General features: G+C 35.3%; 2 protein-coding genes across 2 annotated transcripts; both read right to left on the reverse strand.

The window, feature by feature from the left end:
• Nucleotides 1-34,600: 34,600 nt before the first annotated feature.
• On the reverse strand, nucleotides 34,601-35,224 carry LOC131153667 (uncharacterized). Its single transcript, XM_058106117.1, has 2 exons — nucleotides 34,837-35,224; nucleotides 34,601-34,737 (listed from the first exon to the last, which is right to left on the reverse strand). Exons 1-2 carry the CDS (start codon nucleotides 35,222-35,224, stop codon nucleotides 34,601-34,603), a joined length of 525 nt encoding a protein of 174 aa, XP_057962100.1.
• A 2,328-nt stretch (nucleotides 35,225-37,552) lies between these two features.
• LOC131152807 (calcium-dependent protein kinase 2-like) lies at nucleotides 37,553-49,689 on the reverse strand. The gene is made up of 8 exons (XM_058104680.1): nucleotides 48,299-49,689; nucleotides 41,787-41,930; nucleotides 41,513-41,665; nucleotides 40,957-41,072; nucleotides 39,106-39,273; nucleotides 38,863-38,990; nucleotides 38,321-38,420; nucleotides 37,553-38,155 (listed from the first exon to the last, which is right to left on the reverse strand). The coding sequence occupies exons 1-8, from the start codon at nucleotides 49,131-49,133 to the stop codon at nucleotides 38,081-38,083; spliced, it is 1,719 nt and encodes a 572-aa protein (XP_057960663.1). The 5' UTR covers nucleotides 49,134-49,689; the 3' UTR covers nucleotides 37,553-38,080.
• Nucleotides 49,690-60,948: the final 11,259 nt, after the last annotated feature.

The following is a 60,948-nucleotide window of genomic DNA, read 5'->3' on the forward strand; positions in this document are numbered from 1 at the left end:
TAAATGTTATCGAGGTTCGGCAAACTGCCTACGTCCCTGCCTTGGCTCACTAGCACAAGGATTACACTATGGGCTCACTTAACGAGTGGAGTGGCACCTAAATAAAATCAGGTCAATTAACACAAGGCTGACCTCAACCTTTACAAACAATCCTTTCAGACTAGATTACCGCCCCCTCAGATCATGCCTAAAATACAACAGATTTCACAATACAAGGTGCGTACAAATATAATGCTTCTCAATCAAGCAGATATGTACTAGTAATAATCAGAACACACCAAACATGTAAGAACAATAAGTTGAATGGTGTGAATGTGTGCAATCAACACTCAATCTAATGATTATTCTCAAGCAAGCACTAGAGGGTTTAATCAAGCTTTTCTTTGAAAGAAAGTGTGAAAAATCTCAATATCAGTTTAGGGTTTCAAAGAAGCAAGTAAGAATAATCAAACAATCTCAAAAATGTTTTCTCAATATACTTAGCACAAGAGATGTTTGAATGTAAGCTTGTAAAAAATAGTTTTGCACACACAAAAATTATAGGCTAAGGTATCTTGCAATATTGATGCAAAAAACCACAAGCCACAAAGCTCTCCACACACCGGATTTATTAAGTTAAATTGGTGGATAACTTTAGCTCAAACACTCAATCAACAAAATCAATCAACAAGAAATACAATAAGAGTATTTGAGTAATATTGGATTGAGTATAGACACTCTAGGCACTCTCACAAAGCTTGGTTAATTAAGAAATTTGTAGTAAGAGAGTGTGTGGAAGTATAATGTAAAAAATTGGCTTGGAAAAATTGAGAGAATATTTTTCTTAATCACAATGTTAATTACCCCTAATCTTGACAAATGAAGGCATATATATAGAGAAGGGGCAAATTATGATCGTTGGGGACTCAAAGGGAATTCTTAAATTTGTTTTGAAAGAGTTTAAAGAAATAACCCCTTTTTTACCCCTAATCACTTGCGGTAATTATTTGCCAACCCGAGAGTTTTGGGTGGCTGACCTGAGGTTCGGTCGCCCGAATAGACACATGAGAAAAAGTACGTTTTTGAAGTTAGGGTGCCTTTGAATGAGAACGGTTTGTTGAACCTAGGCAATTTTCCAAAAGACCACGGTTCGGTCGCCCGGTATCAAGTTCGATAGAACAAATTTGAACATTTAATAGCCCAAGGCAGATTTGAATGTGATGTTTGAGCTGCCGAGTTGGTGGGAAAAGTCAGAATAGCAGGCAAAAATGACTGCATCGAAGAATGGAGCTCAACGGTATCTTCTAATTCTCGATTTGGCGAGAATCCGCTATGTAACTGAGGAGAGAGGGAGAGAGAATGAGAGGAGAGAGAGTGAACCTGCGCAAAACAGAAAAGTAAAAATGGAGTGGGGGGGTTCTCTGCATTGATGATAACCTGAAGCTTCTTTTGAAGCTTCAGGAGTAATCCTATATAATAATAATAATAATAATAATAATAATAATAATAATAATAATAATAATATATTTAATTAATATTAATAATAATAATATATTTTATTAATAAAAATAAAAAAAATTATTTTTTTTATATATTTGATTAATTAATTTATTTATTATTATAATTATTATTTGGAAATCACTCCACTAATCTTCTATATCTCTTTTTGGGGTTATTACGTGATATGCAGATTATTATAGACCTTTGCCTATGTTACTACTACAAACCCGAATAGAGCAATAATATATATTACAATAAAAAGAAGTCTTCTGGGTCTTTAGACTTGGAGTCTTCATATGACATCAAGTGATCTGTTTATATAGACCTACCTACAAACTTGATAGACATTAAATACCTGAGTATTTGTCATTATCAAAATCGGGTATGACCTATAAGGTCAATAGAGTACAATAATTCCCTAGGATGGAGGGTCGTGGTTAGGGCTACCAATACTACCCCATGATCCAAATTGCGAATCTCTAAGGTAGCAGCAACAAAGCGATGTATGAATTTTTTCAACATTTCCCTTTATACTTGGACCAGGTTTAACAGATGAGCTGAGGTCTTTGCCATCCTGCGGCGGCTAATGAAGTGTTTGGCAAATTGTTGTTCCATCTCAGAGAAGGATTTGATGGATCCGAGTTTTAGGGTTTGGTATCATGCCCTGACATTCTCTTTAAGGGTGGCAGCAAATGCACGACACATAATAGCATCTGGTGCGCCTTACAGTTGCATTAACACCTTAAAGGTATCCAGGTGATCAACCTAGTCGGTCGAGCCTTCATACCTTTATAAGGTAGGCATTTTGAACTTACTTGGCAACAGGACCTCCATCACTTCTTTGATGAAGGGTGGATCTGAAGACTTCAACGAGGTCTACTTATAGGATGGGTTAGAATGAGCCTCCTTCATCATCTTTTCTATTTGGTCAATCTTCTTAATCCTTTCCTCCAGTTCTTTTAATTGTTGTTCATTGACTCCCACGTTGTTCACGTCCTCCACCTTCTTTGTGGGGTTGGTTTTTCCATTACTCTCCTTTGGGTCTTCCGCTTTCTCTTGTGAGTCAAGATCAACCAGCTGCTAGTGGGGGGCAAGTTCTCCATGAATCATTTGCTGTAAGAGCATGTTAAACATGTCCTCTATCTTCTTCTAGGAGGCTTCCATTCTCCTTTGGAAGATAAGGAATTCCTCCCTTGTCGCTCCCAAACGGTCTCTGGGTGCAAAATGAACGGACTAGGGTGATTGATCACCCGTAGTAGGGTTGGACCTAGAATTGGTGGTTGTTGTCATAATGCAAGGATAAAAAATGTAAAACCTGTAACGTCCTCAAAATTCACATATATTATTTTTTTATATAAATATCTGCGCATCTACATCCATACCTAAGCATCGGAAACACAAATCATACAACCATTTACATATATATACAAAACAACACTAGAATCCAGTATCTACAACCCGTAGCCATACAAAAATACCCTTCCAGCATCATTTATTCAAAAATATACACAACTCTGTCAAAAACTCACCCTACAACCAAGGTGATCAAACACTCTATCCGCGAGCCTGATCTACTCACCTAACTGGCTCACCTGAAAAAAAAAATGTTAAAGTAATGGGGTAAGTCGACACTCAGTAAGTGGAGACATGCTATTACTAGTGTGTGGTGATCGAGTCATAAAATTATAATAATAGTATTTAAAAACTATATAATCTAGAAAATCTATACAACACTTGTATAATATCTTAAAACATTCGTATCAACTGAACTTTCTATCATTCATAGTGCTACATCATACCATATTCAATAAAAACTATAAAATTGTATACATATACATACTGTGTTCTATCCCTGGGACTTTGTATGTCATGATTTGACCCCTCATGACAAGGTTGTGCGGCCCGTAGGCGAAACTTAACCTGATCGGCCCTCTAGGTAAGTCATCATTTAAAAGCTCCGAACCCCTAAACTCGGGTCCGGCGCGTTATACTTGATAAAATCCCTGATAATCCATAATATATGCAGCGGAAATATAACCATAATCTCCATATAACATAATACCAGAGTTTACTAATTCTAACTATCAACCATAATAAATTAATCATCCATCAATATTCAAATATATGCATGTCTCCAAACCATTATTCACTAATACCAGCATGTTTCACAACTATCCTTTCATAACTGACTTAAAACATAAATTATAAAATATAAAATATACATATCAAAATTAACATAAAGATATACCATTTTTCTTATATCTTCCAAAAATATTATAAAATCTTGAGCTCTCAAGCTCGATCTTGAGAAATCCTGAAAAAAAATGAATTCATATTCGGGTGAGACACATCTCAGTAAGGGAAGAAACAATATATTAAACTCAGCGTGTGGCCATCATGAGATTATACATATCATTTTATAATATTTACAAATCATTAACATAATACTGAAAGTCATTTTCTGATCCTAAACAAACACATGCAAATGTTTAACCCACAAGATTACCCGAGGATAGGGGTGATTACCCGCCCATACAAGTAGCACCATTTTGCTCTGATACATTTAGCAACCCGAAGGTCACAATTTAAACATACCAGGGCACTCACCTTACTCAGTAAGCTCTCAAGTGTAAGAATGATCTTGTACTCACGCATTCAACAATAGTTTACCGGCAAAGGCCCTAAGGATTGGGAATTCTACCCGCCCATACAAGTAGGTTCCCTCTGCCCTAGTGCATTATGTAGCTACTACCACATTGGAAGCTACTAGTGCACTCGCCTTACTCAGCAAGCCCTCAGGCGAAAGGTATGCCTTGCCCAATCGTAACATGTTCTACGTACATACATACTTCTATTATCGTAATACATCCTTCTTTTCTGACATTATACATTCATGTACATTCATTCCTGTTCATAACTTAACTTTGCATTTCATTTCACTTTAAGTGGCTCTTTCCCATTTACATCATTTACATTTGTCATTTCATTTCATTGCTATTTTATCGTCATTTCATTGCATAACATTTCATTTCATTACTTCGTACTACAGCTGGTCTTTAGTCATCATCAGTTAGTTTACGTAGAAACGTGCTAAATCTGCTAACACAGCTCCTTTTAACTGTCATCAGTTAGTCTACACAGAAGTGTGCTAGATCTGCTAACATGGCTCTTTTTCAGCTGTCTTACATTTACATGGTTGCATTTAACATACACAGGCAACATTGTCCATATCATATTTTATTCTCATTATTTTACTTACTTAGCCTGCATCTCATACATTTAACACACAATTTGCACAAATTCTCATACCACACAATTTAGCAATAAAATTCATACACTGCCTGTAAAATAAGCCAACCAACATTTAGTATTTATATACTGAAAATACCTTTCATTTCTTACTTAATTATCCTAAAAATATTTTTATACTTTCATCAGTTCATTTTCGCATATACATATCTAATAAACAACCCTAAATTCGAAAGAAATATAATTTAAACAGTTGGCATTTTACCCATATTGAAACATATACACGTACATATAACACAATTTATTTTTTCATTAAATTCATAAAAATTCTGATTTAATATATATTTTTCCCCTTACCTGATTTCTTGAACTACGCCAACAGGGACTCCGAAAAATACCTGCGGCGCTCACCCAGACCCTGAAATTAAATTCCTAATTTCAATAAATTATTCATGAATAAAATATTAATTTAATACTTCCTAGGGCCATAATTCCTAAATAAATAAATATACCCTTAAATTTAGCCAAATTATCAAATTTCCCAAATCCCACTCTCCCTTTGGAGTAGGGCCTAGAAAACCCCAATTGAAAAATTACCTATGTCAAAATGACGACAACGACGATTAGGACCCCGTGGTGGTGCCTGATCGTCGATTCAACAGCAGATTTAACCAAAAATTGAGAAATTGAGGAAAAATTACCTTTCCCCAAGAGCAGTGCCCAAGCTGTTCCCATGACAAATCTGCCCCAGTAGAAATGTCAGTGGCGGAGTTAGGAACCCAACGACACCTTTCGTTTTTCGATTGTTGAGTATTCATCGAGAAATGAGGGAAGAGAGAGAAGCGGAGACGGAGGAGTGGATGGCGCAGGAAATCAATTCAGGGGGGGGGGGGGCGTGTGCCTTCTGGCAGATTTCTTCTTCTTCTTCCTTCTTTTTACTTTACATATATTTATATATATATTTATTACTTTAACTTATCATAATAATATTATATCATATATATATATATATATATATTTATATATATTATACTTTAACTTTTATATATTCATATATTAAACTTACATATATATATATATATATATATATATATCTTTATTCCATTTTTTTTTACTATTTATTTATTTAATTTAATAACATTTAATTAATTCATTAATTAATTAATACTTTTTTTTTCATACTATTTATTTTTATTTGTTTATTTAATACATTAATTTAATATTGTTTAACCAATTAATTAATTAATAATTTTAATTAATTATTTTTTTTAATTTTTTTTTCGGGTTATTACAATCATACTCTACACTACCTCAACTTGACCAAACTACATCCACTCCTAAGCGCAGGACTGGCTACTACCTCGTCTAACCGGCCCCCTCTACCCAGTGTACTGGGGAGCATCCTCTTCGAGCACGGTTAGACGGTACCCACACACTATCTGAGATATGTGGTTGCACTCTATCTATATATAGCAACGGTACCATGCTCTGTAAACTGTATCTGTCTGTAATAACTCCACAGGGATCTGATACTATACATCTTTACTGTTTTCATTATGTTTCCAAAATAACCATAACACTATAATTCTGTACTATAAATACCGAAAAGTCTGAATAATTGTAGCATCTCGATGTTATAACTGTATAATCTGTCTTTATAATCTGTGTGTTATGGTATTCAGGCAAACATAGCATTATGTGAAACTATGATATACTGAACTGCATAAAATCTATATAAATCTACATCGGATAAGTATCTACTCAGGCCACACAACATTAAAACATTCATTTTATAGAAATTGCATAATAATTGGTATATATGTAACTATGAAAACTCTGTTAATATTCTTAAAACCCTAGCATAGCATATTTCCCTTACCTTAACTTTGAAAAGCCTCTATAAAATTCTGGCTCTCTACCCACAGGGTTCCTAACTCAACATCCTGAAAACACAATTTCCCAAAACAAGATATCAGTATTTTCTTACCTACAACATTTCTTATAATTAAGGGAAGTGCAAAAACTGATTAAAATTTCTTACCCTAAGATTGGGACGAAATCTAACCCAGCTTTTCCAACGATCAGCTCCGGCAGACTTGTAAAGAACTTTCCCAGGAGCATCGTGGTAGCCTTAGATCTTCGATCTGACGAGAAACAAGCCCGAAAACGAAGAGAGAAGTGAGAGAGAGTCGTAGAGAGAGAGAGAGGCGTTGAAAATGGATAAAATCTAGGATTTTTCTCAATTTATAGGGTCAGATTCGTCGACGAGACACGTCACCTCGTCGACGAGTCTTTTAGTAAATTCGTCGATGAATCCCTGTGTTCTTTGATGAAATTCAGAGTAGCTCGAACCATCTCTCGGTATTTTCTCGTCGACGAAACCCTGTGTTCGTCGACAAAATCCTGAAGACCTTCGTCGATGAAACCCTATGTTCGTCGAGGAAGCCTACTGCCTCCTTCTGTTTTTGTTTCCATTTCCCTTTCTCTTTAATATTTAAATATCGTTATTTTTCCGGATCATTACAAAACCTCTCAGAAGCGTTCCCACAGACGGTGCCAACTGTTGCTACCAAAAATGTCGATCTGACCTCCGATGAGCTTTCGGATTCCGATCACATGAAAAGGACGAAAACAAACGCAGCTTGGAGGACCTAGGGTGTACTCCGGGGGATCTCTCTGATGCCTAAGTAAGGGAGTACTTTAAGAGAGGTTGTAAGCAACAGTGAAATTGGGTTTTAGCCTCTCCGTAGTAACTCTTTTATATTGGCCAAGTTTGACCCTTGTAGATCTGTCATTTATAGCACTTGACGTGGATCACTATAGTCATTATAGTGTGGGCATGGATCACTCTGGTCAATATATGGTCGGCGTCAATGGCTCTAGTTAAGCGATTGACTTTGTAGGTGATTTCCCCCATTAATGCTGGGCACATGCTTTCTTTTTAGGGTAGGTGATATATTTGGGGTATATCATATATATATATATATCTTTGATCTGGGCTTCTAGCATCAAGGAAATGACAATATTATTTTTAAAAAAAAAATAAATGAGCTACAAAAATCTCATAGCTTAGTGTTGCATATTATAAGGCCATGTACATTATGTAATGGATATGAGAGATGGGCATTGCTATAAATAAAAAAGAAAAGAAAAGAAAAAGCAATCAGGTGTCATTGAGATTTGAAAGATGAGTTTTTCTTATAAATTGACATATAAGTTTTGTCTACAATTAACATATGAGGTCGACTCATAAATTAATAGATATGCTATACTATATAAATAACAAATAACCTTTACTTATAACTAAATGACAGATGAGTTTTACTCATAAACTGATCACAAATGAGTTTTACTTACACACAAATACACACACACACACATTCACACAACGTATGAATTACTTGTAAATTGATAAATGAACTTTACTTATAAGTTGATAGATGAGTTTTTGCAAGTAATAGATGAGCTTTCTTCATAAATTAATAAATGAGCTTTGCTTATAACAAATAGTCAAGCTCTACTCGAATTTGACAAAAAAAAAAAAAAAAAAAAGCTTTGCTCATGGATTGATAGATGAGAAAGTAATAAATGAAATCTATTCACAAATTGACAAATAAGGTTTAGCATTGTTTGGATTTGTTGTCCTGGTTTGGTTGGTTTTTGGTGTTGTTTCTGGGAGGGTTTTACTGTCATGATCTGTAATCTCTCAATGCTTTTCTTGTAACCACAGTATTCCTTCGCCAAAAGTGAGGGCATATCAATAAAGATTTCAATTTTTTTTTTGTTTAAAAAAAATCTTTACTTAGATTTGATAGATGATTGAATATTGATCACAAATAACAAATAAGCTCCACTTATAATTAAGAGATAGGTTTTCAATAAAATTAATAACAAAACAAAAAAATAATGTGAAAAATAAGTACTCGTTAGTTTGAAGATTATTTTTCGAACTCAGGGGTGGAGGCAAAATTGTTGTGATATGCGACTTATATACTTAATGGAATGCATTTACAAGAAGAAGACATAGTATAAAAATCATAAGTGTTGAGGAGCAGCAAGTAAACCGTTGATGGTTTGGCACTAGAATTCAGACAATTTGCATTATGTTTGAAACCGTCAACGATTTGGCTTGGGAACCCAGCGCAGATTTTTGAATTTTGAAAGGAGGACGTTAAGTTGGTTGGGGTTTGGAGGGAAACTGTAATGACCTGCTTATTTTACTACATAATTAATCACATTAAATACCTTGATACCATTAACTGAAGATGTAGCAAAGTCAACCCGAACCCGTGGGTAATAGGGACACACCTGTCATACACAGCGGACGCCTAAGTAGTGAAAAATATAAAATTCATCCATACAACAGTATTAGAGCTACTCACAATCCACAAAATTTATGTAAATGTATATACAATCCCCAAAGGCACTAAAAGATAAAACTAGGATCATACATCAAAACCAACTATTTCTAGTTCAAAACTCACCCTTCTAGTAGGGTAGCATAAACTGCACCTAACAGCACGGAGCTCGGTTCGCCTGTCTGTTTGGGTTTCCTGAAATATTTTAAAGCTTGGGTGAGACACCTCTCAGTAAGGGAAATAAACTAAATAAAGTTGTGTGCCAACATGAATATTTCCTTATTATAATAATTAAATGGCACGTGATACATACTTGGTAAAAATTAGTAATATAATAACTGAGTATATAAACATAAGCATGTTAAATCATACTAGTTTTCTTTTATTATAAAATCATCTGCGATAACTGATAGTATTGAAATATACCCAGGATGGATAGTTAGCTGATGTCATGTATTACCCCCCATGACGGGTTGTGTAACCCGAAGGCAGGACTTGACAATGGCTGGCTGACCACTGCCAAGTCAAGTATATTTGTAAGTATGATGGGCCTGCCCCACCCTGGTTCAGACTCCCAGGGGGACGTCTACAACACTACACTGAAGCCACATCGATTATCCATCTCCCACCCCCTCTATTGGCAGGGGTGGTAGCACAAGTCTAAATTGAACTAAATAACTATGGTACTGAGCCCTAAATATTGATCTAAACTACCATCCGCATTCTAATAGCATATAATACATTTACATATATTGGTTTAACGTGAAACTTGATTGATAGCATTTCTCTGAGTTCTAACATGTCGTAATAAACATGGCCTTGCACCAGATGACATACATAATTACGACCTTGCACCGACTATCAATCACAACCTTGTGTCGTACATATCATAACATACTAAGTTGATTATTTGTACTGTTCATCATGAAATACTAAAACCATAATTTCCTATAATATTTTTGGTTTTTTCTGAAAATTGCTGTAAATATATATTTACTGAAAATCTGACATAACATATTATCTGTAAAAATGATATTCATGCCACACAGTTTAAATAATATCAAAACTGAATATCTGAACTGAACACATTTTTGATTAAATATTCTAAAATTGTATTTCCTGTTCAGCAACAGTATTTTCCAAATATAATCATATTATACACATATTTTTTAAAATTACTTACTGATAAATAATGAATAATTTGTATGGAAAATACTGTTTTAGTTTATTTCCTTACCTGACTACTGGAAAGTCCTAAAAATAGTTAGTCTTGTACCCACAGGGCTCCCAGCTTAACACCCTAAAAATAACATTTCCCCTAACAGAACTTCATTATTTCTCCAAATATATCTTTTCTACAACTCCAGAAATACACAATATTCATTAAAAAACCTAAGATAACCAACTTACCCTGAATCTGGGATAGTATCCAAGTTGGCCCTACCAATGATCTACTCCAGCAAAAATGAAGAAAAACTTCTCAGGAGTAGCATGGTGGTTTCGGATCGTCGAATTGGAAAAAACGGGCCCGGATTTCTAGAGAGAAGGAGAAGGGAGCCGTATAGGAGAGAGAGAGAACTGAGAGAAGAAATTTCTCTCGCAGAAAGGGTCATTTTGGCTTTATATAGAATGCTCAACCACGTTTTTCGTCGACAAGACACATCACTTTGTCGACGAGGCCATGAAGGAATGTCGTCGACGAACACTTACTTTTCGTCGACGAATTTCAAGTCTGAAAACAGCCTTCTCGGTATCTTCTCGTCGACGAGACACGAGTCCCCATCGACAAGATCCTGCTGAATTTCCTATTTCAATTTCTTTTTCTCTTCTCCTCCTATTATTTAATTAATATAATTCACTGGATCTCTATAGAAACCCTCTGAGAACTTTATATATACACTGTTCTGGTTATATCGTAATGTAAGAATATCATTGTAAGTGCCTTTTGAAACCAATATAGTAAATTTATTTTTCGATTACTCCCGTGAATGTAGGCATTATCGAACCACATAATTCCTTATGTTGATTCTATTGCTTTCAGATATACTGCATGGCTGTGTTTTGTATTTATTTTTTATTGATTCTTGCATTGATATTCTGCTGTGCAAATACAATTTATACAAAAAAAATGGTAGAGAATAAAATAATGCTGATACGAAAAACTTGTTTAGAAAAGTGAAGGGTCACCTTAGCATATAGGAGTGACTTAAAACTCATTTAAGGAAATAAAGGGGGTATATCTTCTAGTAAGAGAGATAGTGAAGGGGCATAACTTAGAATTAAGGTCATGTAACTCCATCCTAGTTAAAGTACTCAACATTGAATATATAAGGATATCTCACCTAAAGAAGAATTCTCGAAAGAGGTAAGACATCTAAACACATTTTCTTAAAATTGTTGTTACTTCTTCCATCCTTAGCTTGCACATCAAAGTTGTTGGGCCACTAGGTCTCGCAGACCCTTTTCTTTTTCCTTGGTTGTAGGTGATTGTCACGATCTATAGAGAATGCAGAGATCAAGTTCAATTTTTGGCGTTAAGAATAGTGTTTAGAAATATCGATTTTGAACATAGAGTTTGAATTTGTGATTTTTGAAACAAACTTTATATAATTTTATAATATATAGTTTTGAAATTTTAAGAAATTTAAATCTAATACCCAAAATTTGACCTCCAAACGCAGGTTAATTTCTTTTGAAATGTAACCTACAGAATGATGAATGTTAATGTTTGATTATATAGTAAAATTGTATGCAACGAATGACTTAACTTTTTATAAATTTAATGCTATCTTAAAGCATATGAATCCCAAACTTAGGCCTCATTATATTATCTAGAATTCCTAAGAATACTATATAAGGAAATAGTATTTTTATTAGGATGACATTATCTCTTTTTGCTTGTTTTCATTGCTTTTTTTTTTTCATCATTTTTAATAATTATTCTTTATTTTATTATTTTATCACCTTCATCATCATTATTATTAGATGTATGTATATACATTATTCAAATGTACATAATATTATTATTAGATTGATTAGCATTATACTAAATTTATTGAAACAATTTAATAGTCATTCTATCTAAACATTGTAATTCTTCGTATATTAAAAAATTCTAATGACTAAATTAAACAAATATAGAGGGCAAAATACATTCACATCTTTTGAGGTTTGGGGAAAAGGCAACCACCTCATTTGAGGTTTCACAATTTGCATTTAGTACTTTTGAAGTTTTAAAATGTCACGAAGCTAGAAATTATCAAAAAAATACAAATCTCTCCTTAAAAAAAATTATCTTCTCGCAAAATTCAAAAGAAAAATTAGCAATTTTGTGGGTCACAATCACATGATGGCCTCTTCAAATTAGGATATCCCATATCAAGAAGGATTGCACATGGGAGTTTGGGGCTGCAGCGTGCCTTTTCTACCCAGAACTCCTTAATCAAGAACATTGCCCAATTAATTTATCAAAACCAATGGGCAAAGTTATGATTACAAAGGAAAGAAATAAAAAATAAAAATTGTATTGACTAGTGAGAAATGCATGACCACTTTTCGTAGGAACATAGAAAATGTGTACACACGTGCACATATAGATATAATATGCTTAGTGGAAGACAATGTAGAATAGTAAGAACAGCCCCACGTGGAATGGTGACCTAATTGGTTGTCTCTATTGCAAATTATATCAGAGGAATATGAGACCAACTTTGGATTCTCCCACTATCTTAATTTATTTGTCTTTTGCATTGTGAGGATGAAGGGTAGGAAAATGAAAATGAAAATGGATGGGAATGGAATCAAATAAAAAGTTGAATAGAAAATATTTTAAAATTAATTTTATATTTCAGTACTTAAAATTTGAAATTTGAATTTAGATTGTGAGAATTTGAATAAATGTAATACAAAATTATACTAAATTTTATATAAATTCATATTTAAAACTTGAAATTCATGTTTTTCAAAGACAACTTAAGTGATTTTTTTTTTTTTGCATTTAATGTTTTGAAACTAGACTCATAGTGAAATGGTAACCTAACTAATTTTCAAATTGACTAATCCAATGAGTCCAATTGTCGAGATTCAATAAAATAGTATTAGCATGATGTTGCAGGTTATGTTGTTCTATCAAAGATTTAAAAAAAAAAATCTATTCAAAAATCTTAGAAAAAATTGCCAATAAATTTGGAAATATACTTAGATATTTATAACACTACAATATAAGTGTTATACGCAATTATCATGCAAATTAAATGAGAGAAAAAAAATCAACTCAATTATATATATATATATATATATATATATATATATGTTGACCTAACATGACTTACTAATCTTATTTTTATGATAACAAATCAAAGGTAATTTAACATATTTTGGTGAAAGTGATGATACTTCAGCAATCAGGTTTTTAATCATGAAGCTCATTACAAAACTGCAAAAGAGAATAAAAGCTTAGAGGACATGAAAGTATAAATTCCAAAGATGACATGATGAAAGTTTAGAAAATTGAAGTTCAAAGGTAAGACGGAATAAGCAAATGACAAGCATGAAGACTCTAAATTTAGAATCTGTTTAAAGTCTTAAGAGAGTCTCTATGTGAGTACTTCATTCAAATGATGATATGATTGGAATTGAAGTTTTTTAAGAAACTCATTGAATTAGAGAACATATTTTGAAAAACCTCGGAAAATATTTTTCAAAAGTCTTAAATTATTTTGGGGAAAGCAAAAGAGTAAAAAGAATTTGAAAATAAAATGAAAATTAAATTTTTTGGTTTGTCTAGGCGCCTGACAATGTTGATCCAGGCGACTGACAAATAAATAGAATGATTTTAAGAGAACCCGAGAGGACCTAGGCGACTGACTTGTAATGACCCAGTCAACTAACTCCTTACGGCCTTTGTAATTCTTAGTGTTTTAATGATCTAGGCAACTGACTCCTCGTACCCAGTCGACTGACTCTTCGAGAATTCAAATTTTAAAAATAATGGTAAGTTTCCAAAATTGAGTTTTTGAATTCTAAACGTTATGAAAACTTGGGAAGCATTCCAAGTCACTTGGGGAACATGAAATACTCCTTTCTAAACATCTATAAATACCTCTCAAGGCTAAGAATTCGAAACACGAAGCAATATGCTGTAATCAAAGTTCTCTTGCTCTCAAAACTCTCAAAGCTCTTTTGCTCTCAAACTCTTTGAAGTTCCCTACTGAGTTTTGCTGTGAAACTTCATGAATTTCTAAGTATATTCTGAATTCTTTCAATCAAGAAAGAAAGTTCACGGTGATATACTTCTAAGGCTTCAAATTCTATCTATTATTATTTTGAATTGAAGTATATAGTTGTACTTTATTGTTGTACTAATGAGCTCTTGTTAAGAGTGTCTTTGTACACCAAATTTGTTCTTGTTTTTGTAGATGATTCAAGTCTTTGAATTGTTGTTGGACCAAGCGTAAGGTTTCGTTTGGAGAGGCGAACTCTAGCCTATTGAAGGAGAGATTTTAAGGTTGCTCCTGCCCGTAAAAGAGTGTGTAAGGCTGCTCCTACCCGTAAAGGAATGGTATAGTGGAATCCTTAGGTGTGTTGCCTAAGGCGAGGACGTAGGCGGGTATAGCCTAACCTCGTAAAACTTGTGGTGTCACTCTCTTCCCTACTCTCATTTAATTTTATACTTATATAAACTACGTGGTTGGATTTTAATTTTCTGCTCATTTAAACTATGTGGATTAGATATTAAATAAATTGAAAATTAAGTTGACTTTGGGATTGCGGAAACCAAAAAGGGAGCATGTTGATTGATCAATACTTATTGCGGAACCCATAAAGGAGTACGTTGATTGATTAACACCCAAGACTCATTAATTGAAAGTTTATTTAAATTCTGTGTTTTGGAAGAGTGTTGGAAATTTCAATTGTGCTTCATATTGAGAAATCAAATTTATTAATATAGGGATTTTTATCAGCTACATACTTAAACTCTACTTTGAGTTACTCAATTTCTAAATCTTGGAAGCATTGCTGGAATCATTCCTTATTGTGAATCTTGTTTTTGGTTATTTTGGTTGGATTAAATTAAATTGCTGAAAGGGAAATTCGAATTAGTATATTCATTCATAAAGGTTTTAACTAATTTAATTTTCCGCTAAACTTGTGATTGTAAATCAACTTTATATGTGTGGTTGCTGAACTTAAAAAGAATTATTTAAATAAGGTAAAAAAAATTTAAAATCCCAATTTACCCCCTTTCTTGGGAATACATTTTACTTTTCAATTGGTATCAGAGAGAGGTTATAGGAAATCTTAATTAGAAACTATATAAAGATCTCTATAACACACCTACGTGTATCTCCTTTTGCTGAGCATAAATCCTCAATTAGACCTCCTATTTTCTGTTGTGTAAACTACACTTTTTGGAAACAAAGAATGAGAATCTATCTACAAACTATGGATTGGAAGGCCTGGAATGTGACACCCTGATTTTTCATACCATTTTTTTTTCATATAACAAATAACATATATATATTTTTTAGTAATAATATCTTCTGAGAAAATATACCATTTCCACAATCATAATCATATAGATATACAACACAAACTTTCATAAGCTCTAAAATCTCATTTCCAAATCCATTCATACACAATCCATGTTTACTAGTGAAGTTCCCGAGAATAGGGAAGCTACTTGCCCATACAAGTAGCTTCCCTATTCTCGGGAACTTCCCTAGTAAACATGGGTTGTGTATGAATGGATTTGGAAACGAGATTTTAGAGCTTCTGAAAGTTTGTGTTGTATATCTATATGATTATGATTCCCGAGAATAGGGAAGCTTACTTGCCCATACAAGTAGCTTCCCTCTGCCTTGATATCGTTTGCATCCTACTTTGATTAACTCGGGTTTAGTTACAACTAATACTTATCAGAGCACTCACCTTACTCAGTAAGCACTCAGGCGTTGTGTTTTACTTCGCTTTAATTATTTATATTATTAACTCATGCTATTCCATTTATCATTTTCTTTCTCGTTTCCATTCTCATTTCATTTCCATTTTCATTTCATTTCTATTTTCATTTCCATTTCCGTATCTAGCACATGAGTGTCCCCAGTTACCGACACATCTGTGTCTGTACTCATGGTTGCACTGAGGATATCTTTCCACGTCATGCTTCCCCCCATGAATAGGGTTGTGCGGTCCAAAGGCTGGACCTAACCACTGTTGGTCAATCTAGTTAGGTCAAATATCATATCATATATCTCGTGTATATAGTATGACTGGCTAGCCAATAGCCCTGATCTGGACTCAGGGGGTACAACAACTCTACTATACAGCTCAGTCTACTATCACGCCACATGCTCCACAAGTCCGTGTGGTTGCACTGTCTCCATATGAAACGGTACCATACTCAATATCAGAACTCATTATTAGGGTTTCCAAATCCATCCGTCAAGGTTATCATTACCCCGTACCAGCAATCATTATAAGATATTGACATTTCATCAATCACATTTATGTATTCATATGTCGGAATTTCATATTTCAATTCTCATAATTCAATATTCATATTGTAGAATTAACGTTGCAATATTCACATTTCTCATTTCCATATTTCAATATCTGTATTGAAGTGTTCACATTACAATACTCACATCTTCATATTCTCAATATCATATTCTTATATTAGTATTCACATATCATTATTCTCACTGCAGTATTATCACTGCAATGTTCACATTTTTAGTATACTCATATCACATTTGTATTGTAGTAATTACGTTTCAATATTTTCATTTCTCTTTTCATATTTCAAAGTCTGTATTACAGTATTAACATTGAAATATTCACATAATCAGTATTCTCAACTCAGTTTTTGCAATTCAGTATTCACAACTCATTTCATCTCATATTACTATAAACATATCTCATTTCACAATATTCAATATTTCTCAAAAACACATTATCATATCTCATATTCATCATTTCTCAGAAGTTATACATTTTTTAGTACATTTCACTTTCATCATTTCCCCCCATTTCAAATCTCATATCTTCATTCACATTTCATAATCTCATATTTCACAGGGTAAATCATTTAACCCAATTTAAACATTTCTCAATATAAATCATATGCCACACAAATTTCAACTAATATTTATATCATAATAAATTTTAGGTAAAATATCATAATTTCATTCCTCATATTTCTCAATCCATAATTTTCAGAAAAAGACTACTATAATTTATTCTTCTTACCTAACTTACTGAGAGGTCCACTAACACCCTAAATCTGATGCTCCTCGGTGTTCACAGCTGAAAAGCCTAAAAATTCACATTTTTACCAAATTAGTTAACTCATTTCCCACAACAATTTTTGTATAATACTTCCCAAATTTCAAATACATCAAACAACCCATCAAACCCTAAAATCTCTTACTTACCTTGATTTTGGGATGATGCCTCGGTACTCCAAATTGAAAATTTACTCTGCCTATGTTGCAGAGAATCTTCCTAGGAACCTTGTGGCAGTTCTCGATCATCAATCCGAGTTTGAACCAAGCTGAAAACGAAGAAAGAAGAAGAGGGAGCCGTGGATCTAAAGAGAGAAAATAAGAGAGAGAGAGAGAGAGAGAGAGAGAGAGAGAGAGAGAGAGAGAGAGAATGCATGCTGAAATGAGGGTTTTCCATATTTATAACTCGACATTCATTGACGAATTCAAGTGGTTCGTCGATGAACCCATGAAGGAACTTTGCCTACGAGGAGACTATTTTTTCGACAACCTGAAATTCCCTGAAATTTCCCAAACTCTCATCAATCTCTCATCGACGAGACACGTTCACCTTGTCACCGAAATCTATGGGGCATTCGTCGACGAAGACCTTGGGTTCTTCGATGAAGCCCTGTTTTCTCCCTTTAAAATTTCCTTCCCCTTACTCTATCCTTTATTATTATCATTATCCATGAGTAAATTTTTCCAAGTCTCTATATGGAAAGTTGTCACACATGGTGACCACATTCCCACAAAATTAGTTGATGGTAAAGAAGTACCCAAAGAGGAAAAAGACATGATCGATAATGATTTTAAGATATTGCAAGTTTATTCAAGTGTCATGAATGCATTATATTGTGCTATAGATGTAAATGAGTTTAATAGATGTAAGTCAACCAAAGAAATTTGGGAGAAGTTAGAGGTAACCTATGAAGGAATGGTAAATGTTAGAGATAGTAGAATCGACATGCTCACAAGCGAGAATGAGGCCTTTAGCATGAACCCGAATGAAACTATCACCAGCATATATACTAGGTTTACTTACATAATAAACTCCTTAAATGCTTTAGGTAAAAGTTACTTAACATATGAAATGATTCGAAAAATCCTTGGGGGACTTCCTTCGATATGGGAACCTAAGGCCACAGCGATCACGGAAGGAAGAAACCTAAAAAATACTTCTCTCGATGAGTTAAATGGATCCCTTTTCACATATGAAATGACAATAAACGAAAGAAATTCGAAGAATAATAGTAAAAATGAGAAATCAATAGCCTTTAAGGCTGCCAAAGAAAGCTTCAATGATGAAGATGAAGATAATGAATTAGATGATGAAAAACTAGCCTTCATTACTAAAAAACTTGGAAAGTTTTTCAAAAAGAATAGGAAGTTCCCTTGGAAGTTTAAAGGATTAAACTTTTACGAAGGAGAAACAAACAAAAAGGAAACTAAGAATGAACCTCCTACGTGTTATAACTGCAAAAAGGTTGGACATATTAAACCTGATTGTGCATAGCTGAAGAAAGATAAGAAAAAGAAAAAGAAGGCAATGAAGGCTACATGGAATGATACAAGCTCAAGCGAATCAGAGAACTAATCAAGTGAACAAGAAGTTACCAACATATGCTTCATAGCTCATAATGATGAGGTAAACTCTTACTATAGTTCATCGAAAGAGTCTAGTGAATAGTCATATAATGATTCATGTGATAGTATGCCTTCATAAAAAGAAATTCAGGCTGAATTATTTGTCTTACATAATAGGTTCATTAAAATATCTAAAAGAAATATAGCTTTAAAAGAACAAAATGAAAATATGAAAAATCAGCTAGAATCTTCTAAATTAGCTGAAAAAGAAAAAGACTCTCATATTGATAATCTCATGAAGAAAATAAATAACATGTCTCAAGATTTGGTAAAGCTACAAGTAAATGGTGAAAGCAAGAAAGACTTAGAAATAAGTAACCTTAAAAGTAAAGTTGAAGATAAAGACAAGATCATTTACAATTTTACTAGAGGAAAAGAGAATTTTGAAAAGATGGTTGGACAACAAAGGATGATTAGTGATAATGAAGGAGTTGGATACATAGAATTGAAAACAAAAGGAAGAAGGACCTATTCATGGGATATTTTGTAAAAGAAGCAAAATACTATGCTAGTACATCTTCTACAAATATTCATGAGCACACTACTTGCTTCTTGTGAAGGAATAAGGGACACATAAAGTTTAATTGTCCACTTAAAATGAAGTATGTCAAAATAAAAAATGAGTGGAAAGTAAAAACTAAAAATAGATATGACTTAAAAAGAATTAAGAAAGTTTGGGTTCTAAAAGTAACACCTTGAATCCTTCCTTGTAGTTATACTTTAGGACCACTCCATTAAAATAAAAATGGTACTTGGGCAACGGGTGTTCAATACACATGACCGGAGATAAAACGAAGTTTACCACAATAGTTCAAAAAGATGAAGGGTATGTCACATTTGGTGACAATGCTAAAAGTAAAATCAGCAGAATAAAAAAAAAAGGTAATGAATCCTCATTAACAATAGATGATGTTTTACTGGTGGATGAGTTAAAACATAATCTTTTAAGCATAAGTCAACTTAGTGATAAGGTATTTGGCATAGTCTTTAAGCAAGATAAGTGCATAGTTCAATCCAAAAAAACATGAAGTTCTATTTACAGCTTATAAAGTCAATAACGTATATTGTATAAACCTTGAAAACCTAATCTCTCAAGAAGTAACATGCTTGGCTACCATGAATGAAGCCAGTTGGTTTTGACATAGAAGACTAGGACATGCAAGCATAGATTTATTATCAAACTTATCTAGAAAGAAGTTAGTCAAAGGTTTACCTAACACAAAATTCATAAAAGATAAAATTTGTGATGCTTGCCAACTTGGGAAGAAAATTAAAACAAGTTTTAAAAAGAAGAAACATATTTATACTAGTAGACCCCTAGAACTTAATCAATTAGACCTGTTTGGTCCTACTAGAACATACAACATAAGAGGAAAGCAATATGCTTTTGTCATAGTTGATGACTACTCTAGGTTTACCTAGGGACTCTTTTTAGCCTCCAAGGATGAAGCTTGTAACATGTTAATAAGTTTGTGTAAGAGAATCCAAATGAAAAAGGATACGATATCTCAAATATTAGGAGTGATCAAGGAAGAGAATTCAACAACAAAGAAGTTTAAAAAATTTGTAATGAACATGGAATAAGTCATAATTTTTCAGCACTTAGAACTCCATAACAAAATGGAGTTGTTGAAAGAAAGAATAAAATTCTTCAAGAAATGGCAAGAACAATGCTCAATGAACATAAACTACCAAAGTATTTTTGGGATGAGCCGGTAAATACCGCATGCTATGTGATAAATAGAGAATCAATAAGATCAAATTTAAATAAAACTCTCTATGAACTATGGAAAGGTAGAAGACTTAACATATCTTACTTTCATGTTTTTGGATGCAAATGTTTTGTATTAAATGATAAATAATTTAGGTAAATTTGATGCAAAAGCTGATGAAGGAATATTCTTGGATATGCATTAAAGAGTAAAACCTTTAGAATTTGTAATAAAAGAATTCTTACAATCGTGGAATCAATTCATGCAACATTTGATGAGGAAAATTCATTTAATAAAACCTTAAATGTTGAAGAAGTTCAAACCACTCAAAAACTAGAAGACTTAGAAATTAAGAAGTGAAAGAAAAGAAAAATGAATTAACTTCAAATGATGATGTTACAGAAAATTTTGAGTTACCCAAAGAATGGAAATTTGTAAGAAATCATCCTAGAAATCAAATCATAGGAGAACCATCACGAGGTGTATCTACTAGATCTTCATTGAAAAATTTATGTAATCATTATGCATTCTTATCTCAAGATGAACCTTAGAACGTTGAAGAAGCTCTAAGTGATGATTCATGGATAGTGGCTATGCAAGAAGAATTAAATTAGTTTGAAAGAAATAAAGTATGAAAATTAGTTCATAAACCGGATGATCATTCAATTATTGGAACAAAGTGGGTATTTAGAAATAAAAAGGATGAAAATGGAATAAAACTAGAATTGTGGCTCAAGGATATAACCAAGAAGAAGGGTTAGGCTATGATGAGACTTTTGCTCCCATAGTTAGAATGGAAGCCATAAGAATGCTATTAGCATATGCATCTCACAAAAATTTAAACATTATCAAATGGATGTGAAGAGTGCATTCCTAAATGGTTTTATAAATGAAAAAGTATATGTAGCACAACCACCAGACTTTGAGGATATTCAAAATCTTGATTATGTGTTAAACTAACAAAGGCCTTTGAAAAGCAAGGTGTAGTCCCAAGAAAAGGGGGGGGGGGTGAATTGGATTTTAAAATTTTCTTTTAATTCCTTTGAAAACTTATTTTTATTTCTTCTAACCAATTCTTGACTTGTTTGTTTGATTTCTCAATCACACAAGAACTTAGTTCTTTTAATCCAAAACACTATTGCTTAATCAAACAAGTATTCAACTAATCAATTATACCAACCAATCAAGCACAATATCCAAACCAAACAATCAATTGATTTGTCAAGTATAAGTTAATTACAATACTATTAGATTGATGAAGGTTTTCAAGATTCAGCACTTCTTTGAAACATAAATATATTCCAATCAACTTTCACTACAAAAAAACTGGTTTTTAGTGACAAAAGTATTAGTGACGAATTCAATTTCGTCACTAAAAGTTGGTATTAGTGATAGTTTTTAAGAATCGTCACTAATAGTGTAAGCATTAGTGACGGTTTTAGCAACTGTCACTAATACAACACTATTAATAACAGTTTTAAAACCGTCACTAATACTTTCGTCACTAAAAACTGCGCGGTAAACAATTTTCGTCCGAAAATTTTTCCGAGAAAATATTAGCGATGATTCTAGGGTATTAGTGACGGATTAAATTTGACACTAAAAGTCACTTATTTGTGACGATTAGCTAACCGTCACTACTAATATTTATGAATAAATAAAAAAAATTTAGTTAAGGGTATTAGTGACGGATTGGGAGATTCGTCACAACTAATAGGGTATTTAGTGACGGTTTTGAAACCGTCACTAATAGTATTTTTATTTAAAAAATATAAAATAAAAAAAATTAGTTAAGGGTATTAGTAACAGTTTTGAAATTGTCACTAATAGTGTTTTTATTTAAAAAATATAAAAAAATAATTAGTTAAGGGTATTAGTGACGGATTGGGAGATTCGTCACTACTAATAGGGTATTAGTAACAGTTTTGAAACCGTCACTAATAGCGTTTTTATTTAAAAAATATAAAAAAATTATTTAATGGTATTAGTGATGAATTGGGAGATTTGTCACTACTAATAGGGTATTAGCGACAGTTTTGAAAACCATGACTAATAGTGTTTTTATTTTAAAAAAAAAAAAAAAAAAACCCTGACTAATAGTGTTTCTATTTGAAAAAAAAAAAATAATTTTAATTTAGAGTATTAGTGACGAATTGGGAGATTCATCACTACTAATAGGGTATTAATGATGGTTTTGAAATTGTCACTAATACTTTAACCTAAGCTAAATTCGTTTCCGCGCGTACGTTTACCTCTCCCTCCTTTCCCCATCTTCCTTTCCCTCCTCCCTCCTTTCCTCTTCCCTCATTTCTTCTTTCGACTACGCGTTCTCTCCATCCTTCCCTTTTTTATTTATTTTTAATGCATAAAAAAGGTGATTCCTCTGTTTTCTAGAGTTAGATAGAGAGATGGCTGATCATCGTATAGAGGGAGTAAGAGAGGGGTTGAAGATTAGGATGAGGAAGAGTTCGAGCTCGGAGTTGGTGAGGTCGATCTAGGCGGCGCTGTGGGTGTCGATAGAGTTCGACTGGGTGGTGTTGATCATGACGACCTCAGTGGCTATGATTGTCGGCTTTGTGATGTTTTGTGGTAGAGATTGGGAGAGCAAGGGAAGGATACTCGTTTACGTTGCCGTCCGAAGTATCCTCAAGTTCACCTACACTTCCTATGATCTTCGTCAAATCAGCAAAGCCCCCTCCCTTCGCGTCGCCGATCTTTGACAATGCTCGATTGCTCCAAGCCTCATGATTCCTCTAATCAGTCCCAGCCTTCCGATGGAAAACTCGTGGTTGTTCACGACGTCGTCGAGGCAAAATCGGCAGTCGATGGGAATTGGAAGGGCTTCCGGCCTAACGTTCTGGTCTTTCATGAGTCTGGTGAGAAAGGTGTCATTTTGCAGACAACTTAGATGGTACGTTAGGGTTTTTTATTGTCTTAAGATATTTATTGGTTGAATTTATGAGCAATTGAAGCTGTTTCTAAACTGTGTTGTCATTTGTCTTTGAAGTATGCTATTCAATTGTTTCTTTGCCTACTATTCACTTGAGTTAGAGTTGTAGCATCTCTAAGCTGTACTGTTTCTAATAAAAGGTTTTTCTAAGGACTAAAGAAATAACAATGCAATTTCAAGGTCTTTTTTCCCCATATATTAAACTAGATTTCAGATTCTTTGATTGGTGTATTATCTGTTTGAGCGTTTTGTTGTTTGCTCAGCTAACTTAGGGGAAAATATAATAAATCGATTTGTGCTTGGGTTGAGCCCATCTAGAGGCATAACAAAATTACTCTCTCTGTGCTACATGTTTTTTCTTAGTAGTGTGGTTTTGTGAATTAGAAGATGAACTAGATGAAGGAAAGGAAAATGAAATAAATAAATCAAGGAAATTGCATTGGTAATATATTTTTTTCTGTCAATTCTACTTTATTTTGTATGCAGGACCATTGTTTTTTCAAGCTCTATTCTTTTAAGGATCATTAATGTTTTCGTTAGTAGCTAACTTTATGGCTTAGCTCATGAAATTTTAGTTTTTGTTTACATCATTTCATCCTCAGGCAATTGCCTTGTTTGATAGTACACAATACTTTTGGACCAAACAACATTATCAATTGTTTCCTAAAAGTGTAAAAAGCGTCAAGGAGACATAATTTAGCTATCCTCAGCTTAGATTTTCCATCATCGAGAAGGGTTTGTTATATAATTTTAGGTCTACATTTGATAACTTCTAATTTTGATAGTGGGCATATCATTTGCAGTGTATATACAATGAATGGAGGGGCTTTCTTGGACGGTCTTCTGATCTACGTGCTCTATTTGCAAAATCTTGGAAAGAGCAAGAATCTACCTTCTTGAGAATGGTATTCAATTCTATTATTATTATTTTTTGCTAGGCAAGAATGGTATTTCATCGAAATTTAAACCATTCAACCACAATATATTAGATTTAACTTTTAGCTTTTGTTGTCAGCCCTAAGTATATAAATTTGAATCAAGCCCTGTATATATGAAATGGTTTCTTCAATGCAATCCACAACTCAAATCCCAACAACTTAGAATTTAAATAACCTCTTAGTTAATTTTTCTTTGGGTGTTAACCAACCAACGTACTTCCTTTTGAGGTTTCCACAAAAGTTTGATCAACCAATGTACTCCCTTTCGGTTTTTGTAATCCCAAATCAAAATTGAACCTTAAGTTTATTTAACTTCCAAATTACATAGTTTGTATGATTACCAATTAAACCATCCACGCAATTTAAATATGCTAAAAATAAAGAGTAAGGGAAGAGAGAGTGAGACCGGGATTTTTATGAGGTTCTGCTTATACCCAACCTACGTCCTTGCCTTTGGCAAACCACCAAAGGATTCAATAAACATGTTCCTTTTTTCGGGTGGAACAATACCGATTACAACACTCCTTGGTTAAGGCTAGAGCCTGCCTTCTCCAAACGATGTACCCTCGTTCGGTCACTCCTTAATTAGGCTAGAACCCGCCTCTCTAAGCAATATTCCCTTGCTTATCCAATGATCCAAACAATCCTTGAAATCGTCAATCTACAAGAAATACAATCAAAAGATGTGTACAAGAATTTGCTCACACAAAGAGCTTATTAGTACAACAGTTACATCATAATAATATACTTCAATAAAATTCAGAATATGAAATTTAGATTGAGGCTCTAGAAATTTTTCATTGTATGATTCTTTCAATAGATGAAAGAATTAGCAATTGAAGCACAATCTCAGTGAGAAGATCAGCAAGACTTCAGTAACTTCGTGAATGTTGTGAGCAATAAAGAACTTTCAGAATTTCAGAATGCTTGAGAGAGAGTATGATTGCTGAATTGATTTCTCTTGATGTCTTTTGGTATTGGTGTATTGAAATCAATGTAACTTGAGGGTATTTATAGATGTAGAAAGTTATCTAACTTGTTCCCCAAGTTTACTTGGAGTAGGGTCCAAGTTTTATTATGATGCCCTGATTTTCGTATGATTTTTTTTATAAATAATAATAAATAATTTACACGTCATCGAAAACATCCATAAATCGGCCATGTCAACAACCCTATTATCGGTCATATGACCCGACCCGCATTGGGTACCGGGTACAAAGTTATTTCATTTATACAACCTAACAGCGGAAGATAATATATTTATATCATCCAAAATATAATACTCAGAGTATCAACATATACATATACACAATACTATCTCATACCCAAAAACAATACAACCCTAGGGAATCACACCTCCCTAGTCCACCAAACACTCACCCTGTGTGTGTCAGGGTCCCAGCTCCTTATGATCACGGAGCTCTATCACCCGATTTATCCTTGTTCCTTGAAAAATTTAGATAATTTGGGTGAGACACATCTCAGTAAGAAGGAATAAATTATTCACAGTGTGTGGTCATATGAGTTCAGTTATAACATGCTTTACTTTTCAAAATAACATTTCATTGGAGAAAATATACTGGCAAATATATTCTCATAGTCATATAGATATACAACACAAGCTTTTACAAGCTTTAAAATCATTTCTCAAAATCAATCATTCCAACACATTTTTACCTTCGAAGTTCCTGAGATTAGGGAAGATTACCCGCCCATACAAGTAGCTTCCCTCTACCCTAACACGTTATGCAGTCGGGTATGGTCACATCTAATACCTATCAGCGCACTCACCTTACTTGGTAAGCCCTCAGGCGGAGAGTTTCACTTTGCCTCAATTATTTATGTCATTAACTCACACGATTCATTTCTCATATTTAACATTATTTATTTCTCAATTTCCATTCTTTCTTTCATTTTTCATTTTAGCCAATTTTATCATTCTTTCACTTTCTGTTTCCATTTTTACTTTCCGGCTCATGAGTATCCTTGGTATCAAATACCAACATCGCGTCTACAACTCATGGCCACCCGGAGCATCTTTCTTTCCACGCCATGCTTCCCCCCATGGTCAAGGTTGTGCGGCCTGAAAGTTGGATCTAACCGCGGTTGGCCGACCCAGTTAGATCAAAATATCATATTGCATCTGTAGTACGATTGGCCAGCCTATAGCCCTAATCCGGACTCAGAGGGCCCAACAACCCTACAAAATGGCTCATTCGACTATCACGTCATACGCTCCAAGAGTCCGTGTGGTTGCACTAACACTATTAGCAATGGTACCGTGCTCAATATCATAACCATCCATTAGAGTTCACTACCACATACCTGCAATCATTATGCGGTATTGACATTTCATCAATCATATTTCAGTATATCACAATTCAGTTCAACATAAATATTCTCATCATTTTCTGTGCACATTTCATCATCTTGTAATAATATATATCATATTTCATGTATTTTCACATTTTCTCAAAATACTTATATCAATAATTTGTACAAACTCATTTCTCATGCAAGTAATTTTCACTCATATATAAATACCACATTTCATTATTTTCCACTAATCACATCAATCATTCTTATTTCAATATATTCTCAGAAAATACCCATTGTTATATTTCACATTTTTCAACACATGTCATGTGCCACACAATTTTCATCTAATATTCATAATATATTAATTTCAGACTCCAAAGCATCACAAATTAATATTACTCAAATGCCACACAATTTATCTGATATTTATATCATAATAATTTTCAGGTAAAATACAATATGCTCATTTTCATATATTAATTCAAACGGTAATTCTAAAAATACTGCTATAATTTATTCCCCTTACTTGACTTACTGAGAGTCTCGTTAGAACCCAAATCTTATGCCCTTGGCACCCGAAATTCAAATCCTGTAATTTGTATTTTCCCTAGATTAATTAATTCATTTCCCCAAAATGCTACCCATCTAGCCTTCCCTAGGCCCCATGTACTCTAAATTAACATTTAAACCAATATTTGACACCCCCACTTAATTTTATGAATTTTGCTGGCGGCTCCCAGAATTACACCCGCGACGCTCAACCGAGCCCTAAATTCCAAAAATTCTACTTCAACTCCAGATGCTCAACATTTTAGCATTTCCAAATTAATCCTAATTAATTAAAAATAAGTCCCTTAATAACCCCAGTACCCCAAATTTGGGGTTTTGCCCACGACGACCCATGAGAATTTCGTCCCCCTAGACTTGTAGAGAATCATTCCTAGATTCTTGTGGTGGTGTCCGTTCGTCAATCGGGCTTATAATTTGCAAGAAATGAGGTAAAAAGGGAGACTTGGCTTACCTCAGGAGATATGTCTACGCCGTTCCTACCACCGATCCACTCCGGTAGAAATGATGGCAGTGAAGAATAGAGTCCAACGGTGCTCCCTGATTTCTGATTGGACGAGTATCCGTCATGGAACTGAGGAGAGAGGGAGAGAGAATGAGAGGGGAGAGAGAGAGTACAGTGGGGGGGGGGGGCCTCCTGCGTGGCTTCAACCTTCTCTAGGTCTCTCTGAATGCTTCCTAAAGCTTAAAAGCTTCACGAAGCTTCATTTTTTTTTTATTTTTTTCTTTTATATATATATATATATATATATATATATATATATATATTAGAGCCATGTTCTTTCTTGGATATATATTAGAGCCGTGTTCTTTCCTGATATATATACATATATATATCTAATGTATATTATATATATATATCTCATGTGGTATCAGAGCCATGTTCTTTCCTGGGACAGAGAATATATATTACAGTGCAAAAGAGAATTCTAATATCTCGTGTGGTATCAGAGCCATGTTCTTTCCTGGAGACCGGGAGAGTTAAGATTATAGAAGTGATTTTTAGAAGACGAGGTACAAATAGTTTAAGGGGAAACTTGCAAACCATGGATACACCCTCTACTGACAATCGTCTTTCTTATTCCATCTCTCTTCCTCCCTCCATAAAAAGAACCACTTCTTCCAAGATTACCAACCTAGTAAAATATTCTTATATTCTTGATTTTGCTTAGATCCAGGAAACCTCCCTAATTAACTCGTCACTCTTGATCTTAATTCAAGGTTCAATCCTACAACCTAGATACCCAACCCGACGATAGTTTACAATGAATTTCCTAAAGTTGTCACCTCAGGAAAATCACACAAACCACCACGGAAATCCTGCATCTAGACTACAAAACTAGACCTCAAATCCCCTTATCCTATACTCTGGTATTATTACTGCTGCACTCTAGAGTCTACAAAACCTAGTATCCTAGGCTCTGATACCAAATGTAACGTCCCTCAATTTCTTGACACAAAATATCACATAATAAATAAAATGGTCAACCGAACCCGTGGGTAGCGGGGACACCTGTCAAACACAGCGGAAAACCTAGCAACTAATAAACATAAAATCTCAAACATCAAATCATAAAACATAATACCAGAGCATTCTATACATCAATATACTGTACTTCTATACACCCTCATATACATCAAAATATCTCTAGGGTCGAACACAAAATAACTCTGACCCTATTACAAAATCTTACCCTTCTCACAGGGTAATCTTACTAGCTCAACGGTAGCCTTGACCCGCCGATCTCTCAGGGGCTCCTGAAAAATTAATTAAGTTTGGGGGTGAGACACTTCTCAGTAAGGGAAAATAAACTAAATATGGCTGTGTGGCAACATGAATATTTAATGCAATAATACATATACAGTACATTTCATATTTCATAAAAGTTCATCATATCATACTGAATAATCACATGCTTTCATATTTTCTAATAAGTCATATCATACATAAAACATATGTTATATCGGTACTACTGAAAACATATACCCAGGATGAATAGCTAGCTGGTGTCATGTATTACCCCTCATAATGGGTTGTGCAGCCCGAAGGCGGGACCCGACAATGGTTGGCCGACCACTGCCAAGTCAAATATGTCTGTAAATACGATGACCTCGCCACACCCTGGTTTAGACTGCCAGGTGGACGTCCACACTCTACTGAAAGCCACATCGACTATCCATATCCCATCCCCTCGTGGGATGGTTAGCACTAATCTGACGTAGATATCTGATCTACAATATAGCTACGGTACTGAGCCCCTGAACTGAACTAAACTAACATCCTGGTGGTGATAATATATAATACATGATCATATATATAATGTCATTACGGCCTCGCGTCGAAAATATAGTAATTACGGCCTCCTGCTGAAAACATAAATACATGGCCTTGCGCCAATAACATAAATACGGCCTCGTACCGATAACATAAATACATTTCCTTGCGCCAATAACATAAATATGGCCTTGTGTCGATAACATAAATATAAGACCTTGCGCCAATAACATAAATACGGTCTCGTGCCAATAACATAAATATATGGCCTCGCGCCAAAATTGTTTCAGGTATATATATTCTGAAAATACATCATTTATTATATAATCGTTAAAACCATCACAACATAATTCATCTTTTCATAATACCTGAAAACATGTTTCGTTCGTAAAATTTTTCAAATCATAATACATTCCACGTAAAACAATATTCATGCCACACATGTGCTATAAAAAAAAAAAAAAAAACCATACTTCATATTTTAAAAATCGTGAATTCTTTACATCTCATACATACATATACATTTTAATCATCATAGCAGTATTTTCCCAATCGTACATTTCATTCGTATACACAATATAACATATGCTTTTCTGAAAATAAATTTACTCATAATCAATAATAATTTGTATGAAAAATTATTACTTTAGTTTATTCTCTTACTTGGCTACTGAGAAATTCGTTAGGACCCAAAATTTCACGCCCTTGGCGCCCGAAATTTAACTCCTGCAATTTATATTTTCCTCAGATTAATTAACCTATTTCTACAAAATAATACTCGTCTAACCTTCCCTAGGCTCCATATACCTCAAATTAATATTTAAACTATTATTCAACATTCCCACTTAATTTTCTAAATTTTGCATGCGGGTCCCAAAATTATACTCGTGGCGCTCACCCGGGCCCTAAATTCCAGAAATCCTACTTCAGTCTCAAATGCTTAATATTTTAGCATTTCTAAATTAATGCTAATTAATTAAAAATAAGCCCCTTAATAACCCCTGCACCCCAACTTTGGAGTTTTGGTCCGACACCCCCACGAGAATTCCATCCCACTAGACTTGTAGAGAATCATCTCTAGATTCTCGTGGTGGTGTCCATTTGTCAATTGAGCTTATATTTTTCAAGAAATTAAAGAAAAAGAGAAAAATAGCTTACCCCAGGGAATACGCTTATGCCGCTCCTTCCACCAATCCGCTCCTGTAGAAATGACGCCAGCGGCGAATGGAGTCCAGTGGTATCTTCGGATTTTCTATCGGATGAAAATCCATCACGAAATTGAGGAGAGAGGGAGAGAGAACGTGAGGAGGGAGAAAAGCTGTGTTGCAACAAATAAAGAAAAGTAAAGAAGAAGAAGAAGAAGAAGATAGAAGATAAGGCCGGGGGGGGGGGCTTTCAATTTAAAACAATCCTTCCTGAAGGATTCAGATCCTTTAGGAAGGTATATAATAATAATAATAATAATAATAATAATAATAATAATAATAATAATAATAATATAATGATAATAATAAATATACATTTAATTAATATTAATAATAATATATTTTATAAAAAAATAAATAAATTTTAATTAATTTTTTTCCGTTTTCTTTTAAATTCGATCAATTAATTAAAAAATAATTAATTAATTAATTTTTTTTTTTAAATCAATCCACTAATCTTTTATATCTCTTTTTGGAATTTTTACAACTACAACTGTGGCTAACTGGGCCACATATCCCGAAAGGCACAGAGGAGTGATATGCTTGCACAGAGCTAGAACCGTAGAAGTAATCAGATGCCTCGGGGAAACTATCAGACAAACACGGTTGTGGCAAGGGTGTACACCCTTACTCCAGTAGATGCGGAACACACTGGGAACGTGGTAATGGGTACTATGTTATTGCTTTCGAATAGAGCTGTTGTTTTATTTGATTCGGAAGCAACCTATTTTTTTATATCTCAAGTTTTGTGAAACTGTGTGGGGTTGAAACCCAAGTGATGGATGAATGGTTGTCTGTGGCTACACTGACTGGGAATGTAACGATATGTAGTAAAATGTTAAGGAACTGCCCAATGGTTATTCGGGGAAGGCTGCTACTAGGGAATCTAGTAGTTTATGACATGTGTGGATTTGACGTCATACTGGGGATGGATTGGCTATTCTCTAGTTATGTGGTGATTGATTGTTGTAGGAAGCTAATAGTGTTTAGACCTCCTAGGGAGCAGGAATATGAGTTTGTGGGATCGTGTGTACGTTCGACGCCACATATTCTATCAGCTATACTAGTGAGAAGGTTACTCTTGGAGGGTTGTCAGGGGTACCCCTCGGGATGATATGAAACTTGAAGATATCCGAGTGGTTAACGAATTTATGCATGAGTTTATGCATGAACTGAACCATCTTATTGACTAGGAAGGCATTGTCAGGTCAAGTTAAAGAGAGATATTGAAGAGCTCCTATAACTTGGTGAAATTCAGTCAGTTCAACAGGAGAAGAGCCATCATGGAGCTAAAGAAGATCCTTTGTGGCAAGTGGAGTCATCACTGCCTTAGCACCATCCATCTTAGTGAGAGAAAGGATATCCCGAATATACTTTTTTTGGGAGAGGAACAGTCCATGACTCCATGGAGAACTAAAATTACCTCAACACCAAAAAATTAATGTAAGGGACCAAGATCCTTCATAGAAAATCGATAACCGATCTGTTGAACAACCTTAGAAATAGCAGTAGAGTTACTCCCAATGATTAAGAGATCATCGACATATACCAAAAATTAAAGAGTAACATAAGAACTTGTGTAGATATTTAGAGAAGAATCAGATTTAGACTGTTGAAAACCGAGTTGAAGAAAATAAACACTCAATTCTTGATACCAAGCACGAGGTGCTTGTTTCAAGACAAACAAAGATCATTTTAACTTGCAAACATGAGAAGGCAGATTAGGATCAACAAAACCCAGAGGTTGAACCATGAATACATCCTCTCGAAGGTGGCCATGGAGAAACACAATATTAACATCCAGCTGGTGAAGGGGCTAATTTTTTTAAACACCAATGGAAAGGATAGCCCGAATAGTTAGCGGCTTCACAATAGGGCTGAATGTCTTATTATAGTCAAAGCCACGCTGTTTATGGAAACCTTTGGTCACTAATCGGGCTTTATAACAAGAAATACTACCATCGGGAATCCATTTGATACTGAAAACACATTTGCACCTATTGGGTTTGATTTTAGAGCATAGTGGAACCAACTCCCATGCACCATGTTTAACTAACACAGTGAACTCTTCGGACATAGCATGTTGCCACTTGGGATTTTTCAAGGCCCGAGACTCACATGTGGCCTCCACAGGTTGAGGAAGAGGGTGTTGAGTGGCAAGGTAAAGTTGTTTGGGTCTATGAATATTATTCATAGACCAGATAGTCATACCATGAGTACGGGTGGATTGGGCCAAATATGCAAGTATGGTGGATAAAGGGATTACCTCTGGCAGAGAAGGTGTAGGGGAGAGTGATGAAGTTGGAGTTGCAGGAGCGTTGTCAGTCATGGTGGTAGGAGAGGAGGGTATCCGTCCAATGGAAGGCACTACTATAATGGCATAGTCCTTTGTCATAGCACCTAAAACTGACAAAGAAGATACAAAACATGGGTAGAGGAATAAAAAGGAAGAACACATTCATCAAAAACCACATGCCTAGACACATAAATGCGAGAGGTAACAAGGTTCATGCATACACCAATAGGCACTCTGAGAACTTAAGTAACTAAGAAAGAGACAAGGTGTAGATTTTGGTTGAAGTTTACCGATGGCATGAGGTTTGAGCCATGGGTAACACTAACAATCAAAAATACGAAACTTTTTGTAATTGGGGCAATGACCAAACAAACATTCGAAAGAACTTTTATTTTTCAAAATAGGAGTAGGCATACGATTTATTAAATAAACTGCTACCTGCAATGCGTAGGACCAATAATAAAAAGAGAGACTCGCTTGACTCAATAAGGTGAGACCAGTTTTGACAATGTGCCGATGTTGATGTTCACTTGTACCATTTTGCTCAGGTGTATGAGGAGCAGTGGTAAGCCAGCCAATGGAAGTAGAGGAGAGAAAATGATGAAGAGCTTAAAATTCACCTCCATTATCGAAGTATAATTGTTTGATGTGAAAACCAAATTGTTTTCCTAATAGCCCCAACCCTTTCAATTAACAAAAAATGTTGCAAACATCACTTTTTCGTTGGGTGGGAAACAACCAACAATATTTAGTAAAGCAATCAATAAACAAGACATAAAAACGAAACCCATCAAGTGAAGTGGAATTTGTAGGCCCCCAAACATCAATATAAATGTATTCAACCAGATTAGTGCTAACAACAGAAGTGGAAGAAAAAGGCAACTTGTGACTTTATTGCATTGACAAGCATTACAAACAAAAGATGAAGAGACACTAGACACCACAACTGGTATAGAAAAGGTACAAATAACAAAATCAACTACTTTATTTGACAAATGCCCAATTTGTCTATGTCTGGTGTCAGTTGTTGTTCGTTCACCAACAAGAGCTAAAATATAAGACACTTTCACGGAAGATGCCATCAACATCGAATAGACACCATCCTGACATTTACCGTGAAGTAGAGTCACCCTTGTGCTCCAATCCTTCACAAGAAAATAAAATGGGTGAAACTCAAGATAGACATCATTGCTACGAGTGAAATAATGAACGGAGATTAGGATTTTGTGAATATTAGGAACACAAAGAGTATTTGTCAATTTAAAAGACTTTAAGGAAAAGGGAAGAAACATAAAGCCAACATGTGTGACTCAAAAACCTGAGCAATCGCCAATGATGACCTCATTTTGTGCCATCATACTCCCAGTGAATAGAGAGATTAGCAAGATCGGAGGTCATGTTGTGAGAAGCAGCAGAATCCACAAGCCACTTTTTGTCGGTGGATGCATTTGTAGCTGCACAATTAACAAACTTCACTCCTGAAGCAGAGTAACAAGTCTTAGCCGAGTGGCCAACTTTGTCACACAACTAACAAACAAAATGGGGCTTACCAGGCTACTCATTGTGATTATTGTGACCAGAGTTGGAGCGACGATGACCAGAGGAACCAGGGTTGGAACGTTGGTTGCAGTTGAAAGTGGAAGCCAAAGTGCGGCGCTGAGTGGAGTTCGCTATGGCAACTAGGAGAGCATTGGACACATCAACATGTCGTAAGTAACTTTCGTGGCCAACCAGTACATCATGAAACTCCTCAAACGTAAGAGAAGTCTCACGTGCCTGAATAAATGTTGGAATCTCATAGTACTCAGGGCCAAGACTGTTGAGGGCATACAAAGTAATGTCATCCATTGAGATAGGAGAGTCAATTACAGCAAGTTCATCAACTAATACCTTGATGGCGTGGAGATACTCCGAGATTGAGCGGGACTCTAGCTGAATGAGAGTCAACTCTTCCTTAAGTTGCATAATACGAGTGCGTGAATGATTGGCGTACAATCGTTGCAACTTGGACTAAGCACCATGAGTAGTGGTGGAAGCAGCAATGAGCGGCATGACCGACTCAGAGACAGATGCAAGGATGGCGTGGACGATCAGCTTATCTTGTCGAAGCCAACACCAGAAAATCGTATTAGAGATACTTGTAGAAGATGATCTGACAGAGGAGGTGCTGGGAGAAATGGTTCATGACGGACAAACGGTTGTACCATCAAGATAGCATTGAAGGTCATAGCTAATGAGCAATGACATCAACTGGGTGCGCCAAGAAGGGAAGTTGGAAGGGGTAAGCTTCAAGGGAAGCTGGCAACCGGCATTGATGGGAATTAGAGAAGAGTTGTTGTTGTTGGGAGTGTCTAGGATGCTGACAACAACGAATTCAGAAGAAAGAACCATTAGGAAAGAAAAGGAAAAAAAAAATCTTGTTAGAGAAAAAGCTCTGATACAATATTGAAAATGCATGACACTTTCATTAATGTAGAAATGTCCTATATATAATACTTGTACAAGATATAGTTTATTACAAATTCAAACACAAATTCAAATAGTATTTAAATACTAAATTAAGGAGATTTGAGACTATCATATACAAACAGATAGAATCCTAAATCGCTGCAAATAATAGGATATTCGCAAATTTTCAACTGTTAGGATTTTCAGTAAATTTCCTTAATAGGGGATTTTATGAAAAATATGATAAAGGGAAAGAGGGTCCTATAATGAGTTTTTGAGTGTACACTCTACATTACCACCACTAGCTTTCAATTTCCTTTAGTATATTATACATTAGATCAAAAGCTTGGAACAAGAGGACTACTAGTGGACATTATATATTTATATAAATACAAGAATTGTTTGTCTTGTGGTGATGTGTATGATGATGTTAGCCATTGGATTGTTTAAAAAAGGTAATTAATATTGAATTATTGCTTAGCTTCACGAGATGTGTTGTTCATGTCTTTGGATGCTTTGAAAGGGTAAAAAAGTGAGAGCAATTTTGTTCCTTTTTATTGGTTTGTCAAATTTAGATTATTTTACATTTTTAATCATCATAATTCATTTGTAAAGTGTTAAAAGAAGGAGATTTAAAATGATCACAATTAACTCTATTGATGCTTGGAAATAGATCGTTGCTTTAATTGATTGGGTCAAAAGTTAGTGAAATGCCCTTCTCTCTTTAGATCGGTAAAATCAAGAATGGACTCTTGAGAGATCATAGTGACCTATAGGGGATCTCCAAATGCATAAGGTAGTCAATTGTTCTCAAATCAAGGTGTGAAAGAGAGAAAGAATGAGAAAATGGAAAGAGTGAATCTCCTTCCTCGAACTTACCTCCTCTTTTGTCTTTTGGCTTCTATCTTGGTCATGTGGGCCATCCCCCTTTGAATGTGGTTAACTTCCATGTTTCATAGTGGGAACACAAGTTTCTTTATAAGAGTGGGTTGTTAAAAGCTACCATAATGGGTATTTAAGTTACCTTGTTGGACATTTAAAGCGATTGATGTGTCGGATGGATGAGATAAGCCTAAGTCACATGTAATTCTATTTTCATTTGCCCTCCATTCTCTTCTTCCCAAGATCATCAAACCATAATGCATTCTTCCCAATTTCTTCCATTATCATGCTTAGTGATTCTATATATTGCTGTCTTTCCCCTAAGATGTATTGAAAAAATGTTGTTATGGATCATACTTAATTCCCAAAATTTGAAAATAATAACACCTAGGCACTCAACATGAGGAAAAAATCCATGATAACAATGGTGTCTATGTGATTGGGTGCATGATGCTTATAATATTTCTCAAGCCACCTCCCCCATGGGAGGTTATCCAAATTTATAACTCCTACATTATGAACTCAATTATTGCACTTGCTTAGATATGTTTTCTTTAGCTTTTTGGATGTATTTCTTGGCGCAGGATAACTGAACTCTTAAGAATTAAAAATCTGCTCTTCCTAGAATGATGAGCTAGAGTTATGAATTTGTAGTCCATAATATCGAGTCAATTCTATAATTTTAAGTTCATTCCATGCCAAACCAAACCAAAATTGGGTTATATACATTTTGAACTAATGCAACCTTTTTAGAAAAATTCAGGGGCCTTTTTCTTTAATTGCAAGAACAGATTTTTTTTTTTTCAAAAATTATAAAAATACCACCTTGGTTTCAATTTTTCAATATTTACCCTATGAATATGCCTTGAATTTGCAAATAAATTGAATTTGGATAAGATGTAATATAAAATTATTTTGACATTTGTTCAAAACTTGAAATTCATGCTCCCAAACACAACATTATAGTATTTTCCAAGTTCTCCATATATAAATAAAGAGGACAATGCTGAACTTGTACTAAACACAGCATTATCATAGGGCAACATTATCATACGGGAAAACTGTAAAGCTCTGGTCTCCATATCTCTTACTGTCATCAGCAGCTAGAAACAAAACCAAAAAAAAAAAAAAAAACAACAAAAACAAGGATTCATCTCATAGAGATGCTTTGATAGAATTCACTGGATGAAGATTGGGAATGAAGAAGTAATAAACATAATGGAAAAACAAAAGCAGAAGAAACTGGATATTCACAAATGTCAACCGTTCAGAGCTTCAAATCATGGCAATCAAAGATAATAGCATCCCCGACGAAAATTGCCCCTCTTCAACTTAGAGAAGATAGTAGAGCCTCAGAAAAGGGAACAATAAAATACCTTATGGTACACAGTGATATTCTTCTGATACCATCACCTGCACATATTCATTACTTAGCAGATTCATTCAGTAGCAGCATACTTTGGCTTGGCAGGTATTTGAGTGTTGATGGAACTAAAATAGTTTTCCTGGATGCTGCACGCCACTTCTCATCATTGTGCAGAACTCCTCATAATTTATCCTCCCATCCTACAATAGGTTATGACAGAGGTAGGTATCAATGCATTTTCTTTCTTTTTTGGTAAACACTGCCCGTGCATGATGTGTAAGACAACCACAAATTTATCCAAAAATAGACACGCACACGCACATGCACACACACACATGGGTGTTTTAATAGTGGAGCAGACTTACATTATCTGTATCAACCTCAGAAATTATTTCCTTGATGCTAGCTTCATCACCCATTCCATAATCCTTCATGGCAGTTTCCAGTTCATCTCTTGTAATAAAACTGCCATGACATCAACAGGAGGAGCTTAATAAAGGAGCTGTTTGTTACCTAGCTTTGTGATAAAATGCAAAGTTTCTTAACACAGGATTAGTTGGATCGGTCTTGCATTAAAAAATTTTGATTACTCAAAACTGCAAACACAAGTCAAACAGGAATACAAGCAAATTTGGGGCATAAGACTCATGTGTGGGCTTCAAAATATTTGTATTTAATATATTAGTAGTTCAATAAGAACAAATGGAATTGAAATAGCTATGAACAAGACATTTATTTTGATAAGATCATTGTAGCATGTCAGAATCAGTTTTGCATGGAATACACAGAAAATAAAGGAGTAGCCTCCATGTTCCAAAAAATTAAATAGTTGATATGTTAATGGCAGGGAATCGACAATGCACAAGCAATGTGAAAACAACAGAGACATGGAATATTATGAACTCACCCACTGTTATCTCTATCAAAATACAGAAATGCTTTATATAGATGCTCATCTCTTTCAAGTTTATGCCTGTGCATTGTGGCAGTAATGAATTCAATGTAGTCAATTGTTCCATTTCCATCTACATCAGCCTGAAACGCATAAAACACCAAGATGATGAATCATGTAAAGAATGAGAATTAAGATGCAAAGCATAAACAGAAAGATGGGATCTATGTAGCTCTTCATGAGTCCAGAGTCACTTACAGCTTCCATGAGTTGCTTAACTTCTGCCTCTGACAGCCTTGACCCAAGTCGAGCCAATCCTGACTTTAGTTCTTCATAAGTTATTGTACCACTCTTGTCAGTGTCCATGTTTGTGAACATAGCTTTAAGACCTTTTATGTCTTCTTCAGATAGATTTTCAGCAATGACCTTGAGAGGTTTGCAAGATGTACCAAAGTTATAAAAGCAGAACCATTTAAAATTAGTCTAGTTTAGGTTATTAAAATTAGATGGCATCCAGCCAGGTTGTCTAGAATGCTTATTTAAAACATAACTGTTCAAGCATCAACATTAGCTATTTAAGGATAGTTAAATAAAATCACAACACTAATAGAAAATAAAGGACTAGAAACATCATTTTTACTGCTTTGAATGAACAGCTAGCACAAATTACAAGGTTTGATGGAGATCAAACTCATGGAAATCAAGAAACTAATAAAGATGTTCAGTTTTGGCTCATATTCAAAAATGTGATCCACTTAAAAGAAGTTTGTATTTGTGGGTAGCCGTGCAAAGGACAAGAGGCAAGAAGAGCCCCAAAACGCTAAGGCTGTTTTCATACAATATAGATATTTCATAGAGGTTCTGTGAATGTAGGCACACAGCCGAACCATATAACTCATTGTGCTCTTGTTTCCTTCTGTTTTTATTTCTATTTGTTGTATGCATAATACACCTAGGGAGAGTTGAGGAAGAAGAAGAAGAAGAAAGGAAACATCATAGATGTCCACACAAGTAATAGCTTCAATCAGAACTTGGAAAAGTAGATCCCAAAAATTCCATTGGAAAACCATCAGTTATATTTTCTCAGAATGATTCAGTGGCCTTCAGGAAAAAAAGTAACAATTTTTTAGGAAATTGGAATGACTAACAAGCTTTGGACAGCTTTTTTATTTTAATTCTTCAAGTTAGCTTCATAATCTTAAAATCACAGTGATGTGCAGTCTTAACCCTTAAAAGTAAAAATATCTTCTATTCATTTCAGTTTCCACCGAAAAAATGAGCCAAGAAGAATCTCCAGGTAGAAAAATGCCCATGTACATGAAGGAGGTCAAAAGAATTGGTAATCTCTGCAAATAAGGTAAGTATATCTTTGCTCAATAGTCACTCAAAATCTCAAAAATGTGAGTCAGGTCCTTTTAGCCAAATATACGGATGCATTTTTTTTTTTCTTAAATAACCAAACATATCTCTGTGTGCTATTAAAGACCCCACCAAATATATGGGATGGTTAAGTATCACAATGAATGGCTCAGATTTAAAAGGATGTATCTTTACTCTAAAGGCTAAAGCTGAATTCCTCAAAAAAAAAAAAAAAAAAAAAAATCTTAAACTAGGTAAAATACCAGAGAACATATCCACGGCAGCACAATGTCTCTGATTCCAAGGGGCGCTGTGCATTTTAATCCTTGTAACCCCAGTCAGCTAGTTAAACTGCCAGGTCATGGAATTGGAGTGGAACACAGAAGCTAGCAGATAATTCCTATCCCTTTTCTTCACCATCACATATCTTTTTCCCATAATTTTCAGCCCAATCATTGCTTTTGTAGAACAATCACTTATGTTGTTAAATGGAAAGTTAGATAATTCAACTAGGGCATTTTCATTGAATGCTGTTCATGGAACATATCGAATGACAGTTCAAATCATCGTGGACATATACTACACATCAGTTGAAAATACATGAAAGGTGGTTCATTCACTTTATTGCAGTTTCCACTCCTTTCTACCCTAGAAGATAATTGATGATAACTACAACATTCTTAAAGGCAACTTATCACAGTTTGTTTGGGTGAATATTTGAATTTTTGAACAGGGCTTTTAAGAACTTACCTTCAATGCAAGTTTCTTGAGCTTGTTCATTGCTCTGAATTGCTTCATTCTAGAAAGCACTGCACTATCTATTGGTTTGTCTGATGCCTCACCATCTTCTTTGATCCATGGGTGCTCTTACCATGCATAACAAAAAAAATGTTAGATGCATTCACGAATGAAATGAGATTCTCCTGTAATACTGGCAATTTCACCAGATTATGATGTGAACTTAATTGACTACGAGAAAAAGTCCATGAAGTTGAAGCAGCAATTGAAATCCAGAAAAATACCAGTAATTCAAACCTACTAATAGTACTTTCAAACATTTTCTATTACCTAGGTTCTAAGTAACAGTTCAAATTTGCGTATTTTTCAGGTTTATTCCACCAAAGTGGCCTGAACTGCAAGTGCACACATCTTGATGAGCATAGGACACATCCAACAGAAATCAACAAATACTGATTCTAAAGGAGAACTGTCCTAATTGGTCCTGAAAGAAAAGAAAAGCTACAGAATACAACATATATGTAGTACTTATATAGTCGATAAGAAAGGAAAACAAGAAGAAAAATACCAAGAACTTGGGCAGAAGTTATCCGCTTTTTGGGATCTGGGGTCAACATCTTCTTGATTAGATCCTTGGCGCTGTTTGATATGGATGGCCATGGTTGACTCTCGAAGTCAATTTCTCCTTGCAATATGGCATCAAATATTCCCCTCTCAGTTTCTGCAATATAAAGTAAGGGAAAAATTATAATTCCATACACACAAGTGTGAAGCAGTTGATGAGACCCTTTTCGGTATACACAAAAATAAGCAATTCAAAAAAACTTGTTGAATGCTTTTACCAGCCCAAAATGGAGGTACTCCACTGAGTAGAATGTACAAGATAATTCCTGCACTCCAGACATCTATTTCCTTTCCATAGCTGCGTCGTAATACTTCTGGAGCAACATAGTAAGCACTGCCTACCACATCACGGTACACTCTTCCTGACATCATTTCATAAGAAGTCAGTCACCATACAATTTCATGGCTGGAGAACTGTATTATAGGAGAAGCATAGTGTACTGCGTCCTTGGGTAAATCAAAACCATCAAATGGAGTGCAGAGAAGCTGCATATATCCCAAGTCAATTGGACTGAGCAATCCAAAAACAAGTACAATCAGTGACAAAATGGTAGGTGCCAAGTATGTTTCCATTGTTGTAGAAAAAAATTCCTAAACCGAATATGTTCGATTGAGATCTGCAAAAGGTGAAGAATTCAAATTCCCCTTCCAAAGATTAAAATAATAAATTGTTATCCTTCGATAGTGAAGCCATCAAATTAAATAAATTGAACAGCTTTCTTCATGGTGTCTAACATGAACTCTATATTATGCTTCCAGATTTCATTGCAAAGGAGAACTTTGTAAAACTGGAAAAAAGGCTATCAAAACATCACAAAGCAGTTACTTAAGAGTATAGAATATTTGAGCAGTAGTTCAGTTTGTACCATAAAATGACCAAGTGAGAGTAGATGAAAGAGCATGGCAAGTGTTGAGTCTATCAGATCATGACAAATAGATTATTATTCATCATGCTCCGGTAATCCAATCATTGAGGATTTTAGACTTATGACCTAGAAGCAAACTTCGATGATTTCTTGGTCTCCTAGTTACTGCCCCCCAGACCAATTCTCTTCCTGAATATTTTCCTATCATAATATCAGGTGTTATGCTACTGTAGATGGGAATTGAAAATTTGCTAAATCCCAGCTTTGTCCTCAGCATTGAACGCATTTTAGAAATGAAAGCATTGTTAGTTTGGAAATAATTTTGTAAACGGAATTCAATTTATGTATTCCTTGAATTTTAAATTATGTACATCCCAATCTTACAATATATAATACAATCAAATATTCTAAACAAGGAAACAATCTCCCTACAGAATAATATACAATCTTCTACTTTTACCCACTTTCCTAATTTACTCACTATTTCCAAGGATGCTCGGGATTTCAACACCCCCCTCAAGTTAGATCATAGATATTAATCATCTCCAACTTGCTAATGAGACCATCAAAGTTCTGTCGTGCTAACCATTTAGTAAAGATATCTGCAGTTTGTTCCTTAGTAGGTACATAAGTCATACAGATGGTTCCTTCTTCAACCTTCACTTTGATAAAATGTCAGTCCACTTCCACATGTTTAGTCCTGTCATGTTGAACTGGATTGAGAGAGATACTGATGACTGCTTTGTTGTCACAATAGAGTTTGATAAGAAATTTCATCGAAATCCGTAGCTCTTCCAAGAGTTTCCGTAACCACAGTCCTTCACATATTCTTTGAGCAACTGCCCTGAATTCACCTTTAGCACTACTTCGAGCCACTACATTTTAATTTTTGCTTCTCCAAGTTACCAAATTTCCCCATACGAAGGTGCAATATCCGGTGGTAGTCCTTCTATCTTCCATTGATCCTGCCCAATCTGCATCTGTAAAAATTTCTACTTCCTTACTTTCACATTTCTTGAAGAAGAGTCCTTTGCCCGGAGAGCCCTTGAGATATCTAAGGATCTCGTACACAGCATCTAGATGAACCTTTTTTGGTGAATGCATGTTTTGGCTTACCACACTTATCGAAAATGCAATATCGGGTCTAGTATGTGATAGGTAGATTAGCTTACCAACCAATCTCTGATACCTTTCCTTTTCAACTGGTATTCCATAGTTTTCGACCCTCTTTACTACTTCAATCAGGGTTTCACTAGGTTTGCATCCAGGCATGTCAGTTTCAGTTAGGAAATCAATGATATACTTACGCTGAGAGACACTAATACCCTTTTTTGATCTAGCAACTTCCATGCCCAAGAAATACTGCATTTGTCCCAAGTCTTTAACTTCAAACTCAGTAGCTAGAACTTTCTTTAATCTTTCCATCTCTACTGTATCATCCCCAGTTAGGATTATATCATCAACATACACTATCACAATCGTTCTCTTACCACTTTTAGACTGTTGGAAGAACAGAGTGTGATCTGATTGCCCTTGTTGATATCCTTGGTCTTTTATTACTTTTGCAAATCTGTCGAACCAAGCTCTGGGAGATTGCTTGAGTCCATATAAGGACTTCTTGAGTTTACATACTTTGTTTTCTTCACCTTCTTACTGAAACCTGGTGGTATCGTCATGTAGACTTCTTCTTCTAACTCACCATTTAGAAATGCATTCTTAATGTCGAGTTGCTGTAGTGGCCAATCTAAGTTGGCTGCCAAGGACAAGAGGACCCGAATTGTATTCAAGTTTGCCACTGGTGCAAATGTCTCCGTGTAGTCAATGCCACAAGTCTATGTAAATCCTTTTGCAACGAGTCTGACTTTATATCGTTCAACTGTCCCATCAGCTTTATATTTCACTGTGAAGACTCATTTACTACCAACTGGCTTCTTCCCTCTCGGCAAATTCATTACGTCCCAAGTTCCATTTTTCTCTAGGGCCCACATTTCCTCCATGACAGCCTCCCTCCATTCAAGAATTTCCAGGGCTTCCTCAATATTCTTTGGAATTTTCATCCTGTCAAAGTTAGAGGTAAAAACACGATATCCTATAGACAAGCTTTTATAAGACATGTATTTAGACCGGGGGTATTGAGTACACGACCTGGTTTGTTTTCTGACTGCAATGGGTAAATTGATGTCATCAGGTACAGCCTTATCAGAAGAAAGCTCATGACTATCTATTACTAGATCGAGATTGGGCGAGGACTCATGATTGCTCGGAGCTATCACCGGTTCCAATGCTCTTGGTGCCTCGGGTATGAGATTCTCCCTATTCTTTGTGTTCGGCTTTCTTGAGTAAACAAGTATTTCTGTGTCGTTTTACTTTTCTGCATCTCCCCCTGAGGTTAAGTGATCTTTTGTGTATGACAGGTTAGGAAATGATGTAATGGGAGACTCAGTAGATGGGTCAGGGAATGAAGCAATGGGAGACGCAGTAGATGACATAGGGTTAGTAGTAAAGAAATCAAAGAACCGATCTTCATTCCACTTCTCCCCCTAAAGAGAGGGCTTTTGGAAATAAGGAGTTGTTTTAAAGAACGTGACATCAAGGCTAACAAACATTTTTGTTGAAATAGAGTCATAACATTTGTTGCCTTTTTGGGTAGGAGAGTAACCAATAAAGATGCATTTAACAACATGAGATTCCAATTTACCCCGATTGTGAGTATGAACATGAATAAATGCAGTACCTCCAAAGATTTTCAGAGGGAGACTGGAGTGGAATCGAGAGGTAGGAAAATGTTCTTGGAAATTCTGGAGAGGAGTGGCAAAGGAAAGAACTAGACTCGGCATTCGATTAATAAGATGTGTAGCTGTTAAGATAGCATCTCCCCAAATATAATTTTTCATATTTGTAGTGAACATAAATGCCCGAGCTACTTCAAATATATGTCTGCTTTTTTGTTCAACGACCCCATTTTGTTGAAGGCTATCCACACAAGAACTCTGACAAACAATCCCATTTTCTTGAAGATAATTTCCCAGAATATCATTAAAATATTTCGCACCATTATCAGTACGCAAAATTTGAATGTCAGTTTGGAATTGTGTTTGAATCATAGAGTGAAAACTGACAAAAATGGAACGAACTTCAGTTTTATCTTTCAACAAGTAAACCCAACAAATACAAGTATGATCATTAATAAAAGTAACAAACCATTTCGTATGGGTGCAATTGGGGGATCGTGAGGGTCCCCACAAATCACTGTGAATCATAGTAAATAGGCGAGATGGTTTGTATATGGATGTTGGGAAAGAAGTATGCTGGTGTTTTGCAAGCTCACACACTTCACATTGAAAATCAAAAGACGTTTTATTTGAACAAATAGAAGGAAATAAACGTCTTAAATATTGAAAATTTGGGTGACCCATCCTAGAATGGCATAACAAAAGTTCACTATCTCTAGAAATAGATGCAAAATCGCAAATTGCAGTACTACATTGTTCACTCGTTCTTGCCTCCTCAAAGTAATAGAGTCCCTCATACGCCTTAGCAGTGCCAATCGTCTTCCCCGATAACAGGTCTTGGAAAATACAGTGAGATGAAACAAAATTAGCAAAACAATTAGAGTCTTTTGTTAACTGGCTAAAGGATAACAAGTTGCAAGATAACTTGGGGACATGTAGGACAGATTTTAGAGTTATAGAATCAGATATGTGAATACTTCCTTTGCCGGCAACTGGTGAGAGAGATCCATCTACAATTTTAACTTTTAGATATCCAGCATATGGTGAATAGAATGAGAACAATTGATAGGAATAAGTCAAATGATCAGATGCACCCGAGTCAATTATCCATGGTGATTTGTAATGGGATATAGTATTTAGGACTGACAAAAAATTAGCTTGGTGAGCTAAAGAACCAGTGGAAGATTGACCCGATGTTTGAATTGAGGAAAACATTTTATATAGCTAATCCAACTGCTCAGGACTGAATACACCACTTGGAGTGGTATTATTGTTTTTTCTTACCTTGTGACCTTTCAATTGAAGTATCAGTAGTAGCTTGATAGCCACGATTTTTTTGATATTGTCTCAGCTTCCAGTCTGCAGGCTTTCCATGAATCTCCCAGCAGGTATCTTTTGAATGACCTGGCTTACAATAGTGGTCACACCATAATTTTCCTCTTTGTGACTTTTGCCTAGATCCCACAGGGCTTTTTGAAGTTAAGGCCAAGACGCCAGGCCCATTCGAATTTAGGGCTGGTATTTCAGGCTCAAAATGATCCGCCTGTGGCCTCAGCATCACACATCGTCGGCTCTCCTCCCGCCTTACTTCGGACCTCTCGGGTAGATGGCAGAGGTCGTCGGCCAAGGATTCTTCCCCGTACGTCGTCCAAACCTCGATTGAGGCCGGCGAAGAACTCGAAGACCCATTCGTTTTTGAGTTGTTTTTTGTATCATGCACTATCGCCAGAGCACTCCCATTCCTCTTCGATGCTCAGATTGAGCTCCTGCCAAAGATAAGTCATCTCCATGAAATACTCAATAACGCCTCTCTCACCTTGTCTCATCTGCCACAATCGAGGTTTGATCTAAAAGATCTGCGAGTAACTCTCAACGTTGGAATATGTCTCACGAACGGCGTCCTAGACGTCCTTCGCCGTTGGCAAGAACAAGTAGATTTTCCTGATTGACGGCTGCATCGAGTTAACGAGCCAAGCGGTGACCATGGAGTTTTCGGACCTCCATTTTTGTAAGGCTACAACGTCGGTAGAGTCTAGTTTCCTCCATTTGCTGGTAAGATAACCTAACCTCCCTTTTCCTTCAATCACCAATTTTATGGATTGAGCCCACTCACAGAAATTTTTTCCATTTAGTTTCTCCACTAAGACTGGAAAAGCTGTGTTGTCTAGCCCATTTGAACCCCCAACGGATGTGGCCTCTAAGTTGCCGTCGATATTTTCAAAAGAGGTCAACCCTCTGCTGTTGACGGTGTCGCTGGCCATAGTTAGCTAAGGTTGAGAAACCCTAACTCTGATACCATGTAAATGGAATTCAATTTGTATTCCTTGAATTTTAAATTATGTACATCCCAATATTACAATATATAATACAATCAAATATTCTAAACAAGGAAACAATCTCCCTACAGAATAATATATAATCTTCTACTTTTACACACTTTTCCTAATTTACTCACTATTCCCATGGATATTCAGGATTTCAACAATTTTTTGTATTTTTTGGTATTTGGGTCATTAGAAAACTTGGTCAAGGAAAACAACGTCCTTGGTCAACCAAAAAAAACCCTCAAAATGCATCAAACAACTTATTATTTTCTGGAAAAGTAATTGCCGGACTCCATAAACATATTTTCAACACTAAAACAATTGACCGGGACATAGTTTTCAGCATTCTATCCAAACAAAGGGAGAGTGAACATCTTCTATGAACATATTTTCAACAAAGGAAACAGAGCTCAGATATCAACAAATTTCAATAACAAGCAGCAAAAATTTTGAGACACAAAAGATTGCAAAATAAGAAAATTTCACAAATTAATCAAATTCCTAAATTTCTAGGTGAACAATCCAATTGCTCACCAAAAACCCGCTCTAAAATTCCTAACAGGGAGATGAACATATGTCTACAACAATGAAAAAATTTAATAAGCCAAATCTAAATACTCATGCCATAATAACATTAGAAATATATGCACATTTCACAAATTAATCAAATTCTTAAACTGTTTGGTGAATGATCCAATTACTCCTAAAAAAGGGAAATGAATATATGCCCACACCACAGCCATAATTAAATCAATAAGCCAAATCTAAACAACTATGTCATTAAAAAAAGTTAAAAATAGAAACTCACCCTCTTCAATGAAAACAGACAGCCCAAAATCAGTTGCCTTCAGCATTGCTCCTTCATACTTGCTAGAAAGCAAGAAATTCTCAGGTTTAAGGTCCCTATGCATCACCCCCATAAAATGGCAAACATTGACAACATTCACAATGGATCGGCAAATCTTGGCCGCAGCTCTCTCCGAATACTGGCCCTGGGCAATTATCCGGTCAAAGAGCTCCCCGCCAGCGCAGAGCTCCATCACCAGATGCACCGACTGCCTGTCCTCATAGGCACCCTTGAACTCCACAATATTGGCCTGCCCAGTTAAATGCTGCAGGATTTGAATCTCCCTTCTTATGTCCTCCTTGTCATTGACACTAACAAGCTTTCTCTTCAGTACAGATTTGCAGGCGTAGGTGTGACCAGTTGAATTTTCAGTACAGAGGTAAGTGACCCCAAACTGGCCCCGACCCAGTTCTTTTCCGAGAGTGTAGAGTGATTTGATGTCCTCAAATGGCCTGCCCAGAATGGTATCGGATCTCTGAACGGGTCTTCTATTTGGGGCTGCCGGCGAGGGTTTTAAAGGGCTTTGGGACTTGGGTTGGGGCTGTGGTCTGGGCACTTCCTGTGGATAGTGAGATGTTTGATTCTGATGAGATGAAACCTTCTGGTGCTGAACAGAAGGGGTTGTTTGCTGAGGTGAATAGTGAGATGTTTGATTCTGGTGAGATGAAACCTTCTGGTGCTGAACAGAAGGGGATGATTGCTGAGGCTGTGGGGCAGTCGAAACGCCTGTTTTCCCTGATCTGTGTCCATTAACATCTGGACCTATGGTCATTTTCTTGCTTGAACAACAACCCATTTCGTGATGACGCTCTCAAATTGGGAGGGAAAAAAGGAAAAACCCAGTTTGGGATTTGGAAATCTTAGGATGTAAATATGCACGGAGGGAATTGAATTGATGATGATGAAGACAATTGGGGATGAAGATTATGAGCAGAGACAGCGAAATAAGGATGCTAATTCTGAGGGAATTGGAGCAAAACCCAGATCGGGTTTTGAGTCCGTGGGGTCAATTTCAGGGGAAGAACTGCGCAGACACGTTCAAATCAAATGCGAGTTAGAAATAGAAACAGAACGCTGTCTGCTGTCCACTCTGTTGACTTTGATAGCTCATTTCATCCAGCGGATGTCGTGGGGAAACAACGAAAACAAATATTTAAATTGTGGCAAAAAATCTGGAATTATTTTAATAGACACTACAGAATTCATCAGATACGTTTCCTTCTGGGTTCAAGGGCCGCGCGTGGTGTGTGGGCTTGGGTGATTTTACTCCCCGATGATGAGGCCGAGCTGTCCAAACACAAAGCTGTGTTCCTTGCTGTACTTCATTTAGGTGGAGACTCTTGTTACTATACATTTCAAGAATATATATATATATATATATAGGGGTAGACTTTTTTTTAAACCTGTTTTTAATTTTACGGTGAACTCTTTTTTATAATTATTGCATAACATAAAAACATATCTCCCTTAGTCAATTATTTCTGTCTTAATTTTTTTTTTTTTAAAATCATTAATACCTGTTCATTTTATTACCAAAATATGTATTTTATTAACATAATAAATTAAAACCTAAAAAAATGCAATCAAAAGAATATTAATGAATTTAAGCAAGATATTGGCCCAGTCATGAAGAGGTCAACAACCAAATTGATGGATCAATGATAATTTAACTATATTTTAAGTCTTGACTATTAATGTAATTGATTTATTTACATTTTAAGATAATAACTTTCACAATTTAATAAATTTAGCTTCGTTGGCTTAAAGAAAATGTGACATTTAAATAGTAAAAATAAAAGTTTGGATTTGATCGGATTTAGAAGAATGCATTTTTAATCGAATATAAATTTCTCACCTCGGTTGTAAGCCTAGGTCATGAAATTTTCATCCAACTAATTGGGCAAGGTTGTATTTAATAACATTGGCGGTAAGCGATCATTAAATATTAAAAAAAAAAATTTACCCCTCCAATAACTTGCCAGCTTAAAAATTCTTTTTTTTTTTTTTTTTATGGAAGTTTCTATTGTCGGCCATACAAATTCATGAACTAACATCCATTGTCATTATTAGGAAATTATTAAGATTAAAAAAATCATCATAAAACATTATGTTCATATTGTATTATCATAATAAAGACTATATTACCTCAATAATTAAGATGTAATTGCAATCATAAATACTCACTAATATACTATTAAAGGTAAAAAAGAATATTACACTCTTTAACAACCTACATATTTCAATTAGGATGATATTATAACTTTTTTACCTATGATTTAATTGACTACACCAAATGACGTTATTTATGAAGGGATAAAGTTGTCCACTTAATAGTATATTAGTTTTTTAACCTTTTTAATATCCTGCTAGAGGTGGCAAAATGGCCTAGCGAGTCGGGTTTGGATGGGTCGTAAACAAGTAGGGGTTAAACGAGTTCAGGTTCAAGTTAGCTTGTTTACTGATGGGTGACTAATATATGAATCCAAAATCCAAAGCGGGGGGCGCTTGACCTAGGGTTTGCATACTGTGACTAGCTTTGCCAACCATAGCTATCAGCAATACTGAGTTTTCCGACCTCCGTTCGTAGCATCCCTTCCCCTCCAAATCAGGTTCAGCTGTTCAGACTTCAGGGCAAACTGCAGAGCCTCTGCCGTAGAGGCCAAGAGGCGCACACGCTGACGCACAATCCGCGACTCCGCACAGAGTGCCAAATCCCCCTTCTTCTCCTCCGATTTGGCTTGGACAGGGACAGGGATTTTGACTTGTTGATCTGGTTAGATTCAGATTTGGACCATTTGGTGCTCTTAATCTGTGAATGGATCGCCTTGGTTGATACTCGAGGGCCTCAAGCTACAGTTCAATCTCAACTGCAAACCACACGTTCTTAGCTCGGGAAACTGTCTGATTATCTTTGCTTTGAAGGCGATTCACTGAAGTGCCAAATGTCGAACCAGGTTCAGGACCCGATCTCTCCAGACTGCTGCAACACAGCCCTCCACAGACCCCTCGCCGTCACTCACTCTCACCCGTTGTCACGGTCTCAGCAAGCACCATCAACACCACTGCTTAGGGAGTCGACAAACAATGTAGGTTAGTCTATTTTCTATTTAGAAAAGTTTGGCTTAAATCTCAATATTTTGCAATACAGTGTCGTCCCCCCCCCCCATGGCCACACCATCGGCGGGGAATGCCGTCCAGGCTAGTCCCAAGGTGCTGTCATATACGCAAATTGTGAGTAAAAAAGTGGAGATGTCTGCGTTCAAAATTCCCATGAGATTGCCCGTTAATATCAATGGGGAATTGAAATTTATTTTCTTAGAAGTAGAGATGGTTAAGGCTAAAGAAGAATTTCATTTTGCATTAGTAATGAAATTTTTGAGGAATCGGCCATCTATTGATAAAATTCGGCTTTTGATTGTGAAAACGTGGGGTTTGATGGAAATTCCAACGATCAGTGTTATAGATGATTATCACGTGTTAATTCACGTGAAAAACGAACGTGACTTTCTGCATGGTTGGACAAGGGAAGGTAGAAGTATGGAAGGCAATTCTTTCTGGATATTCAAGTGGATAAAGGATTTTGATACCAAAAAAGAATCCCCATTGGCCCCTCAATGGATTTTCTTACCGGGGTTACCAATGCATCTTTACCGAACGGATTTTCTCCAAATAATAGCGACCCGTTTTGGTCGTTATCTTGGAACTGATAATTCAACAATTAATCGTACGAAAGCATCAGGGGCACGTATTTGCATGGAAGTTGACCAAACAATGGAGCCGGTAAAGGGATTTCCTCTTATTTTATCTTCGAAACAATGTATTTGCCAAGAGGCCAAATATGAAAAGATGAGTTTTTTCTGCTTTAAATGTTGCAGGCAAGGATATACCTCGATTGTTTGCAGGGTGGGAGAGAAGCGAAGGGAGGAAGAAAAATATAAAGAAAAAAATATATGAAAACCAAAGACTAATGACAGTGTGATAGAAACAAATTCTGACGTGGATAAAGGAGCAAAGAAGGTGGTGCAAGAAGTAGGACCCAGTAATGTGCATATGACGAAACTGATTAATGATAGGGGCCCTGAAATAGCGGAAACTCATGTAGTTCAAGAAAATGGGGATTATGTAAGGCAAAACTCTAATATACCGCAGAGAGCATTAGAAAATAATGGGAATGAAGATTCAATAGAGATGAATGAAGGGGAGTGTGAAGAAGTCAGATGTGATGATGATCCTCGAGTTTCAAACGATGAACCTCTATCTCAAGAGGAAGTGGATCACGTGGATAGTTCTAAACTGACTGAAGGTCGGGACCAAGGTTTGCAACATGAGGAATTGGCTTGGGCTTATTCGTCTGAGAGGGAGGAAGGTGAAATATCAATTTTAAAGGGCAAAGAAAAAATGTATGATTCTGATACAGGGCAGTGATGGATTTCCGTAAAAAAATCAGTGAGGAAATCTCAGAGGGTTCTCATTTGACCGCATAAATTAAATTTATGACGAATACAATTTTTTTCTAGAATATTTGGGGGTTGGGCAGGTCTAGAAGCAGGTTAAAGATGCTAATTAAAAAGTTTAATGTTGGGTTGTTTGCTATTTCAGAACCGTTTGCGGTTGAGGAGCGGATGGTAATGCTGGGTAATTTTTTGAATTACCACCATTTTATATCTAATGAAAATCAGGGTGGTAAATTGTGGCTATTTTGGAAGGATATAGATGCCTTTGAGGTGATTTCAATCACGACTTAGAAGATTTCTGGGTGATTTTTTAAGGATGGACAAAGATTTTTGGTGAGTTTTGTCTATGCCAAATGTTCTTATGTTGAAAGAAAAGAGTTATGGCGACAACTGGAGGAGTGCCAATTAGATTTTCCTTGGTTGGTCATGGGTGATTTTAATGTGATTTGAACGAATACTGAAAGAATTGGTGGAAATCCAAGACCATTGTTACCTATGATGGAGTTTAATGACTGCTTACATCATTGTGGTCTCTTTGATTTATCAAACATAGGCCCATGAATGTTGTGGTGCAATGGTCATGAAGGGGTCGCTCGTAGTTAGGCTAAGCTTGATCGTGTTCTTATTAATAATGGTTTTTCCAACCTATATGATTCGGCTCAATTCAAATATCTGAGTCGGAAATTATCAGATCATAGCCCTATGGTGGTGTATACAAATACGTCTTTCTCCCGGTATGACCCTACCCTATTTCGGTTCTTAAATATGTGGAGCTCACATGATATGTTTTTGTTGTACGTTAAAGATGTCTAGATCAGGAATGACTCGGCCTCGGGTCTTCTGAAACTTGCTATTCGCCTTAAGAGAACTAAAGTTGCATTACGTGCATGGAATAAAAATATCTTTGGGAGAGTGGAAGAAAATTTAAAAGATCTTGAGGAAAGGATGGAATATCTAGAAAATGAACTACAAGCAGGTTTTTCTGAGGACGTCGAAGCTGATTACTTGACTACTAAGGTGGAGATTTAGGTGTGGGAGAAGAGGGAATCATCTTGCTTAGGAAAAATTGCGAAAAAAAAAAATGGTTAACTGAAGGGGATAAAAAATCTAAATTCTTTCATTCAATTATCAATCAAAAACGGAATAAGAGTCGTATAGACCGTATGGTTTTGAACGATAAGAGGATATTGGAGGGTATAGAAGCAATTCATAATGAAGCAACTGTTTTTTTCCAAAATTTTCTTTCAGAGTCTTCAGTGGTTGAACCATGCGATCTCTCCGAGTTAATTCAAAGGCAAATTTCAAATGTTGATAATAATTTATTTTGCGCTGATCCGACAGAAGAAGAAGTTAAAAGAGCAGTGTTCTCTATTCCCAAAGAAAGCAGTCCAGGACCGAATGGATTTGGATCTAAATTTTATAAATCTTGCTGGGACATTGTAAAAAAAGATCTCTTGGATGCGGCAATGGATTTTTTTTTTCAGGGCACTACTTTTTCCAAGTTTTTTTCTTCTTCATTTATTGTTTTAATTCCGAAGGTGGATAATCCTTCTAACTTTGATAAATTCCGACCTATTAGTTTATGCTCTGTGGCTTATAAAATTTTTTCCAAGATTCTTGTTTTTAGACTAATCGAGGTTGTTAATAAGTTAGTCTCGCATGAACAAGGCACTTTTATTCTTGGGCGAAGTATTTTTGAAAATATTACACTGGCTCAAGAAATGGTTCAGTCTTTGCACAAAAAAATAGTTGGCAACAATGTGATAATAAAACTAAATATGACTAAGGCTTACGATATAGTGAATTGGAATTTTCTTCTAGAGGTACTTAAGGCTTTTGGTTTCTCTGAGAGTTTTTGCAAACTCATAAAAAATTGTGTAGAGTCTCCATGGTGTTCTGTTTTGATGAACGGAACCTTTAAGGGGTTTTTTCAATCTACGAGAGGATTGCGGCAACGGGATCCACTATCTCCTTATTTATTCATCATAATGGAGGAGATTTTAACAAGGTTGCTTAGGAAAAACTATGAGACTGGTTGGATTGGTAAATTTAATCTTCTTATTGGGACCCCATTGGTTTCACATTTGTTATATGTGGATGATATTCTTATTTTTGTGAATGGTGGGAAGAGGTCTATAAGAAATTTAGTTTACGCTTTGGAAAGGTATAAGAAGTGGTCGGGTCAAAAAATCAGTAAGACTAAGTCAACGTTATTCCTCTTAAAATACATCACTCTCGCTAGGAAGCGTGTTTTATTGAGAATCACGGGTTTCATGGAAGGTAAATTCCCTGTTTCATATTTGGGTGCGCCTTTGGTATTAGGAAAATTGTCTTCCAGGACATTGGAGCCTCTTGTAGAGAAGATTAGAAAGAAAATTGTAGGGTGGAAATCTAAGTTGCTCTCGCAAGGTGGAAGATTGATTTTATTAAGACATGTGTTATCTAGCATGTCTATTCATTTAATGTATGTTATTAAGATTTCGCAGGTCACATATTCTCGCATTAACTCTCTTCTTTCAAATTTTTTATAGGGAGAGGTGAAAGATAAAAGGAAGATTCATTGGAGTTCTTGGGAGAAAATTTGTAAACCTACCTTGGAAGGGGGTCTGGGCTTGAGAGATCTTAAGGAAGTTCAAAAATCTCTTATCATGAAATTTGTCTTCAGATTGCTCACTTCTAACAATCTGTGGGCAGATTTTTTCAGAGCTAAATATTGCAGAAATGATCATTTATTAATAAGGAAGGGGAGACCAAATGATTCTCGATTTTGGAAATCAATTATGGTCACCATTCCAAAAGTTATGGATAATGTTAAAATTTTGGTGAGAGGTGGGAACTCTTCTTTTTGGTTCGACAGGTGGCTGTCATCAGGTCCGTTATCTGTGAGCACTGAGGATATTTTGAACAAGAAACTGTGTATTACGGATTGCTGGCTGAATAATAATTGGAACTCTGATTTAGTACAAGAATTGGTTGGTGCTGATAAAACAAGGGAAATTTTGCAATAGGTGCCGGCAGGTAAAAGTGGGCAGAATATTTTTGTCTAGAAGCCTGCCCCGGACGGTAATTTTTCTACAAAAACGGCTTGGGAGACAGTGAGGAGCAGAAGTGATAATTTTTTGTGGAATGACTGATTTTGGCATTCTTTATTGTCCAGAAGAATCTCAATGTGTTTATAAATAGCCTGGTTTAGATGCTTGGTTGTAGATGATAGAATTCAGACCAAAGGAATATCGATGGTTTTGGCTTGTAATTGTTGCATTCATAGAAGCCAAAAAAACATTGATCATATTCTTTATTTAGGAGAGGTGGCTTCAGAGGTTTGGCATCTGACTAGTGTGGCATTGGGGATTCCTTTCCAATGATCTCTTCCTTGGAAAAATAAAATGGCAAATTGGTTCCACTATGCAAAAAAATTGTCTATTAAAGGTATTTTAATCGGGCTGATTTCATGTTTGATTACGTGATGCCTCTGGAATCGAAGATGAAGCAAGAATGGAAGGAGTTTATCAAAGTACAGATCAGATGTGGAGAAGTGTTCGATTTTGGGTTAGTTTTATTGCCGAGAGTACCATTTCTTTTCAAAAATTGAAGAAATCGGACATTAAGATTTGGAATAAGTTTCCAATTAAGCATCAGAGAGTTTGCGACAGGCCTGGAAAAATTATTTCATGGGTTAAACTTTTAGTAGGGTGGATAAAACTTAATTGTGATAGGAGTTGTAGGGGCAATCCGGGTACTTCAGGAAGTAGAGGAATTATTCGGGATTGTCGTGGCATGGTAAAAGCGGTCTTTTCAAGTTATTTTGGCAATTGTACATATAATAGTGCGGAATAAAAGCAATCGGGGAAGGAATTCGTTTGTGTAAATGTTTGCATTATGTTAATGTGATTATTGAAAGTAACTCGCGAATTGTAGTTGATTGGTTTCGGAAAGGTAGATGTACTTTGTGGTATCTTTGGGAATTTTGGGAGGAGCTCGTGACAGAGTTAGAAGGAGTAAATGTCATGGTGATGCATCAATATAGGGAAGACAATAGTGCAACTGATTTTCTTGCTAAAGAAGGAGAAATGAGAAACAATGTAATATACGAAGAACAACACCTTCTACCACGTTATCTGAAAGGTATCTTTCAGATAGATAGGTGAGGTCTTGTTTCCGTTCATCGTTAGTTCATCTCTAGAGTTTCGTTTGGTGTATTTCGTTTTGTTTTTAGTTATTTTTATGTCTTTATCTCCTTTGTTAGTTATGTTTAATTTTATTTGTCCTAGTTTGGTTGGTTGATTTTAACTTGTAACCACGGTATTCTTCCGCCAAAAGTGAGGATTTATTAATAAATAAATAGAGGTGCCGCCCTCTTTTAGCAAAAAAAAAAAAAAAAAAAACCCCACCAAGTTTAATAAACGGGCCATAAATGGGTACCTGTTAAGAACCCCGTTTAAAAATATAATTTATTTATTTTAAATTTTTAAAACATTTCGCATAAAGTGACATTTAAAAGAAAAAACACTCTTTTGCTTTATTTATTAATATCTTAACAAAAAAACACGAAATGTAGAAAATAATACATCTCTTTAATTGATATATTTTTTTAATGTAACACACACACACACACACACACGCACACACACACACACACAAATATATATCAAATTAAACGGGTCACTCAGCAGGTACCCAAACCCACCTTCGGGTTGACTCGTTTATAAATGGGTCACCTTTTATTAAACCCGAACCTTGTTTAAACGGGCGGGTCATGAGTCACCCACTGAATTTTGACTCATTTTGCCACTCCTAAACCTTACAAACCACTTTAGGCAAATTTTTGGTATTATCAAAAGCCCAAAAGGGGATGATAACGATTTTTTGTTTTTCACAAGTAACAAGTTTTGATTTTGTTTCTTATCATAAAAACATAAAAATAATTATGTTCTGTTTGGAATTTAAGAAATATAAGGAAAAATAAAGAAAAATAAAAGAAAAGTTACTTTTCCATGTTTGATTATTAAGAAAGAAAAAATATATGTAGTAAATCAATAACAAAAAGTAATCTTTTTTGTCAGTGGGTTGCATATTAATATACCAACTTATGGCTAGGGGATTTGAAATATTTAATGGAATAAGAATTCCTTCTAAATAACAAACTCATGTCATTTTTTACTACTACACCACAATCCAAATTTTTTATTTTTTCTTTAGAACCTATATCTTAGTGTATAATATACCATCTTCCCTCTCTCTCTCTCTCTCTCTCTCTCTCTCTCTCTCTCTCTCTCTCTCTCTCTCTCTACTAATTCACGAGGATGAATTTCAATTTTCCTCTGAAAGCTAAGTTTGACAATGATCGAACTGTAAATAATGAAGATAAGGAAGTTTTGACATACATAAATGAAACTAAACGGTTGTCACTTAAATTACATCTACCTTTAGAATAATCTAAATACTGTGAAGCTAGTATAATAAAGACTTTCTACAAACACATTAAATCAATCATGTACTCACATATGACATTTAAAAGAGGTAAAAATGTTAATGAAAGTTAATACTAAACTTTTTCTAAAGCTAAAAATATTTTTAAAAACTTCACAATTCCAATTTGGTTGCTACTTGACAAAGCCACAAAAGCCTTAACAAATTCATAATATTGCATCTAGAAATATGCAAAATAGCAAATATAGATTATTCATAAATAAGTACATAAATCACAAATCTAATGTATGCCATTTTGACTTTGACATCAATATCCAAATCATATTTGCTTTGGGAATTACTTAAACACCAAAAATGTTGAGCATTAAGAACCCCACAAAGTAAATTAATAAATAGTTATGTATATGCAAACCACTATGTGTGTATATATATATATATATATATATGAAGATGAATGAATGGGGATATTTTAAAATGTCAACTCTTAATTTTGAGATTTTTAATTTTTTTAAATTTAAAAATAAATTTTCACCCATTATGGTGTGATATGATTGAATGCTATTTGACAATCATCATTAAATTATGTTTTAAAAAAAATTAACAGCAATTGAATCATATTATTTCCTTATTTAATCCTTCTTTTAAATTTGAAATCAATCCAAACTTGAAGTCTTGTTTTGGAAAATTAATAAATAAAATCTTATACTTCCTTATTTGTTCAATATTCTTACCTTACGAAAATCTGCGAAACCATTATTAATCTAAATAAAGTAGCCATATCCCTCCCTCTCTGGTTAATACTCATCAAAATTTTAGGCATTACGAAATTTGAAAATTTTGAACATTTTAAAATTTTAAAACTAAATTTTGATTGACTAGATTTGTAAATTCTTAAATTCTATTGGTTACCTATTATTCCAATATATATATATATATAACCCTCTGTGTATATTCACCAAGATTTTAGACATCTAAAATCAAACTAAAATTCTAAAATTTTGAAAGTGTTGGTTTTTTGAGTCCGATCTTTATTTTGATGGTGACAAACACTATGTGTTTTAGTGCATGAACATGTATTATTCAGGTCACACATAAGGTCAAGAGAACATGAAAACTAAGGTAGGTCTTAAAGCACAAATCTGGTGCATTTCATGTTGTCAAGGAACAAAGGAGAAGAAGAAGACATGTTTTGAATTGTAATTGCATTTGATTTTATTATTTGGTCTGTAATAATGCATGCATCTACATGATATGGATTGTATGCTCAGAATGACCATAGATTGACCTTAGGGATCACCTTCGGTTGACCAAAGTCGGATTTTTTGGGTTAACTCTCAAGACCATTGATTGACTTTAGGTCCCCATAAACACTTCATAAAAAATTCCCTTTAACTTAAAAGTTATACTATAAGTAACAGGGGTGAATTCTAATAAGAATCAGGACCTAAAATAATAATTGAAATCACTCAGTCGACTGTACCCAACTAGTTATATTCAGCTCAATCAACTGAACCATTCAGAGGTCAACAATTTGACCAAGGTTCAGTCAACCAAGCGTATTATGAACGTATCTTCAACAATCAACCAAATTGGCACGTGTCTAACCCCCAACTGACCAAACTCATAGGTCCTTTTAGATTGGGTCGACCGAACTTAATGAGTAGCTGACCGAATCTAAATATAGTCGACCGAACCTACTAAGGGTTCAAAATCGCCCTAAGATGGTTAACCGAACCGGTAGTTCAAAATTGATACGGTCGACCGAACCTATTAATATGTTCGACCAAACCTTGAATATGGTCGACCAAACCTCTTGGGTTGGAATTTTTTAAAAACGTTAAAACGTCATTAACTTTTAATTAAACTTTCCAAAATACCGAGTGTGTGCCCTAATTACGCACTTAAATTGTATAATTAGGTGTTTTAATTCATGCATTAAGAATTATATTTTTAATTAAATGTCTAATTACTCTTAATATTTTAACATTGTGTTCTATTTCTAATATTTGGGTTTTATTGAGTAATTTATGAATTTTTGGTATTTTTTATTGCATGTCAACTATTGGAAGCTAAAACCAACATTACTTCATAATCTAGGCGTAACTTTCTTGTCCGAGCCTCGATCGAAATGATTCAAAATTCTGGGGAAAGCCGAGGAAGTGCTCAATGACTTTTTTGTTTTGAGTTTTGAGAACTTCAGACTGTAAAAAGGTCAAAATCGGGCTTGTGTGCTAGGAAAAAAAAAAGAAGAAACGAGAAAAAAAAAAGAAAAAGAAAAAGAGCTTGATGTGACCATGTGAGGGCCACATACAGCAAGATGGAAACGTGGGCGTTGAATTGGTGTCACTCCCCGAACCCGCAAATGGATCCCAAGTGTGAATATAGTAACCTAACCTGTCTCTGTATCAATTCAAGCATGCATGATACAATACAATAAGAGGGTCTGACCCCGTGAGGTACACGAACACCCTATACACATACACATATACATCCATACTCATCAGTTACGCAGCGAAAAATGCTTCATCTATCTATATAACATACCATACCAGAGTCTGTACAAAACTAGGATACACAAACCCATACAATACTAAGGTATGCATTCCTATAAATACCGTACATACTTCGGGTGTTTACAAAAACATCACGACAACCCGGTTATAAAATCTCGTACCTAATCAGGCCCTAACAGCAGCTAATGACACCCCCGCTTACGATTGCTAGGAT

The sequence above is a fragment of the Malania oleifera genome, chromosome 4 (assembly GCF_029873635.1).
Source record: "Malania oleifera isolate guangnan ecotype guangnan chromosome 4, ASM2987363v1, whole genome shotgun sequence".
NCBI classification, from domain to species: Eukaryota; Viridiplantae; Streptophyta; class Magnoliopsida; order Santalales; family Ximeniaceae; genus Malania; species Malania oleifera.

Bases quoted from the DNA above. Each gene is read 5' to 3' on its own strand.
- LOC131153667 (XM_058106117.1), bottom strand. From the start codon at position 35,224: ATGCAACTTAAGGAAGAGTTGACTCTCATTCAGCTAGAGTCCCGCTCA. The intron at 34,738-34,836 runs GTCACAATAATC...ACTCTGCTTCAG, and splicing joins TCATCGTCGCTCCAACTCTG to GAGTGAAGTTTGTTAATTGT.
- LOC131152807 (XM_058104680.1), bottom strand. From the start codon at position 49,133: ATGGGTTGTTGTTCAAGCAAGAAAATGACCATAGGTCCAGATGTTAAT. The intron at 39,274-40,956 runs GTAAGTTCTTAA...AAACCTCTCAAG, and splicing joins TCAAGAAACTTGCATTGAAG to GTCATTGCTGAAAATCTATC. The intron at 38,991-39,105 runs GTAAGTGACTCT...TATGCGTTTCAG, and splicing joins TTAAGCAACTCATGGAAGCT to GCTGATGTAGATGGAAATGG.